The sequence below is a fragment of the Stegodyphus dumicola genome, chromosome 3 (genome assembly GCF_044657685.1).
Source record: "Stegodyphus dumicola isolate Sdum_Otavi_A_Nest chromosome 3, ASM4465768v1".
In the NCBI taxonomy this organism is placed as follows: Eukaryota; Metazoa; Arthropoda; class Arachnida; order Araneae; family Eresidae; genus Stegodyphus; species Stegodyphus dumicola.
Genome location: NC_140770.1, coordinates 230273089 through 230345177, shown reverse-complemented (window position 1 = coordinate 230345177; position 72089 = coordinate 230273089). Strand labels below are relative to the sequence as shown.

Here is a 72089-nt window from a genome sequence, read left to right as displayed (position 1 = left end):
TTGATGAAGTAGTCTTGGACTTCTCTGAAGCATTAACATTTCTTAGAACGTCTTTTTCTTTTTTGATCTTCTTATAATAATTTTCATCAGAATTTATTTGGGTGATTAACATACGATTCAATGTGTCCACTTTAAACTGTGTTTATCACTAGTCCAGAAATTGTTCATAATGCTAAATACTCGCTCAGATGCAGCGTTAGTGGCAGGAAAACAGAAAGAAAACTGTAGCAATTTTAAAACATTTCAGCAAGGAATGGGGTTCTTATTAAAATTGTAGAGACACTAGGATTTATTTTAAAGCAGGAGAATTGAAAAATTTGCGACTGCCTTTGCCGGAATCGAACCACTGACCTCTGGAATACCAGCCCAGCATGCAGAACCACTACACCACGAAGGCACGCTAGGAAGGCGGGAGAAATACCTTATAAAATATGCAGTTATTTCCAGTCACCTCTGGACTGGGCACATCTTATTTTTTGACCATTCCAATATTTTTTCTTCCATGATATATTGTTTAAAGTTAGTATATTCCTCATATTTATCTTTCCAATAATTTATGATTTGGTATCATTTTATTAATTAACAAAAAGTTTGTTTCAATTTGGCTCCAAAAAGGTATTTCATTTAATATGATCCAGCTGTACCTAAGTATGTAAAAGTATTCATTTAAACTCACGTTCTCATGATACTGCTTTTTGGGACAGTTCGGGACAAATGCTATAAATTCAGGACCAAAAAACGAGTTGTAAATAATTGGAGAGGGACTGAAAATTCGGGATTGTCCCGGGAAATTTGGGACGTATGGTCACCTTAATTAAACCTTCTTATTTACTTGCGGAATATCATATTTATTATTTTTTTGGGTAATAAATAACATGTATCAAAATAATTGATCACACCTTTCATATCTTCATAAAAATCATCAGTTTTGATAAAAATGGAACTATCTCTATCCATATACAGTAGCGTAATATTACTCGAATATTTAGGTTTCATAACATTATAATGTCATACATTAATTGTTTTGATAAATATAATTTGATTTATTAAAAGTGATTGAATTTTTATTCATAAGAATGGCAGCTTATTTGCATCAAATACAATCCCAGTTTGGTGTAACAATCAATTTTTTAAACTTCTCCATATTATAGCATAAACTTACATCAAGTCTGTTTCTAATGTTTTCCATTTATTTTTTCAAACACTGAATTATTCATAAACTAAGAGAAGTGCGTTTCACAGTCATCAGCATCTTTAGTTTTCATTTCTTTTTTCACATCTATATATTTCTTTAACTAATGATATTATTTAAATTGCAATATTCTATAAACGTTTTCCAATTTTAAATCACTTTTGAAGTATTTTTTATCAACATAATCTTATTTGTCATGTAAGGTTGGGAATTGGCCTGTCTAAAGCCTGTTGGTGTATAAAGGCATATCTGAATATTTTACGTGAAGTTCTTTTGGATATTTTAAATCAACTTCTAATATTTACCGTAAATCCGAGTCATCTGTTTTATTAGGCCGGTCATCACTGTAGCTCTATTTAAATTTACCATACAGCAGATACTGATTCATAGCCTATCCATTTAAATTATAGGCATCTAGATATATTAAATAACTTTTATCGTATTTTTCGAGTATTTATTATTTGCTTTCCCATATCTGTTACAACATTAAGCTACACTCCCTCTCGTTCTTTTTTCTCATTAAAATCATGTCATAATCATCAGTAATTCTGTAATTCAGTAATCTGTAATTCTGTAATTCTGTATTTTGTGATTTATAGCACTGCGTCCCAAGCTAATCTTGGCACTGTAAAGTTCCCTGCAGGATGTAAATCTTATGTTTTTAGGCATATAACTCTGAAGTCTTCAATATATGCCAGTATTAAGACATCCGATTTTACACATAAATCTGCATATTTACCCAAATTATTAATATAAGACTTGTTCCATATTTCTTCCGCTCGCTTATATTCTTGACCAAACCATATACTTTTATTTAATATGTTATCGAATTTATCTTGAGCTGGTAAATTTGTTTCCTTATGCCTTTCTTCAGAATCTATGTAATTCAAACAATAAATACTTTTTTGTATAATAAGACTTAATTTTCCACCGTAATAAAATTTTGAACTTTCATTAAACTTTCCCAGTCTAACATTTTATGATAAATTATCAATGCTAGATGATATAAATTTAAACGAATCTATAAATTTCAGTTTCATTCTTCCTACATTTTTATTGAAAAATATATGTATTTTGCTTCGGTGTTTTGAATAATTTTAATACTGTTTTATCTCATCCAAGTTCTTTCATAAATAAATGCGCATCGCATCCTGCTAAATTATGAATTATTGGAGGAGTGAAATTAGAAATCTGATAATTCAATCTTTTCCAGTTAAATGGCAATGATCTATAACTTTCCTTTTATCATCTGAAGCATTAAGTATTTCTTTTTTTCCATAAATGACAAACATTTGTACTTTGAGCAATGCTTTTCGTCATAGTCTACTGTGCTCCTAAAGCCTTTATATGTGTTCGTTTCTTATCAATAAATTCTTAAATTTCTCGAACGTCATTTACTAACAAGTATGCAAATTTATGACCAATGTCAGCTCCTCTGTAAATAACAGGTGGTTTAAAAAATTCGTGTACATAATTAATATAATAAATAAAACTATGGGCATCCTGGTTTGGATATTTCATTATATAAGAGTTTGTTGGATCTGGTTGACAAGTGTCTATCGTTTTCAAAAAGAATTCAAATTCAACATAAATGACAAATGGTTCTTTCATTAATCTTTTATAATTTTCAAAATTTTTATATGTACCTTTTTTAGGCATTTCCACTTTTACAGGACTATTACGTGCATAATAAGTTTCATATATTTTAAGTCTTGTTTTGAATAAAATATCCTAAGAAACTATCACATAGAAATATATGATTTGCAGCTATTTGACTTCTTATTGAACTATTGTTATTTTTAGTCCCACAATAACGAGCATTTGGATCATTTTTCATACGAAAAAAAAATTATATCTTTTTAAACTTTTTTATCAGTTATTTTTAATGGATGTATTGATTTTTCATATCTATATACATTTACATATATATTGTCTAATTTTTCAATTTTTTAATATTATTTGAGAATATAGGAAAGTCAATTCCTTTAAAATTTAATATATTTTCTAATTTTACATAGTTTGATACTGTTTCTGGATGATCTTTTGCAGGATAATAAGCTGATAGAAACATTTATTTTCATTATTTTTCACATTTAGGATAGCTTACTTTACTCTTAATTATTTCTGGTTAATTAATTGAAGTTGACGTTATAAAGATGAACTTATTTGTTAATTATCAATTCTAAGTATTTAATTTCCGAAACTGTCAATCCTGATTCGTATGCTATAATTTCGTATAACTCAGTAAACATTTTATCAATGGCAAAATCATATGGAAATGCATCAAAATTACGCGACCCCCAGTATTGCTTTATTGAGTGTTTTAAATGCATCTCCATTTTTACGTGTAAAAAACAATTGTTAACTTTTAAATTCTTTATATTTCTCACTATTTGATATTTTTTCAATTATAATATTTATTTGACTTTCCAAATACTCAAGAGGAATTATAATGTTGTATTTATTTCTAACTCTCCATGTTTCTAATCTTGATTTATAAGCGGTTTCAATTATATCAATTTTTTCATTACTGGACATCCTGTCATTATGAATCAAACTTCGCTATAGATGATTTCCATATGAATTTTTATAATAGTTACTATACAAATCACATTTAATTTTTGATTGATTCTCTAGATTTCTTTAGTTCCGAAAACACTTTTTTCTTAAGAGGAACTATTTCATTTAACTCGTTTCTTTGAATTTTTTCAATTATATGATTAATAAAATCATCTGTATTAAGCCTTAAATAATTATCTATATCTACTATATTTACAGAGTTGTTTTACCATTTTTGCATGTTAATGTGTTTTAGCTTGTATTATATGATTATTCTAATCATCTTTTCAAGATTTGAGTAATTATCGATATCATGTTCTCTGCTATAAGCACGGAGATGTTTAACTGTCTTGTTTTTGAATTCCATTTATATACTAAAATTTTTAAGAACTTAAATTCCTTAGATCTAATTGCTTTTGAAATATTTTTATTTGTGTGCATATGTATATTTTTTCCAACATTCATACTCAAAATTTGTGTATTTAATTATTGAGTCACAATTTTCACAACTGAAATGATAATACATTGCTCAAAACAATTAGAGGATATTAAAAGTTCGGTATGAAATAACCATCTAGCAGACAACATTTTTTAACAAAAATGAAATAGAAGAAGTTGAAAAGGAAAATTATAACGTTTGCAAAGTAGGGAAAATGCAAACTTTGTCTGCGACGTCCAAAGATATGCGTTTTAGATAAGAAATGAAAAGCGACCTACAGCATTCTTTCTGTAGGAAGAGATTAAAAATAATGGATATGCGTTGAATGTTTTGTAACAGTGAATACTATGTCTCAGCAAAACGACTTAGCCGGTAGCCTGAAAGGCAATCGGTCGTTTAGAGGAGGGTCAAAAGACATCCGCTGTAGCGGTAGCGTTAGGAGTTTCTCAAAGTGTCATTTCTAGACTATTGTTTTTGGAAACTGGAAACTTTCGTCGAAGGCCGGGACAAAGTCGTACGCCTGTAACAATGCAAAATGAGGATTTTTTTAACATTTATTATTTATTTTATTTAACGTATTTACATTAACGGCTTGAAGAACCTGCACTATGATTGCCACTTTCTTACAACAATACCTGTAGGGGGCTATTGATACCAAAGTTTCGATTCAAACTGTTCGAAACCAACTCCAACATGTGGATTTGTATGCTTGTAGATCTATGGTTTGTGCTTCGTTGACAAAGGAACACCATGCTGCCCGCAGAAGGTGGGTACATGAGCATCTCAGATGGAGATGTGATGAATAGAGCAACGTGCTCTTCACAGGCGAGTACCGCTTTAGTGAATAACCATACAAGAGGCGAATTCTCATCTGGGTAAAACCTGGTACACGGAATACTCCTACATTTGTGCATGAAAGTGTTCGATTTGGCGTAGACGGTGATGGCGTGGGCCAGTATTTCTATCAATGGCCTCCCGAGCTGCATATTATCAGAAATAGAGCACTATTCATTCTTATGGATGGTAATGCCAGACTATATCGTGCTCAGCTAGTGGGCAATTTCCTTTTCGACGAAGGAATTATTCGAATAGATTGGCCAGAATGTCCTCCAGATATGAATGCGATTAAACATTTTGGGACGTCTAAAGAAAAGGATTGTTAGTCGCTTATCACCAACAGAAATAATTCAGCAGTTTCCTGTACGTTTCTTTTCTACAGAACTGAAAAAGAATACTTGTGTTCCTCATTGATTATCTCATTAATTCCATGTCTCGTAGGAGTGCGACATTGCTTCCACTCAGAGGAAACGGTACCCCTTATTGAAAAGCAGTTGTATCCGAGAAATTACATTTATTTATTATTTTTTGTATAATCTGCAGAAATTATGCATTTTTTGTTTACTGACAAATATCATCAACAAAATTTAATTGTTCCGTGTTCATTGCTTTTTCTTATCTCATAATTTACAATACCTATACTTCATATATCTTTCATTCCCTCATCCGCAATTTATAACCAAAATCCTAAAATCCCCTAATTGTTTTGAGCAGTGTATTTACCTATCTGATAGAAATATCTACAGTTTTCTTATTTTTACAAGTTTTACATTTCTTAATCTGCAATTATATACACTATTTTTTAAAGACATAGCAGAATGAAAAAAAGCAGAATTATGAAGGTAAGAAAGATTAAGGAAGGATATACCCCTTTCTTAAATATTCAGTTTTTAAATCGAGTTGAATAGTTATTTCTTTATCAGTTTTCAATATAAAATCCGAACGTTCAGCGACTTTAAATTTCGCTAAAATTAAATTTTATTTTGGAGATTCCATTTACTTAGGAAGTGCAATATTATTAATTGCTATCATAACAGATGCAGCACTTGGTTCAAAAGATTCCATAAATAGTGGTATTTTAACATGTACTTCTTTAAGAAATCTCAAGTCTATCATTATATCAAACTTTATTATTAGAAAATTTTGTGAAGTTATAGAAATGCCAATGGTATTGATGTTTAAAAGTAATAAAAGTAAAAAAATGAACAGCTGTTCCACAAATAAATGCTTCGTTGCAGCAACTTGGTCAGTTACAGTATCGCTACAAATGGATAAAATTTTATTTTCCATGTCATAATTTCCATCATCTATTAATTTTATAGGAGGGACAGCATAAAAACTTTTCTTCATTGTATTATATAACGTTATCTTTTTCTGTCTTTTCTTTCTTTCTTCGAACACCTTTTAATCGACAAAATTTTTCATGAGATCTTTAATGTTTCTAAGGCATAACCAGTTATTTTATGATTTATATCTTTACTATTACTTGACAAATTTTTTCATGAGATCTTTAATGTTTCTAAGGCATAACCAGTTATTTTATGATTTATATCTTTACTATTACTTCTCCTTTCCTTACCAGAATGTTAATGAGGTTAGATAGTGCTTAAATGGAAGATTTTGGATTGTAAGAGAGTGTGTTTCTGCTTTTTGAGGTCACGTTACTATAGGCTCGCTAACTCTGATAAGATTGTGATTCTTCAGCTTTGCATTATTGCTGTTGACATCTAAATTGTTACGCTGGTGAGAAGTTTTGAGCCAACCTCGTGTTAAATCCAATGTGTGACCTTGACTATTAGGATTAGCTTTAAATTTGAATTTCACTGTTATTTTAAGTTTCATCTTGAAAAGCAGTAGTTGTTTTGTTAAGTTGTTTCGTTTGACTGTTATTTTAAGTTTCATCTCGAAAAGCGGTAGTTGTTTTGTTAAGCACGAGCCGTGCGTTTATATTAAGGCTTTGATTTGATGAAAAGGTTGTTTTAATCCTTTTCAAGATTCTGTAGTTCTTTTCACACAAAGCGATAATTCTCACCAGGTCTGTTAGGAGTTTGATGCTAGTTTATGCTACCAAAACCAAACTCCAAAAGTGTCTTTAATTTTTAAATAATCGTCTCTATATATTACAGAAATAAACTTTTTATTTGTAATGACTTTTTCATTTTTCGGATTTTCACAGTTGGTTAAAATTTTAGGTTCTAGCTGTCAGACATATTTAAGTTATATGAACCCGTTTGTAGCCCTCTCTCTTTGTTTTGTTTTATAAACATAATGTACATATTTTAACTGAATTTTTAGTTTTACTTTTCATTAGCATTAAAGGTATAAAGATTAAAGATTGCTATAAAATTTGCCCTCAGATTATTGGCTTTCGTTGAGAACTGCAACTTTTAGGTTATTAATAAAGACATTTGTTGATTATTCAGCGATTTCCTTCGAAACTTAGACCGTACATGCTTTTAAATTAGCCAAATTATTCATATTTGATTTCAACTATTTTTTTTTAAATTACTGTCATATGAAAGTTTTACTGAAAGTATAATTTAAAAAATCTGATATGTACACCACATGACTTCCTTATACGGAATATTAAATTATACGTCTTTTTTCTTACATTTTATTAAAACTTATTAAATTGAATTAAATCGACTTCGTCGATAGCGCATAAACCACAATAGAATAAATGCACTCTTTAAAATTCACTATAATTATTTATCATACCGACTCTCTGACGCTAGGTTCACTTAACAGCGTTACATCTCCTTTACTTTATAACTCAGAATGCACAAAAATTATATCATCTGAACAATTATCTAATCGTTGCCACGTGTTCTATTCAAATACCATAATAAATCTAATACGATGTATAAAAGAAATTAAGCAAAGAACAACAACAATAGAAACGATTTTTTTAGTTATTTAATACAAAACTTGCACACTGCATTTTGTGGGTAAGTTAAATAGAGTTTCTTCAAATCACTTCGCATATTCTTTTATTTGAGTTTTGAAATGTAAGATGCTAAAAATCAATAAATTTTGATTAAAACTATTGCTTATTTTTCCTTAGTATGTAGTTAAAATTTTATACCTCGCATGGTACAATGAGAGATTTGACTTTTCACGCAACATGTGCTGTGTTGACGTCCTGCTCGGAAGTAAATCACTGAAGATAGTGATTTTATTCGTGAGAATTGTAGTGAGATCCGACTTCATATTTTTTTAAAGTAGTCTGAATGAAGTATTTAGAAATAAAACGTCTATATTTGGACGCAGTATTGTGAGTGCTTCAGTACTATGTCCTAAGAAATTTAAAGCTCAAGTTTTGCTGTTCGAGGCAATGTTTGACTTTTTTAATGAAAGGAATTTCCAAACTAGTCATTAATGTCTTGAAAAGACCAAAGAATTACTGAAATGCGACTGACGCTCTGTACCGCACCGCACATAATTGAAATAATAGCAACTGACAACTAAAATGGTGATAATTAAGAAAATGAGTTTAAGCCAAATCGCGATCCTCAAGTCCGCGTTCGGCAAGAATGCAAATGGAATCTGGAATATCTTCTGGAATCTGGAAGATGCACGATAAGTATGCCATGTTATTTGATCTGTAAATGGTAATTAAAATAAAAATGAATATTTGAATCTACCTTGGCTGCTTAGTTAATTCTTCATTATGAATCTTCTACGTATGTTTCAACATGTATTTGCGTTATTTTTTCTTCATTATTAAATCTCTCTCTATATATATGAAATATAGATTCTCATATATTATTGGTATTGTGCAGCCAGGGCAACAGAAATGAGACAAAATTTGGAAAATGAAGTGATACGTTTATTTTAACGCCCAATTACCAAGCTTTCCTCCCGTACATTCCATTCCATTTCATTTTCCTCTGTTATCCTGGACGTAGCCTCCATGACTTTGCAGGCTTTTTGCCAGTTGTCATCAGATATGTCATCAGATATGAAAGTAAAATCATTTTTAAAGGTGTCCTAGGGACAAGGTGTGAAATTTGTAAAAGAAGGTGGCTCGAGGAGTTGCCCTATTTAATAATAGGTATGTGAGCGTCATCGCGCTCATCCAATCAGCGGTATTACTTGAGATCACGAGGTGACGTTATCTTCTCATTAGGAGTATTCTATAAGGACTTTATGTAATGTGACAGATTTATGAGTTTGGCGATTTGGCGGGCAGCAAGAGGTTAGTATAATTTATAAGAAAGAAAGGACTTCGCCAAAAATTAGGAACAGAGATGCAATTTAGGTAGAGAATCGCCAACACATTATTAAGGAATATGATTAGAATTTAATTTAACTAATTGATTTAAAATATCATTACGTATATTTATAAATCAAAGGGAAAAAAATAAAAAAAAGAGTGATATAGCCGCTTTCAGATTATATATTAGGCCAGTATTAAGATGCGCGCCACGCCCCCGCCACCTCAGTTCTGATAGCGATCCCGCCAGAGCTTAAATAGTGCCGGTACTTCTTTGTTTTTGGGATAAATTATAATTCTAGTCGGAGAGCATCGGAACCCTAAATAAGAAGGCTTCTTCACCTCTTGTATGTAACTGAACAGCAATTTTAGTAGAAATTTGATCTCGAAAATTTTATTTTTAGCAATAAAATTAAATTTAAAATCCCTTGTTAAATTTTAATTTATCTCTTTACATTTCATTTAATTTTAATTAATTACTTTAATCTTTAATTATTTTAATAAATAATAATAAATTAATTATGGATTGATTAAATAATAATTAATACATATGAATTATTAATATAAACTAAATAATTATCAATTAATTTGATAGTAATTACTATTTTATTTTCAAATTATCAATGATTTTAATAGTCATTTTATTTATTTATTTACTGTTGTTTATCTTTCCTGACGGTCTTCCATAGGGCTCCAGCACTTCTAATTTTAGAAATTAAGCCCTGGATACCGATGATGATCGACGCAAATTTTCGGAGTTGTCGCTTTGAGAAAAAGACCAACCTGAAATGCTTGCTATCGTTTTCTTGAGAAGACCACCTGAAAGAGCTTGAAAAGACCAATTTCTGCTTTGGATGTTTCCCCGCGCATTATTTGAAATTACTGCGCTTCTGATTTACACGCATGAGCCAAGGAGTCTATTAATCATTAATCGCTTTTCTCTCCGCTTTTTTAGTGTTGTATTGTGTAAATATAAAAAATACCAAAAACATCGTAAAATATAAAATACAAAAAATAGCTTTAGAAAAAGCATAATAATACAAAAAGAATGTGATTTAAATATATTCTTCTACCTAAACTTTCTGGAGCCATGTGGTTGCCTAATTTTTTTATTTTTTTATTTTTTTTATTTTTTCCATTCTTAACTATCATATATTTTTTCGCTTTCTGCTAACATTTTAGTTTTCTGATGTGTGGAGGTAGACGGTTTCTAACCTTAGATACTCCGTAATAAATAATCCTTGATCTTGATATACAGTTTGAGACTACAGGACTGTATGCTTGAGGGCAGAAAGAAGTGCATTCCACACGGTGTTTACTTCAGAGGCCTTTTATTCATTTCGTTAGCTTTCGCAAATCAGCTGGGGATTATTGTCTTGTTTCTAGGTTCATTTTCCAGTTTACCGGAACCCAATCACGTTTAAGTTTTACTACACGAAATGTTTTAGGGAACTAGGTAAAAATGTTCTAAATGCTAGTTTACTGTTTGATTGAAATCAAATTATATTTCTCTCATGATTATAGTTTTAAAAAATGGTGAAAATACCGTTTTTACATAATTTAGTTACTTGTACTGTTTAGAGAAATCTAGTTGGTGAGTCGTCTTTAATGTTTCTACATCAGGATGTGCAGGTGCAATTTCATTAATACAATTAAAGTGCATCCTGAAGAGTGTTAGTTTTTGTTTACTAGAGGGCAGCACTGACAATTAGTTTAAATTGAAACATATTAAGAAGAAAATTTGTCTTTAGAAGATTTTGGAATGGCTTGGCTAATGTGAAGAAATATACATCTTTATTGCTAAAAAACATCGAAAAAGTAATAATTACACATTATGCACATAAAAATGTAATCTAAAACGTGACTTTTGGAACTAACAAATAATATGCATAAGTAGATTGGCTGTATCTTCCATACCTTTAAAAATTAACATAATTTACATGAATTGAAGTAAAAAGAGGTGCAGTTATTTGAAAGCATGCTTAATCTAGATAAGAGATCACACAATATGGGAATGTTAAGCAGTTACAAATTAACTAAAAAATTAATAATAAATATCAGTATTAATAAAACATAAATTTAATAAGATGTATTTTCTTGTACATATATTTATGAATAAATAAATAAATAATCGTCTTTAAAAATCTAAAAATCAACAGTCATTATACGGACAACTTTTACTTTATGTATTCAAGGTTGATTATTTTTTAGTTTTATTATACATTTTTAAGCATTTAAAAATTATATGTATTAGAAAAAATTAAATCATGCCATATTAAATCCAAATAAGTACATTACAATTAAGGTTTAAACATGTCCTAAATATTTGAAAGATTTTGGTGCACCCAGGTGATACAATTACAGTATAATACCAGTTTTTCCTAGTTTGTTCTCTCTGTCTTGGTTTAGCGGCATCATATATTCTATCATAAAACCAGTAACGAGAAATTTTGTGGTGTCCTTTTTCTACGAATTCCAAGAAACTTTCTGTGGCGCCCCGAACTTTGATGTCCTAAGGACGTGCTTATTTTGCTTAATGATGAAAAAACTTCAGTGAATTGCAAAATCCTTTAATAGCTTTTAAAATTTAACAAGTTAGCATTAATTTCAAGCCAGAAAAGTTCAAGAATGCAGAGATTTTTTAACATAGCTTTAAGTTTTTTTAATTATAATTTTCTTCGAGATTCTAAATTATAAGCACTTAATCTCAAGTTTTCAAATGGCCGCTAAAATGTTGGAATATTAAAGAGATACTAAAAAAGATTTTAACTAAAACATTTCTTATCTCAGAGCTTTGTAAAATTACTTTGTAAATTATTATTGTGAACATCAATTTGACGTTTTCTATAGTTTCAGTTTTTAAAAACTACTGCAAATCTTCTCTTTATTCGTAGCTATGTACATTCTCTAATTCGATGTAGCTTTTTTAGATAACACTAATAGCTACTTTTGTACTAGCCAATAAATTACAAATTTAAAACAGAGCGCAAAAGATAAAAGAAAAATTAAAGAAAAATAATTTCGCTGTATATCAAAGCTGACATTTAGGACGCAGAAATTTGTTCTTACTTTTTAATAAATTATGATTATTTTAACTTCTCAGTAATACGTAAAACTATTTTAGCATTATAGGTTTCCAAACAATAGTAAGTCATAATAATCAAATTCAGATAAATGATTATGTTTTAAGAATGTCAGAATGTCACTGAAATTTAATTAGGGAAGAAAAATTTTGCAAGTAACATGCTTCATGCAGAAACAAATATTTAAAATTTTAATGCTGAGAAAATGTAAAGAACAAATAATACTTTTTACCTCTAATTCTCTTTAAAACATACAGATGAAAGCAAAAATAATATATCTGACATAAAACTAATATATTAAGTGTAGCAGTTCAACTACTGAAATGAAAATTAAAACTGTTAGAAAAGTAGGACTGTCACATATCAATATATCAAATTTGACAAAAGAAGAACTTTCTTGTTCTTTAGAATTAGAGCAAAAGCCAGCGAAATGTTTTCAAAGCTTATCCGGAGATAAATCTTCCGATAGTTTAACTAGTTAAGAAATAAATTATTTAGAACCATTATATACAACATAACCCTAAATTTGCAGTGAAATCTTGAAACCAGCATCTTTAGTCTGAACAGTTACAAAATTTACCTTCTATATTGATTCATTTCTTGTTGCATTACAGATGTAATAATAATTTTTTTGCATTTATTTATTTGTTCTTTTTTTTTTTTTTTTTTTTTTTTTTTTTTGTTTGTTTGATGTTTTGTTGATACCATCTGCTAAGAGGTAGGAGGATAATGGTTTTATGCAAATGGAGGTCGAAAGAGTTCAGGATAGGAAACTGGGTTTTTCGTTTACGCTTTAATTAAAGTTTTCATAAAGATATCGTTACAAGTAGTGTAATGCGATCTGACATTCGTGAAAGTCAGTATAATGGGTTAAGAAACAAGAAGTTATATTTTGCGTTTACGAACTTCATAACCTGACTTTGAGTCATCGATATAAATTGCGTTGACCTGTTAACTTTTCCTTTTTTTATACCCGTGTATTTATTCTCAACCTATAGCTGCATATAGATACAGATGTTTCTTTGCATTGTACACACATAGGCTTAAGTATGCATTTATAAATAATTTTGATTTGAATACCGTAGTTATGACGACCAACATGTACTAATTGCAGTCATGACAGGTTGAAAACTTCCGTTTATTATTTGCCAAATTTCTGGATGCAGATTCAGATAAACTGGCGCAATCTGAATTCGCATTCTTGTTCAAATACGTTTGTGCTTTTTAATATTTATAACAATATATTTCATGAAAGAAAGTTAAACAGTTACAAGTTCATTCAGCAGCAAGAGGAAGAACAGTTCTCAGATTCCATGTAGAAGGATAGATAACGACTCAATAATTTTTGGCCTGATTTCACTCTATTGGCTAATTAAGAGTTCAGTTTGCAAATTTTAATATTTTTATTGACTGAAACGTTATATAAGGGCATGTGTCATTTAAGAATAATGTGAGAAGAATTCATATTGAAATGACACAGTTTAGAGAGATTTATTATGAACCTGTTACTATTTTTTTGATAGAAAAGGAAGATTGTAGAGACATTAGGTATTTTGAAAGTAGGAGACTTGAAAAATTAGCAATGCCTTCGCCGGGAATTGAATCGCGGACTCTCAATTACACGCTGAGCGTGCAGACCACCACACCACGAAGGCACGCCAAGAAAGAGGGAGAAATACCTTATAAGATTACAAAATTAAATATGAGTCTTAAGGGGCTATTGCAAATTAAAATTTAAGTTTTGCTTTACATATTTATTTCTTGAAAAACTTTTTTGACTTGTATTTTAGTCTTTTTATCTTTAGTCTTTTTATTAATATAAGCGATTTTATATCCTAAATGCTCCTATATTTATTTTTCAGCAAGATTAAAGATCCTAATTTTTCGGCAATGCTAAAACTTTATTTAGGTTATGACTTTTTATTCAATTTAAAATGCATACTACAGCTTATCTAATTTTTCTGCTTTTGTTAATATCAAAAGTAAATAAACTGTTATGCATTTGTAAAAGTGTTTACTTATATTTGTTTAGAATTTGTTGTATGATGATTTTATTCATTTTACATCATTTTATGTTGGTCTAATTTTAATAATTTTTAATTATCATTTATTGTAATTCTGTGTGTGTTTCGCATTCCATTTGCATAATCATTTACTAGTACCTGTTTTGATGTGTTTAACTAGCTTACAATTATATATTCAGGTTTATGTAACACACGCTGGATCTGTAGAAATAAAACGCATAGAGATTGAGATATATCTTATTAAAATCTACCAAGCCATGGCAAGACAATTTGTCTCCAGGTAGGTGACACTGGGCAATTTCTTACCAAATTTAGTGACGTTTTTAAAAGTTTCCAGAAACGGGTTCTCATAAGCCTAGAGAGAAACGATTTTCCCTGCATATTTCAGTAATCGTTTTAGCTCTCGTTCACAAACCTGCAAAAGTATGAATATATATTTCTGAACCAAGCATGCAAAAGTATGAATACAACCGTTGCAAAAGTAGGAATGCAGACTTCGGGAGCCATGTAATCACTTTAATTAGTTCGTATTCTTGTGTTCATATTTTTTTATCAAGCATACTGATTTAAGTCTTTGTTTAGTGAACAAATTTAAGAATCAATTTGGGCTTTTTGAATTCAGCGCAGTAAATTTTCAACAGCAAATGATTCTAAAATTTAATGTCCAAATCCCTGATATTCATTTCCGTATTCAGGAGAGTTAAAATAATACCTTCCATTTCTGCTACAGCTAACTTTAGCTGCTTACTTTCTTTGCAATAATTGTTACAGCTTAAAGCAAGAATAAACAGTTACATTTTCTCCTTTATTCAGTCTTCTTATTCAGAAAAGTGTTCCTGATTATAATCAAGTAACAATATTCAGCTTTAGTTCAAGTTGAATACTTCACATATATCTAGGTATCTAGATTTAGATGAAAGTGTGTATGGCTGTATTACTTGTAAGTTGGGGAAGCAAGTAAATGCTGCCATTTTTTTTATAGTTTTATAAATATTGAGTGATATTATTTCAAGAAGCTATTGCTTAATTGCACAGTGTTATCACAAATATAAATATTCAAACAAAATTAGTTATTTTCTTTTAAGTAAGTAAATATAGTATTAAAATTGAATTTCTATAAAAAGATTTTAAAAATGAATCACCACAAAAAGTGTTCGATTTTCTATTACACGATCTTTTAGGTTTTCGTTAATTTCAAACTACGATGGTTTTAAGGGTAAAATTAGAAACTCTTTTTTAATAAAACAAATTTTCAGTTAATTGTACGCCCGGAAAAAGGTTCAGAATTTGGAATTTACGAAAGTAAAGAGGGATTATTTATTTTTTATCTAACTTCTGAATTTGCTTATGAATAAGCTTTGGTTGATTTCAACAAGCATACCGCAATTATTTTTGTTTTCGAAAGTCTGGTTATTTAAATTTAACTATAGTTGCACAGAAATTTAGAAATATTTGGCAGGATATAAAACATTTGGTAGTGGGTTTTCTGACTGCAAAATATTTCCTGCGCAAATCTTTTAGACTAATCTTACAATGAAGTATACTAATGCTCAGTGAAAATATACGGCCGATGGCTATTGTGTGAAATATATGGAACAGGCAGCAGCAATATGAAGCATCACAATCATCAGAAAATAATAAATACCCTAAAAGGGCGTTAGAGGAAGCAAGAGTCACATCGCTTAATGGAAAAGAAAATATCAAACGCTCGCTCAGTCCAGGCACATAATTCTCAGGCATTTCCAATTTTCGGGAGTTGAGAAATGATTCATCAAAGGAGGAGCGTACAAGAACGGTTAAAGAGAGGTGAATTGCGCCGTGTGAAAGAGTAGAAAGTAGTGAAATACACTAAAGAACGACAAAGGTGTTTCCGTTGCTTGAAAGTAAGGTCCACTAAGCCTTCACTGACGTATTCGATTTCGGGTTTTGAACACTATAATGTTAATGGGCAACGTTTTAGTTGCCATTAACATTATAGCGTTCAAAAACGTGGAGAGTAGGAGTACTTGGACAATCTTTCTTTTCGATTAAGTAATGTGACGCATGTTTCTTCTAATGCTGGATGCTTATAATTTTCCTAAGCTGGGATTGCTTCTATGGTAATAGACGAGTTGATATCCAAAGGTTTCCTACAACAGCATATGACTCATTTTTGCTGCTGACTAAACTGTATGCATTCTTAGATACAGAGCAAAACGGATATCACCAAAAAAAATTAGAAAATATCACCAAAAATAGTCAAATGATACTTAGCGTGTTAGAATAGATTTTTATCTTGCTTTTAATTGACAAATTTTTCACATTTTTAACACCATATGTTTGTATTAATATGAGGGAAATGCAGTAAATGAAAGAGTTGCAAATCTGTATGGGATGAGAAGGAAATGTGCAGTCAATTCCCAATTATTCGGGGTGAGTTAATGGCATAGCGCATTAACAGGGCTTTCTCTACAGAGAATTAAATTTATTTGATGCCGGAAGATGGTAAAGTTACCATTACAAACCATTCAGTCCTTGAATGAAGCTTGGTTAATCAGGAATCTTCCCTTGCTTGGTTAATCAGAAAGGTCCTTAGGAGCTACTAGTTTCAAAAAGTGTTACAATTATATTTTCTTCCGAGCAATGTTACAATAAGGGGTTGTCAGGGCAGTGATAAAATGGCTTCTGTGCTAGAGGAATATACGTTACAGAAGAAAAGGGCTGCGATTCATTTATTATGCTGTTAGTCCGTTTTCACAAGCGAGACACAAATCAAATTACAACAACTTTTACAGCGCAACCCGCAGAAACATCTCTTCTTCACATAGATCAAGGCACATGCAAAAAATGAAGGAAATCAAGCAGCTGATAGCTTGGCCAAGCAAGCAGCCATTGATGAAGAAGCTAAAAAAATCACAATCATTCACAATCACAAATGAAGGAAATCACAATCACAAATGAAGGAAATCAAGCAGCTGATAGCTTGGCCAAGCAAGCAGCCATTGATGAAGAAGCTAAAAAAATCACAATCAAAGCTCCTCCTTCTTATCTCAAAGGGCTTTTACGGAGTCAAGGCCTAAACCTTTGGCAGGAAAGACTGGACGCACTGAACAACTAGAAGACGTACATACAGCTACCTCCCGAAAGTTAGCCCCAAAAATAACATTGCAATAGCTCCTATTACGGTTTATATTACGGGACACAGCCCATTCCCGACCTACTTCAATAGACATGGCATAATAACTACGGACATGTGCGTCTGCGGAGCGGAAGGCTCCACAGCCCACTATGTTTTTGAATGAAATTAGACAGCAGGAAATCACCTCTCTCTTCCCATCCATCTGCTTCCCTTATAAAGCAGAAACCGGCAGTAAATACAATCTGCAAATTTGTCAACAAGCTCAAGGGAATGGGCCAAGATTTGTGCTCTCCTCATTAACCAAAATTCGGAAGGCATGATAAACTAAGTAAGTCAGCATGTAGTTCCACATCCGCAGACACATAGGTCTGCTCCTAAGATTTATATAAGTCTCTGTTACATACACTTATCAAATAATGTGCAGTCAAATGTTTCCAGCATGTATTTAACGTTTCCTCTTCTGTATATGCATAATACTTCACGTGTTTTGTCTATGAGCCTGTATTTTAATCCTATTATTTTTTAACTGTATTTTTGTATCTGCATTTTTAGTTTGTATTTTTTAAAAATTTTATTATGAATATGCAAAATTACCATAGCAAATTGCAATAAAAAATGTCAAAACAGTAAAACAAATGCAATCTGTTCTTGTATGGCCATATAAATGCTCTGTTAACATCCTAAAAAGCTCTTGAGGCCTCAGGGAGTTACTCCTGGTTAGTGGAGGATGCGGGACACATGCCTGTTTACCTCTGTTAGACATCAGGCGTCCCCGACATCCGTTACCAACCAACCAACCAACCACAAGTGAGAGAAGGATGTGATTATTATAACATTGCTAAGATGCTGCAGCTTTTGGCTGTAGTTTCCGGCCTTCAGAATATGTAGGTCTATAGTGTGACAGCATCTTACTTCAGCATGACATTGTTAAGATTATATGAAATAGGCAACCAAAAATGTTTTGTGCAGTTCTGACGGGAATCTCTTCGACTACTCCGACTTATCTACTATGCGATTTCACGTTTGATACCCTCAAAGGTTCCTTTAGCTTTGTAAGTTTTGAGGATGATATAGATATTGAGCAAGAGGTTTGTAGTGACTGCCGTAGCAACATAAAGGCTGGATGCAACATCTAGCAGGATTCTCATACATCGAAGGAATATAATTTCCACTGTAGCTGGAGGTTATATGGGGAAAAAAATGGGTTACCATGTAAGTATTTTGGGCGTTTTATTTCTGTGACTGTTTGTAACTCATTTAATGAAAACTCTTTGTAACATTAACGTTTTACTATTTTTATCAGTGTAAACAATTCATATCCCTTCTGAATTTTGCTTTACGAAAAATTTTTAGGATTATTATTATTATTATTATTATTATTATTTTTCTGATTCTAATTACATTTAATGAAAAAACTATGGTTTAACTATTTGTACTTAATAATTTTTCAAACAAAATTTTCTTTTATTGTAACGTCATTTTTGCAAATATAATCTAACAAACCACTATAAAGATGGTATTTAATAAATGACGGTTTCTTATTAATTACTCAAATTATACAATGTAATTAAAAGATTTTTAAATTCAAGACAGTATCGTTTACGATGAGTAAAGAATCAGAAGATTTTAAAAGGAATTGAATTTATCATTAGATGCATTTAAAAATAACGTAATACATCAAGCAGCCGTTAATTTATTTTAATAGACGGCAATCAAATTATTCAGGAAACTGTAAAACATTTTTAGTCCAAAGGGATTTCAGTCCCGAAGGACTATTGCTTTCGTTTTGGCATTTTGCGTCGGACTCATAAACGTCGGTTCACTTTTCAAACTGTTGCCACAAAATGTTAGAGTCCTGCATTATATTTGAAGAAATTAAATAATGAAAAATCTGCATAAATGATTGTCTATTTCTCGCATTGTGATAAAACAATGGTACATAGAGCCATCGAATTTTGAATGACGAAATCCTACTGCGAATATGGGCATCTGAAATCCCAAATTTGGAATTTGTTTTATTATAGATTTTATATTTTGTAAAACTTTAACGAATTTTTGATTTACAAACTCAATGCTTTAAAAGCGAGAAATGGCAACGTTATATAGAAAAAAAAATACTTTTATCTCAAGCTCGCGAGACTGTGTATATCGGAAATTCTAAAGATATGCTTAATTTAACGTTATTTTGCGATATTGCTCTTGAACTGAATTTTATGGTTTAAGTGCAAAGAACATGATATTTAATAAATAAAGGTAACACTCAAAACGTTAAAAAAACGCCCCTTTGGACGTAATTTAAAATCTGAAAAATTTCAGATTTTTTTTTAAATTTTTTTATGTATGCATATATATTTATAAGTGAACTTTACGATCTTTTGTGCAGAACAGCTTGAGAAGTGAAGCAGGATAAATAAATTCGGATTTCCAAATGTACATAATACGTGATGTAAGAAAAATATGCAAGATATCTGTATATAGAAGATACTTAAAAAATACAAAGCAATATTAAAAAAGATAACAGTTTATTGAGTATCAGTTTCTACATAACAAGTACTGAAGTGACGCATTCTGTACTTAATATATATTACTTGAAACTCTGCTCTAAAACTAAACAGATGTTCGGTCCTCTCGAAAGCATGCTTTTAGTAATAAATAATGATGGTAGTTTCGGAGGACCCAATATCTTCTTTAATAGTCCTGAAGTAAAGGATAGGCTCATTTTTTCATCTTTTAAGGATTCTGCAGAGTTGACCTAAATTTGAAATAATTCTTTAATATAGGTTATCTGAAACAGAAAAAAAGTACAATATTAAAGTAATCGCAATATATTGCTTTTCAGATTTGCATTTAAACTTAGAAGACATAATTATCTTCCATTAACACATTATTTATTGCATACATTCATGTACTTGCATGCATTTTCTTGATGCTACGTTATTTCGTTTTGCTCTAAAAACAAGTGCTTTAAATTATTCCCTTTCTCTTTTATATATCATGAATATTAGGCTAAAACATGCTACAATTGTGCATCGATTGTTAATTTTCATATTTGCTGAAAGGGAACTTTTAACGTGATATAAGGGCAGAATTGCTTTTGTTCTCTTAATCTTATTAAACTTGATGCATAAAAAAGGCTTCAAACGTTTAGAATTCCACGTTCAACGTTTAGAATTTTAGCAATATTGGAAGTTTGAAGAAATTGCTTAAGATAATAGATAAATAAAACTAAGAAAATTGTTTAATCCTATAATTTTCTTTTCTTTCCAGTTCGAAACTTCAATGTAATATATTTAATAACTAAGATTACTTAATATTACACTTATACTTCGAAATTATGAAAATAGTTTTAAAATCAGTTTCGATTTTTCTTTTTTTATATCATTGGAAAGGAATAGAAGAAAATTTAAGCATGTAAACACTAAAATAAAATGAAGATTTGTTTGATATTAAAAAAAATCTTAGAAATTTGTGAAACTCATTTGTTTTTCAACTCTGATGTACCTTAAAATTCATATGTTGCGATACCTAATAAATAATGTTAAAAAATCTACATATTTAAATAACTGAATTAGGTAAATAGAGAAAGAAAATATGAAATTTGTTAACTATCAGACCGCTTACATTTTACTGGATAGATTTTCTGTTCGAAAAGCAAATTGCCACTTATTTCAGATGCAGATATCCCCAACTGGTGTAAGAATCTTCAAATTCATACCTGAAGTTCTCCGTATAAGATTAGAAATCAAATTCTATTAATTTTCAAGAAGATATCTTCTCTTTAAAATTAATAGAATTTGAGAAGAGAGAAGATATCTTCTCTGTAATGAAACATCATCAATAAAATTCCTTACATAAAGAATAAATAAAAGTCAGAATGAATGTCAGCAATTTTTGTGTGGAAATAACTTTGTTTGCTGTATAAATATTCTATCTGTTACCGAGGATGATTTCTGAAACGTCAAATTATATTTGTGCATGGGATGAAACATTAAATAGTGAAAGCAGGTCTAACTTAACTACAAGAGTAAGAAGGACAGCTCTGAAATACTGTAGGCATAGGTACTCCTCCTCCTTCCAAAAACAATCTGAATGGAAAGAATATCAGAAGCTAAGAAAGTCACGGCTTAATTTATAAAACTAGAAGTGGTGGAGTTCTATAGAAAACCGCAAGGAAATGGGGGGGGGGAGGAAACTGACTGCTTAACTAAGAAATTAATATATTAATTTTAATTCCAGTTTAATTTAAGTTATTAATTTAAGAAATAAATACCAGAATTCTATCTTATTTGGGTTACATTATTTCATTGCGAAGCTGATAAGTACCTCAGACGAGCTTCAATATGCTCCAATCAAATTTAAGACCTATAGTAAGTAACAGATTACAGTAGTAGTGTAGTTTATAGCAGAACCTTGTTTTTGTACTTCCTCATTTTACAACCTTAGTATTAAATATGTTAATAAAAATAAATTTATTTCCAGATAATATTGATGTACGAAAGCGTTTTAGTGTTTGTATTTTAGTTTGATAAGCACTAAAAAGTTTACATGTAACTATAGAGAAAGGTAAAAGAGTCTAAAGGAACATGCGACAGAGGGAGTCATGCGTACCTAATAATATCCGTAACCTGCATGTTGAGGAGCAGAGTAAGCGGGTTGGTGGACCTGGACGGGTTGGGCATGGAGTTCAACATCAGCAGGGCTTTGGCTTTCAGTTCCGGGCTCATTAGTCTTGACTTGGGCACGGAAACCATGATGATCAGCTACATAGTCAACCTGTCTGTAGATTCCGTGAGCATCAGTGTAACCATAGCTGCCTTGAACATTGCCGTGTCCATCTCCGTGCTCAGCGCGGTTCTGTTTGAATTCACCGTGGTCACCTTGGATTTCGTATCCGTATTGGTAGGGGATGGGTTGAGCCTGGAACAAAGCATTAATGTAATGATCTCACAATGTAGAACAGAATGCCGATACGTATCTTTTCAAATTTCTCAACGATACTGTCAATAGTATCACTTTGCTTCTATGGAAAAGTTCAAACTAAAAGACAGCAATTTTTATTTTACATCATATTTCATCACATATGATTATATAACCAAATGTTTTTCCTAAACAAAGGAATACATCTAGAACACAAGGATTAAATTTAGTAGAATAAATAAAAGAAGGACATATCGTTGTCTATAACGCTTTTTATCGCTAATACTAACTAGTTTTAAATTTAGCTATCAAGCATTTTAAGATTTTCAGCCTTTCTCATATTTCTTGAAATATTTGAACTGTATCCATGAAAATGTTAGCTAGTTTATTGGGCTTGAGTGCATGATTTCCAGTTTTAAATCAGTATCTATAATGATTTTTAGACCTAAAACTAGTAGACAAGAATAAATATGAATATTATTTGTATTTTCTGTTTCCTATAAAGTTTTATAGCTCACCACAAAATCTTAAATTTTTTATAAAGGCAAAATCCTTAAAATAAAGCGGGATTGTCTTTGTCATTCATTGCTCATTTAGTGATAAAATGTAGACAAATCTCCAAAACTCTTCTTTGGCACATTTTCGGCTTTCTAAATTTCTTTAAAAGGCTATAAATGCTTATTTTTTCCATAAGTATACATATCTTTTGAAACATGCTTGTGGCTAACACTAACTTTGCAAGTACCTTTATATTAAAAATTTTTATTTGCCTTTCCTTCACATGAGTAAGAAATTTGTGGATAAGAAGCGGAAAAAAGATTAATATTTCGAACGTGCTATTGTGATGTTTATTACCAGGTGTTTTAATTTTTCACTTAATTAACGGATGAGATGTATCGATTTCTCTTTTACTTGCTGAGTTTTAATCCAGTAAAAATAAATTTTAAAATTTCTGATCTCCAGTACTTTAGCAATGACACCGTAATATCATCCTCTACAAAGACTGGAAATTTAGCATGCTTTTCGAAATGTTAAAAATATCCTTAAATATTTAATTAATTCAAAATTTAATTTCTTAAAAATATTGAGCAGTTTTATTTGATGACTTTATCTGCTGGGGAAAGAAAGATTCTTCTCTTATAAGGTATTTGCATCTGCTTATGATGATGTTCATGATCATTAAATATCTCAATTTTCGGTTAATTTATTAATAGTTCAGTAAACTTTTACAATATAATAAAAATTAGCATGGTAATGTACTCATTTAAAAGATTTTTTCTTGCAATGTACAAAAATTTAAATTAGCCTTAAGAAGAACAATATTTTTGCCTAAAAAATAGGAAAAAAAAAAAGAAAACTAATACTGAAGAAGGAAAACAGTATTTGTGCATTTGCCTGTGATAATAAGATTCTTTTAAGTAGTTCTAGGAAAAATGAAAGAGAATTCGCTGATTAAATAAGTTTCTGTGGAAGATTATTTGGCATGAGTAAGTGGTATTATTATTTTGAAGAATGCAGAATTTAAGGAAGAATTCTCGGTACTTACATAATCTTGATGGCCATATCCTGCACCACCATATCCTCCTTCATGACCGTATCCGTACTGAGCCATGGCAGCAGCAGCCAAGGAAACAAGGAGAAGAGCCTAAAAGTTTTATACATGTTCATAATTCTTCTATTGTTGCGAATGTCATAATTCATGTGATAACTTTAATTCAAAATATTGAAACATAATATAATCGAATTTTTTTTGCTATGCAACACTTTTTCAAATTTTATAATCTTTGTATCCTCTGAAACCATGTTAACTTTAAAATTTCTATTCCATTATAGGAATCTCAATTTGTGTTTATTTCCGCCAAATTTTGCTGGAAATTTAGATAACGATGGTACTTTGGTTCCAAAATTGCTTTGTAATACAGTTTAAAACAAGCTTTTTTATACAGAGAGTTTTTCTGTCTTTTTTTAAGCTTTTCTGCCTTTAGCTTTTCTGATAATAATGATAAAAATTTAATGATGATAAAAGTGATATATTTTTCTGAATTGAGTGTCTTAATTCAAACTTACTGGGATCACTTTGATTAACGTATAGTTATGGATTTAATTTTGTGAGTTGCAATGAAGGATTTTTAGCGCATTATAATTTTAAAAAAATATGTTTATATTAACAAAAAATTTCTCTTTAAAACCATGTAAAGCATACTGCCGACACTAAACACCCTAGCAAACTTTTTGCGTTTTTTCAAAATTAGTTTTAAATTTACAATGCAATAAACAAAGAAAGTCAAGTATTTTTTTTTTTTTTTTTTTTTTTTTTGTTGATTTGTATATGAGTTGTACAAAATTAAAGCTGAAAAGTTAAGAAATTTTTTTAAATATATAATAATTTTTATATTGGATTAATATTTAATAGTAATTTTTTATCAGAAATAGGAGATTCTTTTCCAAAGAACTTAAAAAAATAATTTTTTACAGTTATAATTCTGCATCAGAATCCAAAGAATAACGCTGACTAAGTGATCTTTTTTCTCAAAGAAAATAAACAGTCTATTCTAAAGATCCTTAAACATGTGAACATAAAAATCCTAAAATTATCTCCCAAAGCAGAATAAATATGTTTAAAAATAGCTAAAAATCTGAAGTTACCGAAGATATGTACCGATTTTCACTATTACCAAATTATGCTATACATTTATTCTAATATTAATTTTCTATTGAAAAAATTAATGTCTGTTTTAGATAACGTTCATTTATACTTTGAATACGGAATGTTACTTATCAAGTCGTGCATATATAGCGTATGAAAAATAATGCCAAACCAAAGAAGTAATGATATAAATTATAAAAATTAATAAATGTCTCAAAAGTCTTAAATTAATAAATATTATATTAGTTTTTAACAATAAAAATTTTGTACTGAGGATTTCGCTTTAGCATTCTAATCTTCATTTATACTATTTTACGTTTTTTTTAATTATATTTAGAGATTAGAATTCGTAAACCTTTCCTTTGTATATAAAAATAACATAGCATTCAGTTAATACATGTTATCTCCTAACAAACAGGTTATCTTACCTTAAACATCATGGTGAAAGTACGTTTGAAGCTGGAGAACTTCTGAAAGAAGTGAAAGCTCTGAGGAAAAGGAATCGAATGATTTCGAACGAATCCATTGCGTTCTTATATACTGATATTTAGGTAAAACAACCATATTAATTTCTTTTGTTGTTGTTGCTCTTGATCTTGCTGGCCAACACAGAAAACAGTAGTCACACCCTGTCTTTGACAGGTCTGCAAGGCTGTAAAGCGACCTTTCCTACCCTGGATTAGACGAGAAGACATTTAGGGAATCGGGAGCAATTTCAGGGAGGGGTGGAAATACAATTAGGCCTTCGGCACAATAATATTATGCCACTTTCTATTATGACCTCAGGGAAAGAAATAAGTAAGCTATTTCTTACTGAACTGCCTAATAGAGATCTAATCCAGAGCTGTATAACTTCGAAAGCTTTATTGAATCTTGCATTTGATGTATAATTTTCCTTAGTCAAATAGTTTAAATAAAGCGTAATAATAGTTTGATTGCTGTTTCACATAAGCTTTTAATATCTAATTTTTCATATAAATTGTAATGCTATTTAAGTGAATAGCATACAATTTTGTAATGCTAAATTGTATGCTATTCTGTTAATGTAAAATGCCATCGAACTATTTTTAATAAAAGAGCTTGTTGGGTTACTACAAGAGTCCAGAAATAGTTATCTTGCTTTTTGAATGTCATAAATTATTGAGACATACCACCTGCACTTACTTATTAATGTAACAATACTGCAGAGATAGAAATTTTGACTATCATGTTGTCCATAGATGTTCTTTACTTATAGATACTAAAGAATTAACACGGTGAATCCGGTAAGCCTATCAAAATAGCAAGCGGAAGACCAGTGGTTCAAATCTCAACAAAGGCTCAGTTGATTTTTCTCATTTCAAACTCCGAAAACCATATTGGTCACTACAGTGGCACACGAACTTACACAGTGAGGGGATCCCAGGAGTATTGGATGGCTCTTTATATTAACTAGTTCGCAAATGCATGAGGCGAAATCTATAAACGTACCCACTTGAAAACATTACTCAGGTCTCTTAGTTCACAATAAATTATCGAAAAATTTAAATAATAAACTTATAAGAAAGGAAGCCAGCCAATACCAGTGTCTTATAGTTATTACTTATAGCAATAGCAAGAAAGACTAGTGGTGTGCATACTATACTTTAAACTTTATAAAGCCTAGTTTATCATAGCAACTACAGAAGAAAAATATAAGGCAAAATTACTAAAATTGGCTGTTCTCTTGAATCAAATTTATGCGCAATTATTATCTAAGACTATAGAAGCTAATACCAGCAATAATTCCCAGAAGAAATCTTCAGATTATTAAGAATTGGAGTCTTCGAATTTTGGTTTCTGCTTTAAAATTCTTCAAGAATATACCAATAGCTAGATGCTTAGAAACCAGATCTATTCATTCAGCGATAAGCAAATGCATTATTGTTAAAGCAACTTTTTTCGTTAAGATTCAGAAAGGTATACAACAAGAGGAATATAAACTAGAATATTAGAACAAATTAATAACCTTATATTGGAGTAGATGTTTTGAAAACATTATCAGTTTCGAGAGCGATTATCATAAGTTACATTAGTTCAAGCAGAATAATGTAATTTATTTGTTCATCAAAAATAATTTATATTAAATCAATAGAATATTATATAAAATTTATTCAAATATAAAGTGGATTATTGTTCTTTTGCCTGAGTACCTACAAATAAATAACGTCTCTGAAAATATGCTATTACCTTAACAAAATTTTAATCTTCCATATAAAGTTTTCCACAAATTTAGTTACTTGTTCGGATTTCATACATATTTGCTTTTCAGCATGTCAAAAACGTCTAATTTTATGCTTTCACGGGCTCTGATTGAAAAATAAGATTTTTAGCAATGGCCTCTTATCAGTAAATGATACTTCTAACTTGAGGTCCTCAACTACAAATCATTCAGTGCGTGAATATATCAACTTTTGTGCAATTAGAACCTATAATATAATTTGTGAAAACTTGTTTACGTTTATAACCTTTAAAACATTAAGAATAATATAAAAAACAATAAAGCATTAATTTAATAAACATTTTTTAGTCCAATTTGCCATGAAGGACTATTAATTTCGTTTTGGGATTTTGCGTTGAAAACTGTAAACGGCGAATCACTTTTCAAACTGTTGCCACCAAATATTATCACCCTATATTATATATATTTAAAGAAATTAAATAATGAAGAATCTGCACGAATGTATGTATGTTTTTTGCATTGTGATAAAAGGGTACCTAGAGCCATCAAAATTTGAATAACGTAATCTTTCATAGAATATGGGCAAGCGGAAGCCCTAATTTGAATTTTAAATTTGTTTTATTATCGATTTCACATTTTGTAAAACTTAAACGAATTTTTGATTAACAAACTCAAAGATTTCGAAGCGAGCAATGGCAACGTTGTACAGAAAAAACATTTTAATCTTTATTAAATTAGCGCGAAACAGTGTATCGGAAATTCTAAAGATATGCTCAACTTAAAATTATTTCGTGATATTGTTGTTGAACTGAATTTTATGGTTTGAGTACCTTGAACATGATATTTAATAAGTAAATGTAACACACAAAATGTAAAAAAAAGTCCCTTTGGACGTAATTTAAAATCTGAAAGCTTTCAGATATTTATTTATTTATTACCATTTATTCTATAATACAATCTCTAGAATAGTGCTCTAAATATTGTGATACTAGTGTGAACTTTCCTGGTAATTCTTATAAAAGTTATTAATTGTGAGAAGCGTTTTCTAAGTAAAGGAAGTATTCAAGAACTACAACGGTACATTTAGCACTTTAGAAATCTCTGCTGTCTACGTAAATCAAGCAAACGAATAGATCTCTCAGTAATGTGATTGGTGGTTTTCTGAACAAGGAAAAAAGCAGAATAGAAATGTGAAGTAAAGTTTTTCTTCAAAAATAAATGTGGAGTTTAAATTTATTTCGCTACGTGTCATTTTGATAATTTTAAAATTTTGTTCCTGTCCTTACTTTAATTGATATGATTAATTCATTTATGTGCAGTTTTTGTTATGATTATGTTTATGTTGTATACTGTAGAGAAAACTGTAAAAGAACCGATGCAAAAACCATTCTTTAACAGGAAGCCTACGTAAGAAAAAACTGGGAATCCCTGGTCTACACATATAACGTTATTTACATTCCATTTTCATTTGAATCAAAAGAATGCTTTGTTTTTAATTATAGCTTATCATTGTTTTTAGTTATAGATTTTTAAAGCTAAAAGTAAGTTCATTAAATTTAATGCCAATGTAGAAAAGTTATAAAAACATATATTGATTAACAATTGTTGTATACTATGATATTGTTACGTATCTATAGTATCTATAGTCATATTGCAAGGAACTCCATCGATATTCCCATTGATGGACAGTCCGTTATTGTTGCCACTCACTGTATAAATTTTAAGAGCTTTAAAACAAGGTTTTTCACTATCTGGCAACCTCCGTTCCTCGATATGGTCACTAATTTGTTTGCTGCGTTGTTGCTGGGAAATGATGAAGAAGTTAAATCTGTCCATAAAATCATAGCACAAGACTATATTACAATACCGGCAAGAACAGAAATTTTACTTCCTGGATCCATAGCCGAAAATAGAAATTTCCGCTACGGCATCATAGAATATCCCAATAACTGTAATATCCCAAAAGGAGTATTAGTAGCCTCAACACTCGTCGACCTATCCAGAACGGTTATCCCGGTGAGAGTCGCCAATGTAACTGAAAAGTCGAGAGTTACTAAGAAAGGTGAAGTGGTTGCAACATGTACTCCAGTAACCAGCGTTGAAAAAAAGAGTAACATCCCAGAATCCGTGTCCTCAGAGAGCATTACATCGGAGTTATTGCAGAATGCACAAATAAACGATAAAGAGAAAAATGCTGCCGATCGCGTCATTAAAGATCTTCAAGTTGTTTTCTCCCGCTCGTCTTCTGACGTGGGTCGAACTAGTTTGACACAACATAGAATAGATACTGGCGATCATCCCCCGATCAAGCAACATCCAAGACGTCTACCGTTTGCTAAACAGGAAGAGGTGCGAACACTGTTAAAAGATATGGAAGAAGGCGATGTCATCGAGCCTTCAGCGAGTCCATGGGCATCTCCCATCGTTCTCGTCAGAAAGAAAGACGGCTCAACAAGATTTTGCGTTGACTATCGCCGGTTGAATGAGGTTACGAAGAAAGACAGTTACCCTCTTCCTAGAATTGATGACATTCTAGACACTCTTTCTGGAAGCAAGTGGTTCTCAACACTTGATTTAAAGAGTGGGTATTGGCAGGTAGAAATCCATCCTGATGACCGAGAAAAGACGGCATTTACTACGGGACAAGGACTTTGGCAGTTCAAAGTGATGCCGTTTGGACTGTGTAATGCGCCGGCAACATTCGAACGTCTTATGGAGACTGTTTTGAAAGGCCTTTCTTACGAAGCCTGTCTGATATACCTGGACGATATCATCATCGTCGGAAAGAGTTTTGAAGAGCATCTAGAAAATCTTAGAAAGGTGCTTCAGAAACTGAAAGAGGCCAATCTGAAGCTGACTCCCGCTAAATGCAAATTGTTTCGAAAGGAAGTGACTTACCTGGGACATGTCATCTCTGCAGAAGGTGTGCGCACGGATCCTGAAAAGGTATCAGCGGTTAAATCCTGGACGCGTCCCGAAAATGTCCATCAGCTGAGAAGCTTCCTAGGGCTTTGCACCTACTATAGGAGATTCGTGAAGAACTTTTCTTCCATCGCAAGACCACTTCACAAGCTGACAGAGAGCAAGCAAAGATTCTTGTGGACAAAGGAATGCGAGGATGCATTTAACAACTTAAAGGAAGCTTTAACATCTGCTCCAATCCTGACGTATCCTCAGCTCGACAGACCATTTATTCTCGACACCGACGCGAGCAATGAAAGTGTCGGTGCTGTTTTGTCCCAAGAAATAGACGGCCAAGAACGTGTAGTAGCTTACTGGAGCAAGTGCCTGTCTAAACCGGAGAGGAATTACTGTGTCACAAGGAAAGAGTTGCTCGCCATAGTCAAAGCTGTAGAACATTTCCATCATTATCTATACGGGAGAAAATTCCTCCTCCGCACGGACCATGCCTCATTGGCGTGGCTTTTAAATTTCAAAAATCCTGAGGGTCAAATAGCCAGGTGGATACAGAGACTCCAAGAATATGACATCACTATCCGTCATCGTAAGGGATCATCACACGGAAACGCCGACGCCCTGTCTAGAAGACCTTGCCAAGAAAACTGCCGATATTGTTCCAGGGTGGAAGCGAAATACGAACTGCTGACTCCGGTCGCAAGACAAATTACAACATCAACATCGGCTGCTCGAGACCCGTGGAGTGATGATGAAGTCAGGAAAGACCAGCTGGAAGACCGCGACATTAAACCCATACTTGATTTAATAGAGTCATCAAACAGAAAACCTACATGGCAGGACATTTCTATTTGTAGTCCTACAACAAAACAATACTGGGCACTCTGGGATTCACTTCACATTCGAAACGGCGTCTTATACCGGAAATTCGAGTCGGATGATGGGAAGACGTTCCGATGGCAACTGATACTTCCGAGATCCCGGATTCCTGATGTCCTCAAAGAACTACATAACAGCCCTACAGGAGGTCACTTTGGAATTATGAAGACCTTACAGAGAGTTCGTGAGCGCTTTTACTGGAATAATGCAAAGAATGACGTGCAAAAGTGGTGCCGATCTTGCGATGCCTGTGCAGGTCGGAAAGGACTGAGGAAACGCAGCCGAGGCAGACTGCAACGTTACAACGTAGGTGCGCCTTTTGAACGTATCGCCTTTGACATCCTGGGACCTCTGCCACGAACTGCTGATGGCAACAAATACATACTCGTTGTCATTGATTACTTCACCAAGTGGCCTGAAGCTTATCCTATTCCTGATCAAGAGGCAGTCACAGTAGCTGAGGTAATGATACAGCACTGGATTTCCAGGTTCGGAGTGCCTCTTCAGTTACATTCCGATCAGGGAAGGAATTTTGCCTCGGCAGTAATCAAAGAACTATGCAAACTACTTGGCATTGACAAAACTCAAACGACGCCATTGCATCCCCAGTCGGACGGCATGGTAGAGAGGTTCAATCGAACCATCCTTAATAACCTCTCATTAGTGGTTTCCAGAAACCAACAGGACTGGGACAAGAAATTACCACTCTTTTTACTGGCTTACCGCAGTGCTGTCCACGAGACTACAGGCTATTCTCCATCACAGATGCTCTTCGGTCTTGACCTTCGTCTGCCTTGTGATCTATTGTTTGGCCGCCCTCCGGATGCTCCTTCATCGTCTGAGGAATATATTCAAGATCTCCAGGCCCGGTTTGAAGTGATGCACAATTTTGCACGAGAGCGAGTCAACTTGGCGACGGAGAAGATGAAGACCAGATACAACACGAGAGCTGCTGGACATAGATCCAACGAAGGAGACAAGGTGTGGTTGTGGAACCCGATTCGACGAAAAGGAGTCAGGCCTGATTTACAGTCACCTTGGGATGGTTCGCACACAATCCTAAACAGGCTAAATGACGTCATGGTTCGGATCCGTGAGTCTTCGAACTCTTACGACAGGTTAGCTCATTACTATGGCCATAGTACGTAATGTAAATAATTGTAAATAGTATCAGACCATGGTCTTTTTTGTTTATAAATGTGTGTTTGATTTGATTTGTATTTAGTATTTGATTTGTATTTAGTATTTGATTTGTATTTAGTATTTGTTTTGTATTTAGTATTTGATAGCATTTGATTTGTTTAAGTTAGTTATTGCATTTATTGTTTATATTGTTTGATATTGTAATGTAATGTTTATGCCTCAATTGCATTTATGCCACAGTTGTAAGTTTAGCTTCCTGTCCAGGGATTGTACTGCCCGGGACGTGCAGTCCTTGGGAAGGGGGCAGTGTTACGAATTTGGTATTTAAAAAGCTAATGTTAGTTCAATTATAAATTAAATGGTTCTATTTCTCGCGCAGTGCAGCGCGTGACGAATATTAAAAAGAAAGCTAAGCCGGAAAAATTAAAAATACAAGAGCGCGTGCGTTAAATAAATAAATATCTCTTTTTGATTTCGAGAAAGTGCTGGAAAATTCTAGCGCGTGATTTTAAAATCTTATAAAAGGAGGAAAACATCTCAGTTTGTAGTTAGTAGTTGCTTAGTTTGTTGTTGTTTAGAAAACTACTGTTGTTGATTGTAGCGAATTCGCGGATTAGCGTTCTTTAGCTGTTTTGAATTACGTTCTATTGACATTTGAGTAGTTAAAAGAAAACTACTGTGAGATATTGTAATACTGCATGATAATTTGAGAAAATTTAAGCATTTTTGTTGTGATAATAATAAATTTTTGTTCATTTTTCATCGGACTTGTGCATTCATTTCATAACGAACCCGTACGCACGCAACAATATTTTAATCTTATGTGGAAGATGTAATTTAGGAATAATCAAACGGATAATCACAATGAAATAAGCAATCATAGCCAGTCGCATTGATGATGTGCTCCTTTCGCGGTAATACCAAATTCCGAATAGCAGAATAAAAGAAATACCCACAGAAATAATGCAAAATATAAATCAGTGATAAACTTATACAAGTTCTGTTTTGAGCGGTGATTATCAATGCTTGGGCGGTGATTATTATGAGTTAAATATTGAACGCTGGAAATGGGTGCAAAGCAGGAGTATTCTTTATATAGGTAGATAAATTATAGTTACTATATAATAATGACGATAAAATACATGTAATCATATTTACGCAGATATATTATCGGTATTTTTAAAATTTAGCTATTATACAAAACAGTAATACAACACAATAGGTCTTGTACAAAACAATAGTACAAAACAAAAGGTGTTGTATGTGAATATTAAAAATTTAAGGCATAAATTACATACTAGGGAACTCACGTTGTCTAAGAAATACACTAATATTCCTGTGAACAAACAGACTAAAACAGAATAAAATATGTTACGAGTAATAATAAAATCTTACAAAATTTCAAACATTTTCATAAGCAATCAGTGAGACTGTTGCATTTATTAACGCTTACACAATTAATCAGTGCCAGTATTCTTATTTGCTAAATTTATCTACAGTACTACACCATTAGCCATATCTTGGCTAAGCAAGCAACATTATTATTACTGGAATTAGGGACTTTCAAATCTTCAAGGCGTAACCTCATATGCGTTTTTTGTTTATTTTCAAGGTTATTCCAAGCTATTGTTAATGTGTTTTCGATTGAGTACAATGACGTATACAGGAAAGGCTGACACATAGACGTGTAGTCCATACCACATTTTATTAAATTCAGTACGTCGTAGCAATCAAGAGAGAGAAATTTCATGCTTTTTAAGGGTGTTTTATTGAAATTTTTGGGTAGATTTACTCTCAGAAAAAGCTTTCTGGTAAAAATGGCTGACTGCCGCTTAGGCATGTTGAAGCAGGAAACATGAAAAATGTGCAATGCCTTGTTGGAACGGGAGCTTAGGACCCCTCGATTGCTGGACATGCTTCCAGTTACACTATAAAGGTATGCTGTAAGGAAAGAGAAAACATCTTACATTCTCCCCAACATTTTTTCCTGATGGTGATGAAGAGGATTTCTTAGAGGAGCAAGAGGAAGCGAGAAAAATCTACAGTATAAAATTTCGCCAAGTTACCAGAAGAGACGAACCCCCTCCTACGCAAATGGAAGTGAATAACATCATACGTACTCTGGCACCTGTTGAGATATTTCTAATCGCATTTTTACTGGTTAAAAGGAAGTATAGCTTTCTGTCACGTCCGATACATTCATTAGCTTTCAGTCAGGTCCGAATTATTCTGAAACTTAAATCTCATTCTGTATGTTACTTTTGATTGGTTATTTATTGTGTCCTATTTATGATTTGTTAAACCACGATCTATTGTAAAGTTATATATATGACCTCTGTAACCGCTTATCTCTGCTCGTCCCATCAGGGCTGGGGTCCCACAAGGGTCCCTTTTAGGACCCACATACTTCAATATCTACGTGAACGACGTCCCAACATCACACGACATAACATTAGCCATGTATGCTGATGATACTGCTATCCTATCACAAAGTGCATTTGCTGGTTCAGTTATACAACGATTACAAAAATACATACATTCACTAGAGGCTTGGCTGATCAAATGGAAAATTCAAATCAATGTCAACAAAACTCAAGCAATTATGTTCACCAGAAAGCAAAAATTCAAGTCTAACCTGAAATTCTATGGAAACTCCATCCCCTGGGCCAAGCAGGTCCCTTATCTAGGGGTGATCCTCAGTAAGACACTCTCATGGAACCCACACATTACAGCTAGTATACAAAAGTTTCGAGCTCGTAAAGCTAGACTCTACCCCTTAATTGCTCGAAACAGTGTTTTATCTGTCGATAACAAACTGCTCATTTATAAAACCATTATGCGTCCATTACTCTGTTATGCTTGCCCTGTCTGGGCTTATGCTTGCAATCGATATCGTGGAAAACTACAAATTGCTCAAAATATCATGCTTCGGCAGATTGTTAATGCTCCCTGGTACATCAGAAACAACCGTATTCATGAGGAACTTGGTGTATGTATGCTAAGGTCCTTTTATTATAAAATACCAAAAAAATTCCACATGAAACAAAGTACCCTAACCAACCCTGCCATTAAGATTGCAACATATGATTTTAATGATCTGAATAACAAAGAGAAGCCGCTGGCCTTACTAAATATTTGGATTATGTAACTGTGTACTAGTTTATATCTCTCTTATTTATATTATACTGTTTTCTTTATATGGTGTACAGTAGCTTCAATGTTATCTTACTGCTTATCTATTCTTCGGCACCAAAATCTTCACACTTCTCTGTCCATGTATTAACACATTCCTTTCCAGGACAATTCACCAGCTCGACTGCTTTCTGGCCTTGTTTATTCTAAAAGAAAAAATGAGTTCAGGCTCAATTTAAAAAAGGAAAAAAAATTAAAAATGAATTTTAAAAAATAAAATAAAATATTATATAAAAAAATAAATAAATAAAATAAATAAATAAAACAAAATTTAAAAATAAAAAAAATTACAAAAGTAATATAAAAAAGAAAAAAAAAAAAAACTGTTCAATATTCTTTATTTTGGCTAACTGTATTGTGAATCGAAACGTCTAATATGATCTACAAGGGGTAGTGCCTCTGGCACAGGCACCCTGGTGTCTCAAACACCGCCCCACTGGGAAGACTTATCTCTGCTCGTATTATTCTGCTTGTATTACTCTGCTTGTGCTTATCTCTGCTTGCTTATATTTCTTTGCATGTAACTCTGCGTGTATCTCTGCATATCTCAGTAATAAATATTTGTTTTGAGAACCACGGCATTTTCTATGTTTAACAGCAGAGCTTGGTTCTTCAAAAGTTAGAATTCGCTGATAGTTTCCCTGATTAAACCTTCTATTTCCAGTGTAATAATTTATCGTTCGCGTGATTTTGATTTGGTGTTTCGTGAATGATGGCTTTTTCAACCGGAAGTGAAAGGGAAAGTTAGATGAAATGATCTACATGGACCAGCCAAAAGGATATGATGATATGAGTGGTAAGAAGTGTAAACTTAAAAGTGTTTATATGGTCTTAAACAGTCTCCTCGACAATGAAATCAGAAATTTCTTAATTTTGTTATTAAATTAGATTTCAAGCAACTCTGAACCATGTATTTTTATCAGAAATCTAAATTGTAAGAAAGTAATTATGGCTCTTTGTGTAGATGTCTTATTAATTGCAGGTTCGGATGTAAAAGAAACAAAATGAAAAACAATAAAGTATTATAATATCATTATTATCTAGAGAATTTCAAATGTCAAAATCTGAAAGGGTCTCAGAATTTTTAGGCATTAGACTGAAATTTGAGTCTGGTTGTTTATATTTAGATCAGAAACCATATATTGAAAAATTACTTGATAAATTTAAAATGTCTGATTGTAAAACAGCCCAAACTATCATTGAACCAAAATCTACAGCAGCTGATTTTCAGAAAGGAAATGCATTTCATGGCCCATACAAAGAATTAATTGGATCTTTACTTTACTTAGCATATATTACAAGGCCAGATATTTTATTTGCAGTAAATTTCTGAAGCCAACTGCAGGAGCATCCTATTGATGTTGCCTGGTGTGCTCTAAAGAGAATTCTTAGGTACTTTAAAAACACCTTAAATTTAAAATTGATATACAAAAAGGGTGATTTGGAAAGGGCAAACTTATGTTTGTATGTAGATGCAGATTGGGGGGGGGAGGGGAGATACTCAAAATAGGAAATCAATTACCTGTTACTTTATAATATTTTTAAACTGTCCTATTATGTGGTGTTGTAACAAGCAAAAGTGTATTGCACTTTCATCAATAGAAGCTGAAATAATTGCTTTATGTAAAGATATTCAAGATGTTTTATGGATAAAAAATGCAGTAAATGAAATTTCCAGTGTTAAAAATGTTTACATTTTTGAGGATAACCAGTCATATATTAAAAGTATTGTTAATGTAAACTTTTCAAGTAGGTTGAAACATATAGATATAAAATTAAAGTTCACTCGTAAGACTGTTAAAGAAAATAATATTAGAATTGAATATGTACAATAAGGTTTACAAATTGCAGATATGTTAACTAAGGCTCTGACCAAAACAAAATTCTATGAACTGTTATCATTGAGATGTTTAAAAATTGTGTACTTCTTTTGTGTTTTGTATAATGTACGATTAAGGGAAAGTGTTGAGATATTTCTAATTGCTTTCTTACTGGTTAAAAGGAAGTATAGCTTTCTGTCACGTCCGATACATTCATTAGCTTTCAGTCAGGTCCGAATTATTCTGAAACTTAAATCTCATTCTGTATGTTACTTTTGATTGGTTATTTATTGTGTCTTGTTTATGATTTGTTAAACCATGATCTGTTGTAAAGTTATATATATGACCTCTGTAACCGCTTATCTCTGCTCGCGCTTGCTGCTTGCAGTCGACTGTTGCTCTCGCTCATCGGCATACTCTCAGTTCGGAGGCTGCTCTCTCGAGTACTTCTTAACTGCGCATTTAGTTGATAAAACGTTTTTTTTTCCCTTCGTTCCTAACGTTTCGGACGTTTTGGCTTCTCAAGTTAGATCGCTATCTTGGATAAGGATTGTTCGAGACTTGGTGAATTGAAAGGAGGCCTGGCGGTTTTGGATCGCTTTGATAAGAATTCTATTTATTGTTTCTTGATGCATTACCGTGCCAACGCAGCCCTTTAGCAGCTTGGGTTATGGAGACGGATGTAACGCGATTAAAGTGGCTACGTGAGTATTACCCAGGAGTAGATGATTACACAATTAGAGACCAACTAATGCAGGAGTTAGACGCCCTTAAACAAAACAATTGCCCTGAAAATGATGCTAGGCTAAAAGATTTAAGCGAACATATTGCTAGTATTACTATCAGTATGGAAGAGGATAATAAAGAAGAAACGGAAGGAGATTCACAAACCCCAAACTCATCCCAAGAAATGGAAAAGGGAAATATTTTAACTAGAAACGCAAGCGGCGAAAAACGTAAAAAGCAATCCACCGATAAAGAAGGATTTGTTACGCACAAGCGTACACTATCAAATGAAGAACCGGAATATCCATCGAAAAAAATAAATTCGATCAGTTAAATGCTGATGACAAAATGGATGATGATAATGACGAACCATTCATTATACCAAAAAAGACCGCAGGTCACATTCCCCCATCGTCCTCACAGATTTTGCAGGAAGTTGGGACAAGTTGAACTTGAAAATGATTTAAACATAAAAAAATACACCAGTAATCTGTCAGGCGGCAGACTGACAATCAGCGTATTTGAATCAGATCACTATAGAACCATTACTTCATTGCTAAAAAAGCGAGAAATTCCATTTCTCACCTTTAAGCTGAAATCAGAAAAGCCAATAAAAGCTATCATTAAGAAACTCCCCAAAACATCTGACATTGAGATTCTAAAACAAGAAATCTTGTATTTAGGAATCCCCGTTGAAAAGATAAGACAGATAACTGCAAAAAAAGATGGAGAAATAATTAAATTACCCGTTTTCTTAGCGAAGATGAAAAGAAACGCCGATGGGAAAAAGATTTTCGACATAAAGAAACTTCGAGGGTTAGACGTTTTCGTAGTAAACTACAAATCAAAGCCAGGCCCTGTGCAAGTGCCAGAGGTACGGACATACACGGGACCTGTGCAACTACACTCCTAGGTGCCTAAAATGCGCAGAAAACCACGAGATGCACTTATGCAAAACGCAAAAAGGTGTCCATGGTCCCATCTGTGTTCTTTGTGCAGAAAATCACGTTTCTTCCTACCGTGGTTGTAAAAATTACCCAATTAATATCCAAAAACGTATTGAGGAAGAAAAAACTGAAAAAAAAAAAAAAAAAAAAAAAAAAAAAAAAAGCTGACAGAGATCAATTTAAACTTAATTCTGAAGATTTCGCCAAATTACCCAGCCGTAGTGCACAGGAAATCCGTGCTACCTCCCAAAATAACAATAACGCAGAAGCAACCAATCAAAAAGAACATTCTTTCTTTGAATGGGTGAAAATCCAAATTATGCAAGTTAAGAAATTCTTTACTAAATTCAAGACTGCCAAGTCTATATTCGAAAAGGTAGAAGTCGGCATTGCCGCGTTTGATTACTTTTCAAGCCTGAATTATGAATTTTAGGCCCTCAACACATAACCCAAACCGGATTTCAGCTAGTACAAGCTTTTTAAGAATCTCATATTTTAACGCAAACGACTTTTACAGTCAACTTTAAGAAATAATACATTACTTGAGAAAATATAATGTTGATGTTATGATGATCAACAAGACGCATTTAAAACCAAGCAGTAGAACAAATATTCCCGGATACAGCGTTCTTCACGACGACCGAAGTCATAATAGAGGTGGAGGCTCTCTGCCTTAATAATTAAAACTCATTTCAAGCATACCAGATTCAAAATCCCCAATACTGGAAATTTAGAAAAAACGGCCGCAGTAATTTACACAGGATTTAACGAGCGTTACCTCATCATTGCTGTTTACAACTCTCCAAATAATGCACTCAGAGCACAGGACGTGGATAAAATTATAAACTTTAATTTTCCCACCTTAGTAGCGGGCGACTTAAATGCGAAACACTACATTTGGAACAGCAGAAACATTAACAGAAATGGCCAAATTCTTAGCGATTAAGCCCAAATTATAATTACGATACTATTCAATTATAATACCATTCAATTATAATTACGATACTAAAACCAGGAAAAAACCCCATGAAGTCGCAAGCTACAGACCGATTAGTTTACTCCCGGCAATAGGAAAAGTTTTCGAGAGAATTTTAAATGACCGTTTGACTACTCGTCTTGAAAGATTGAACATTATTGACGAAAATCAATGTGGATTTAGGAGAGGCCATTGTACCACACACCAAATCCTAAACTTAATAGAATATATTGCTCTAAATTTCCAGAAGAAGACCGCAGTCGCTGCATGCTACCTCGATTTCAAAAAAGCTTTCGATCGAGTGTGGCATGCAAGAATTGTGTACAAGCTTTCAAACTGCATACTTCCTAAGCTTTCTAATTCCTAATAGCTTATTTCATTTCTCAAAAGAAGAACTTTTCAAGTTAGATGCGGTGATTCTCTCTCCAGCAAGAAAGAATGTACAAAGGCGTTCCACAGGGAAGCGTACTTTCTCCAAAATTATTTTGCATTTTTGTCAATGACATGCCTCAGCCTTTCTCTTCAACTGTTTTAAAGTATGCTGATGACACCGTGGTTTTAACTAACTCCCTGAAATGCTGTAGACAAGCTGAAGTACCAAATTAATGAAATAGATGCATGGTGCAAGCTATGGAAGATTAAAGTGAACCCTTCTAAATGTAACATAGTGATTTACAGACGGTATAAAAAATTGTTCCCGCTTAATATTGTGGTAAAAAATTGACAATATCCCAATTCCTGTTGTAAATTCTTACAAATATCTTGGAGTGCATATTGATAGAACTCTCTCTTTTCATGATCATGTAACTTACGCGACCAATAAAGCTAACGCAGCATTCATGGCCATCTACCCGTTATTAGGACGAAATTCTAAATTGGATTTAAAGATTAAAAGAACACTTTATATCACCTTAACTCGCCCAGTTTTATTGTATGCCGTACCGGCCTGCTCTACAGCAACGAAAACAGACAGACAGAAGATGAATGTATTACAAAACAAGATACTTCGATCTATTACAAATGCTTACTGGTTCATAAGAAACTCGCAGCTATATGAAGAGTTAAAAATTTTACCAATTCAGGAACAGAATCTTACCTCAGCACACAATTTTTTCACAAGTATGCAAAATTCTCCATATTCTGCCATAAGAAATCTTACTACCTACGATCCCACTCAGGAGAGTGTTGTAAAACGCCCACGCTCAATCCACTACAACCCACGGTGGTAGTGATGCACATAATGTAAATACTTCGTATTTTTTTTTCGTATCTTATTTACTCTTTATTTTTTGTCTAGTTTGTGTTTAGTGTTTTGCACCAAGGGCTTTGTGATTTTTATAAATCATCTTGACAAAGCGAACTGTGCACCGTTTTTGTGTATAGCCAAGTTTGGTGTTATTTTAAAATGTGATTTTCGTGTTTCTTCAATGGACTTTGATTTTGCAAAGCCATTGAACTGTGTAATTTAAATATTTACAAACGTGGAAATTACTTACTCTCTGAAGTTCAGTTAGAATAATCCCAGATAATTTTTTTTTAAAATTACATGTATTTTAGATATAAGCTTTTTACGTCTCATCATCATAACCGCTCGCATTAAAGCAAGGATTAATCTGAATTTGACTTTATGTCATGTGACTTTATGATGTACTTGTTTCTCCTGCTCTATGCACGCTCACGTAGCTGCTAACTGTGTGTAAGACTTCAGCCGTACCTACTCATGTATTTACGAAAGCATTATTGCTTAAATGGACTAATCTCAGCATTTTTGTTTAAATGCTTGAACTTGAACTTGAAGTAACTTCAATGCTTGAACTTGAAGTAAGAGCCCAAGAGCCAAGATATCTACTGGTGATTACTCTTTGTAGTAGAGGCCAGACTTTAAATTTATGATCCAGATCCTTATCTCTGCTTGTATTACTCTGCTTGTGCTTATATCTGCTTGCTTGTATTTCTTTGCATATAACTCTGCGTGTATCTCTGCATATCTCAGTAATAAATATTTGTTTTGCGAACCAAGGCATTTTCTATATTTAACAGCACCCAAAAAAGCTCCAGGTCCGGATGGAATTGATAATATCATCATTAGAGAGATACACCGGGAATTCCCAAAACTATTTCTTGCGGTCATTTCAGCTTGTTGAAAACATCAGCACTTTCCTAAAAATATGAACTTGGCAGAAGTGGCGTTATTCCTAAAATCTGGCAAAACTCCGGCAGAACCTTCATCTTACAGGCCAATCTGTTTGCTACCAGCTCTCGGTAAGATATTGGAAAGAGTAATTCTTTCCAGACTGGACTTCTTCCTGCGAAGGAACAACGCCCTGCATCCCAACCAATATGGATTTCGAATAGGCATGCCATAAAAGACTTAATAACCACTATCCAATAGATTAAGGATAACAATTTGCACTCACTGGTAATAGCCGTTGACATCAAGGGAGCCTTTGACTCCCTTTAGTGGCCAGACGTAATAAATTTGCTGCACAGCGTGGCCTTCCCAACAGCCATTATTACCATTCTTCGCTCGTACCTTCAAGATCGAAGTGTACAAGTAACATCAGACAGCGGCATTTATGTCAAAAATACTGGACATTTCGTTAGTTCGAGAGCTCGAATCATAGCCTATTCGGACGATTTTATGCTAGTTGTGGCAGGAAGGAGTAACCTCGAAATGAGATCTCAGTACTTTCTTGATCTGTTCTCCAAATGGGCCAGAGCACATAAGCTTCAGATTTCGACAGAGAAAACTAAAGCTTTACTCATAGGACGCAGCAGGCAGCTTAGATGCAATCCAAGCATTAAACTCCATGGAATACCGGTAAAATGTTTCTTCCAATTGGAATATCTTGGGCTATTACTCAACAACAGACTTTCTTGGATGTCTCATGTCATAAATCTTAAGACTCGAATTAACATCCTAAGCAACAACATGAGACGCATGACTTCCCATAAATGGGGTATCTCATCTAAGCTACTAAAAATTTGGCATAGAACCATTACAGAAAGAGTAATAACTTACAGGGCAGCAATCTGGGATGGTGAACTTACCTCTCATATGAGAAGATCCCTGCTCTCTATTCAGAGACAGCAGCTACTTCAAGTATGCAAGGCCTACCGTACTACGTCAACACTAGCCCTACAACAACTGGCAGGAATTCCTTCCCTAGATTTGATAGCAGAAAAGGAGGCAGCTATCGTAAGGGTTACCAGGCTGGGTCAAACTTCAACACTCTGGATTCACAGTTATCACCACTCGGACTACAAGAAGCAAAACAACTGCAATAACTTTCATCCAGCAGCTTTTAATCTCTCCGACAGTATTAGCATATACGACCAACCAATTCAGAAGAACAGTAATAACCTTTTCACAGATGGTTCCAAAACTGAGAACGGCACGGGCAGCGCCTTCTGTAGACTGGAAAATGGAGTTGTAACATTCGAGTGGAAAAGGAAACTAGGCTTGAACAACTTGGTATACCAAGCAGAGCTTCTAGCGATCAGTGGTGCAATTAGATATGCGAACACATGTCAACAGGAGAAATTCTCTATACTCAGTTATTCGGCATCAAGTCTGGCGGCTATTGCAAGTCAAAGCAGCCGGAGTCCTTTGGTATACCGAATTCAGAAACAGCTTCTGACAATGCCTATTTCGCAAAGACCCACTTTAAAATGAGTTTCCGCTCACACAGGAATTCAAGGCAATGAAGCCGCTGACCTACTGGCCAAGCAGGCAGCCAACTGCACGGATATATTAGAAAGACCAACCTAACTTCCTTCGTCTCATATTAAGCGAACAACTTTGACAAGTCTGCTGCAAAATTGGCAAAGTATATGGACAGAGGCAGAGGGGTAGGACGAAGGACATTTCGCTTACTGCCAAAAGTTAACATGAAAATAAAGACCCACTGTGCTAGCCTAACACAGTTCTTGACAGGTCATGGATCATTCACAGTATACCTGAACAGATTTAGACTTAGGTATACTCCTTTCTGCGAATGCGGAGAGGAAGGCGACACGGCGACATTATTACTTCCATTGTGTACATACAAGAACCTGGCACTTGAAGAAACCAGCGGACAGTGCCTGAGCAATGTGGACGTCTAACACACTCAAAAACAGAGTAGCCCTTGATAGAGAAAATCTCAAGACACTGCCTAATCAGAAACAACCGTAAATAATATTATGTTTCAAATGTTCAGAATTTAAAGCTGATAACCAGAATAACGCTTAGTGCCTGCAGTTATCAATATGTAAAAACTGTTATTAATATGCAATATTCAACCTTGTTACCTTGTTACTTTGGAGTCTTCTCCGCCGTGATGGTATATAATTCCGTTTGGTTCATGTCTGTGGTCGGAAGCCATCATTATACTCTAGCTCCGTCACCACTATATAGCCAATAAGTTTGATGAAAGAAAAGATGGGAAAAACGTGCAGTTCACTCACCGGGAATCGAACTTCGGTCCTCCCCCTTGTTAGCCTGAATATTTTAATTTGATTCTGCTTCATAACTAACTTCATAGAAGTTAGTAAACTTTACCGTTAGTTGCTATGATTTAACTGCAACTTGTATGTCATATATCACAAGTGTTTCAACATAGATTGTAAGACACGCTGTCACACAGTCTTGGTTCATTGCGGATATTTATAAAATTATTTCTTTACAGGTTAGAAATGATCCACCATGGAGCACTTTACATACTTTCTGGCTTTTCTCTAAATTTGAATATAGCACCAAAAAGGAAGCATCCAGTAGGCTTAAAATTTTGCACCATGCATGAACTTCGATAGGCCATGCAGATGTATAGGATTTCAGCGCGTATGCAAATCACTCGCACCAGTAATGATTCCTAGAAGCATTATAGAAAAGATGACGAAAAAATATATTATAAATATTAGAATTATGACTTTCTCTCTGCTTATTTACGTGGACTACCAAAGCATAAGGAGAATGATCAATTTCTTGATGGTACATCTAAACATCACACTCCCAAAGCAGTAAATCTGCAGTGGGTACTATGTTCTGGGTGACGATGCTCGTGTTGTTGCTCCTCCCCATAAACTAGCAGTGCTACATCAGGTCCATGACACTATGCACCCTAAGGAAATCCAGAAGCAACAATGGATTATCAGTAAGATCCTGCCAAAAAAGCCCCAGACAAATAAGAATATAATCAAGGGAAGCTTGCTCAGAACACTTGGAACTCTCAAAATTGTCAGAGATTTAAGGTGCCGACTGAGGAAGCGGGGGAGATTTGTTTGATCTCGCCTGTTGCAATCAAGTGCCAGACAGCCCCCTTGGAAAACAGCTCCGTATAGGTGAGAGCGGTAGAATGTACCAAGGTATCTCCAGCACCGGCTTTAGCTAGGGTGTATGCAATCTCATTGCCGAAAATGTCAACATGAGAAGGAATCCACTGTAGGTGAATCTGATGAGAAAAGTAAAAGTGCTTCATCTTTTTTAAGAATACTAACTCCTATGTTATCTCTCGCACTATACTAACAGGCCAAGTGTTGAATAGAACTTCTGCTATCTGACAGGGTCCAAATTTCTCTTCCATCAGTAACTGATACAGGAGAATCAAGGCCTTCATTTAAAGCAATTAGCTCACTCCGAAAGACAGAGTAGTAGTCATGATTCCTAATCTAAATTTTTATTTCTTGATTTTGTGATTTTATGTGAACTCCACTGCCTGTACTACCATCATCATTCTTACTACCGTCCGTATACACATGAACAGCGTCAACTGTAATATTACTAATTCTTTCGAGAAGCAGTTGCCTTTAAAAATCAGGAAAATATTTTCGCTTGTTTAAAAGTCAAAGAGACCCTCCGAAGTATCTATACATTGTTGTCAGGTGGTGTTGTTCCGCAGTACTAGCGATTAGATTACAAGAGTTTACTTTACTAAACGGACTGTTTCTCTTAAGCTTTTGATTGCTGCGCCAAATCCGAGGAAATCAGAAGTTCGATTCTGAGAAACTAGACTACACAATTTTTGTAGTATTTAACAATATATACACTTCTCCTAATAGTTAGTGGTTTCAGATCTGCCTTGTAAAGCACAACGTCATTGGGGCGAGAATTCCGAAGACCAGTAATTATTTGAGCAACGCTTTATTGCTCAATAGCTCAGGATCCAAAACAAAAACTTGATATTTTGGGTATTTATCTACGGTGAGAGGCTGATGGTTCAATAGGATCTTAGGTTGAAATCCATATAGCTTTCTATTAGTATTAAAGAACCCAAATGTAGATTTCGTAGAGTTAAGACTCAGTTTGTAGTTTTCAACAAAGTTCTATAAATAGTCAAAGGCAATATTAATGTCACTCTCTAACTCCTTCAAATAAGTGCCAGATTCCCAAAGAAAAAGATCATCTGAAAATAATTCCTCACACTTTGACAACATCACAATCGCCTTCAAAGAATGAAATTGACAAGATGAGGCTATGGCTTAGTATTATGAAAGCAATATCCGTATCATTCCATAAACGTGGAGTAGCAAGAATAGAATTTTTGTCTGACTGAAAAGCTCATCATCACTCATTAAAGATTCAAACCACGAGACAAAGCGCAGTATTCCATAAATGCTTAGTTTTAAATGGCCTGAAGCTAAGACTTCTGTTTAGTTGGGATTACCCGTACGGACTGCTTGTTACTGTTCCTTGAGATTTCGGTACTAAGGGTGTGTGATGTGATATACTACGTCTTTTGTTTATCTCAAAGCTTAGACTGTTACAGAGAGACCATCTGCACTAGTTTATAACCAATTATGACGGCCCATCTGTACCAGTTTCTATAGCATAAGATAATCTCAATCATCAGCGTTCGTTGTATTTCTGGATGAACCTATAAAACATTTACCCCATTTGTAAAGAGTAAATACCTAATGTTCTTTGTTTTCCAAAAAATTGTCAGCGTAAAACAGTCTTTCTTATGATTCTATATAAAAAGTCTTATCAAAGAGTTATGTCATATCAAAATGTAATGTAAGTGAAAAGTAAACGAAGGCAGTATAAACCATAGCAAAAACTCAAGTTCTTTTTTATTCGGTGTCTGAAGCCCACCAGCGGCCGAGCGGTAAAGTCGCTGAACACTGGTAATTCGTTCTGAGGTTCGAAGCCCGCGGCTGCATGGGTGTTTTCGTGGTTTACCCCATGTGTAACGTGTATACGAGCCAGTTTCCCTTAGAAATACCTCCACGAAGGCATCCCTCCCTTAGGCAGATAGCCCTAGTGTGCTTTGCCATAATAAAATACACCACACCACACCACGTATTCGGTGTCTGAAAGTTATTATTTTTATAGTTTATAGTTTTATAGTTTATCAAATTTACATTTTATTTTAACGAATTAATTGATTACATGTTTTTAGCCTAAATTTGTCGAGCTTAAATATTCCAGCAATATGTACTTTTATCATCATGAGCTTGTTTACTGATTAATAAAATGAACTGATTTCAGTTTTCTACGCATATTGCAGGGGTTACAACTTTGTAGTCAAACTCTATTTCAAGTTTGACTACAAAGTTGTTTTTTATAAGTAAGGAGTTTTTTATAGTACAGTAAATAATCTAGTATTTCCAGTAGAGGATTCTAGTGATGAATTTATTATTTCATGTAAAAGGGTGTTTGATAACTCTGCTTGGTAATACTCTGTTTTAAAATATCATGTTGTATATTGTATTGCAGAATCGTGACAATACGGTTATATGGTACAATAGTGCTATATATACGGTTGATGCCGTATATATGGTTGATGGGTCGAGTAACAGTCATCTTTGCATTTTGTATATACTAGATTAATGTAGGTATTACCTCCAGTCGTAAGATGACCTTTCTGAATTATACTTCACGGTGACTAATGGCAAATTGACCAGGGACTGGCAGATTCTTTAGATTTTACAGTCAGATAATCGGATTTACAACCTATTTAGCTCAACTGATACTTGATTATTCTTTATTGAGTGGGTTTCATCATGCTTTCTCAAACGAAGTTCTGATTTATTTCGACCTTTTTATCTTTTGCATTAAAGTTATTGAAATGTGCGTATATTAGAAATTCTTTATGTAACAATGGATAACAATTTTATAGAGTTTCCAGTGTATAAATTTCTGAGTTGAATTAAATTTGTTAATTGGTTTAGAATAACGTGGGCTTCACTATTCACTATTTACTGCTTTCTTACTAGGTTTGTGGAATCTCTTCTGTAATTCGACATCAAGCCTTCAACCTAATGCTCTAATTAACGTCTCTATTTATTTAATTTTTTCTATCATATACGTTTGTAATTCTTATTTATTCGCTGCTACGGGTCTTGAACTACAAATTCATTAAATTTACACCTGATGCATTAAAAGTGGCATGGATACAGAATACAACAGTTGGAGTTTCTGCCTACAAGCTTCAGCCTACAGGTCCTATGTAGCAATCATTGTTTTGATCTGAGTTTTTTATGAAGATTATGAAATATTAATGAAAGTATAATTAAGAAGTACGGAGGAGCTTTCAATGCAAGTCTTGTCTCTCTGTGAAGCATGGCCAGAGTCGCCTCAGGCGGCCCTGGCCTTACAACACGGAGCCAAGGGCAAAGTCCATTGCGTCTCTTAAAAAATGCAATTACAGCTTTTGGTTCCCAATCTATTTTTCTTATTCTATTCTTACCCATTTTGATTTGTAAAGGAGTTCATACGTCTTGACGGAGTTCTTACTTTTTCAGGAGTTGCATATTTCTTGACGTAAATTGTGCATGTTTCTCTGATTTTTTACTGTTTTGTTTTGAAAACTCCAGACCTGCAATTTTCATAACAGTTTTTGTAATTCACTGCGGCCATAAATTCTTAAATCAGTTTGATGCAGAAAAGCCTCTTTTAATAATCCTTAACTAATATTATATGGCACTTTTAGCACTAGAGGTGCCATTAGTCTCGAACCTCACTTTTTTGTCCATTTCGCTTTTCAAATGTATTACCACTCGGAAAAGCGTCAGATATTTGTCTTCAATTTCAGTAAAAGAAATCATGGATTTTTTTTTTTAAATTTTAAAGTATTGTCACTATTCGACGTAAAATATTTTTAACTCTTAACGCCAGTTTTTTGCTATTAGGTGAAGCGTAAGATATTTCATTTTCTTTTAAATTTAATCTACCTCTTACTGATTAGCACAAGAAGTGATTTAAAAACAATGAAGGCAGCTATATTAATTATTAGCTGTATCTGTGAAATTATATTAACTTGATTTATTAAAAGCATCAAGTATGCTTTTTTCTTTTTCACAGTAACTATTTGAAAAGTGAAACGCACAGCAATGAGGTTCGAGACTAATAATCCTTCTGAGTTAGTTTAAATGGTTCATAAATGCTCAGTAAATGGCCTGAAGCTAAGACTTATGTTTAGTCGGGATTACCCGTACGGACTGCTTGTCACTGTTCCTTGAGATTTCGGTACTAAGGGTGTGTGATATGATATACAGTGGTGGCCAAAATTGTGAACACTTTTGGAAATTTTTATGTTTTTGAACTTTGTATGCTTATAGAAAGCGTTATGTTTCACAAAATGCGAACTTGTATATATCATTTTAAAGAGAACGTATTACTGAATTCAATACAAAACGCAAAATTCAATTATTTGCAATACAAAAAAAGTTAAACGATAATAGTTATCGATATACATTAGATAGTGAGGATTGCAGTGAGTTATCAGTACTTAGTAGGGTACCCTTTATTTCTGATTACAGCTTCACATCGACGTTTCATTGAGCCGACAAGAGTTTTAAGCTCTTCTTTCGTTATTACATGATGCCAGGAAACAATTATAGCCTCAATTAGTTCCCTTTTATTTGATGGGCGCCTCATTCAAACGGTGCTACAAATTTTCGATAGGATTGAGGTCAGGACTGTTTCCTGGCCATGACAACAATTTAATGCTCTTCGTTCGAAACCACTCTTTCGATATTTTGGCCGTGTGGCAAGGAGCAGAATCATGCTGAAAAATAAACGAAGTATTGTTGGGAAAGAGATCTCTGATGGAAGGTAGAAGTTTTGGTTCTAGAACAGTGTCAATGTATTTTCTGGCATTCAGTGTCAAATCGATGACATGAAGGGGACCAATACCATCTGCTGACATGCATGACCAAATCATAACACTAACTGGGTTCTTCACAGTTGCTTGAATGCAGTCAGGATGTAGCTCTTCTCCTATTCTACGTCTTACATATTTTCGCCCATCACTACCGAATAACGATATCTTAGTTTCATCACTCTATATAACTTGTGACCACTCATCATCTGTCCAATTAATGTGTTCCTTTGACCACTGTAGTCTTTTTTTTTCGTTGCTGAAAATTAAGATAAGGTTTTTTTCGTGGAATTCTACCTCTCAATCCAACATTTGTTAATCTTATCCTGATTGTTCTTGAACTGACAGAAACACCAGCATCATTCAGATCACTTCTGATGGCTGCTGATGACATTTTTCTATCTTGGAGACATGTTCTTTTTATTCTTCTGTCATCAATAGATGTGGTGCACCTTTTTCGGCCTTTTCCTTCTTTGTTTTTTATTGAATTTGTCTCCTGATATCGTAAACAAAACTTTCGGACTCCAGATGTAGTCACTGAACCGCCCACCTGTCTTGCAATTTCAGCATAGGAAAGACCACTTTCTCTTAATAATATTACATCTCTTTCTAGGTGTCCAATCTACTCTTTTATTTGATGTCAGTGCTTCTTGACTAAATATTATAAATTTTTACAAAAATTCCTACTTTTAATTGAAGTGTATAAGAAACAGGTCCTCCTTCTACAGAACAAAGCAAGATAATGAATTGTTTCAAGTGTAAACATGATGTCAACTTCTACTGGCAGTTACTAACATTTGATTGGTTCTCAGAACAAGAACAGTGTTTGGCCAGGAAAGCTAGACATTACAAACCACTTCATAACTGTGTTTTTTATTTATATGAAAGTACATATAACTTTTTTGTATTGCAAATAATTGAATTTTGTGTTTTGTATTGAATTCAGTAGTAAATTCTCTTTAAAATGATATATACAAGTTTGCATTTTGCGAAACGTCACATTTTCTATAAGCATACAAAGTTCAAAAACATAAAAATTTCCAAAAGTGTCCAGAATTTTGGCCACCACTACGTCTTTTGTTTGTAGTGTGTGACAATTCTTAGCATTCCGTCGAGAATTCTAAGGATATCCATTAAAAAAAAAAGAAAAAAAAAAACTGTAGGTTCGCTGTTTAATTTTTCGTGACGTATGTGTGAACATAGTGCTGTTAAAAATAATAAAATTAAAGCGACAAGTAGTGTCAGAAGGAGTGTGTAGAGGAGCAGATTGATAAACTGAAAACTCAAGCATAAGAATACCTTAACAAACAAGTCATTTGCACTTTGGCAGCTGGGGCAGCTGGTTCGGTAAAATCATCGAAACTACTTCTGGAAAACTTGCAAACATAATGCTGATTTGTGTTGTTTAGCTTCTAAATTAATCGTTTTTCGGCGTGTTATTTCAACCAAAATTACTCTGATGTGATGTCAAAATATGAATCCTTTCATATACTCTTTCTTTCTTTTTCTTTTTTTTTTTTTTCATTTCAAGGTTTTGATATTAGTTTGTAAGTAAATTTCGTTCTTGCGTCCAAGCATTGCTTGGAGACTTCTTGCAATTTTATGAGGATTTAGATAATTTGGGCTAAAATATAGTCGAGCTTGCTTAAAATTCTTGGCTCTTTTAGAGATATTCGCTGCAGTATTTCACAATGGATCATTAATTTCAGACGCAAAATCTGGCTTAAAGTCAGACATAATGTGTTAAGTGCCATTTTTACTCAAAATAATTAGACGATAGAAGATAATAGATTAATTAATAATTTTTTTTCTAGTATCCAAAAAATGCTTGATTTCAATACTTAATGCTTATAAAGTAAGGCCCACCAGCGGCCGAGCGGTAAAGTCGCTGAACACTGGTAGTTCGGTCCGAGGTTCGAATCCCGCGAACGGGCTGGCTGCATGGGCGTTTTCGTGGTTTTCCCCGTGTGTAACGTGTATACGAGCCAGTTTCCCTTAGAAAGTCCTCCACGAAGGCGTCCCTCCTCTTAGGCAGATAGCCCTCGAGGCTTTGCCATAATCACACACACACGCTTATAAAGCTGTGTTTGATTCTAAAACGGTTTGGAGATGGAAAGACAATTTAATTCCCCAAAACTCAGTACTTTATATTATCTTTCAAAAAGACCATTCAGTTGAATAGGTAAGATAAATGTTTCCAAAATGTTTTAGATTTGCTGTTCATGTCCTTCTAATTTTAATGCATGACGCTTCATATTCAGGGCCGACATTAGGGATTTTGCCACCCGGTGCAGTCTCTGAGAGTCCTAAAATATATTGCTTAGTGTCTTACTGTGAATTTTAAAAATTTTTGCTGTCCCTAAAATCTGCCTCCCCTTTCCGTCTCTATCCGTATATGCATAGTTACTTTGAAAAATAAAGGAGAGGAAGAAGAGGATTTAATAGAAAATAATGCAATAATAGAATAAGTAATACCACGTCTTAAAGTGGTCATTATTTCTTGTAATGTAAAGACGTAATATATATACTAATTCAGAAGTCAAACAACAAAAATCAGCGTTATATTTACAAAATTTTCAGAGGACTAGTTTCGATGGTTTTACCGAACCATCATCTTCAGCTGCAAAACCGCAAATGGAAAAAAAAAAAAAAACATTTGCGGTTTTGCAGCTGAAGATGATGGTTCGGTAAAACCATCGAAACTAGTCCTGTGAAAATTTTGTAAATATAACGCTGATTTTTGTTGTTTGACTTCTGAATTAGTATTTATTCGGCGTGTTATTGTGTCTTGACGTAATATATATGTAAAGCAATATATTTTTAGAGTACATAAACGTACTCAGTTTTTAGTTTAGAGTTGACTTCAGAATAGTGAGAGAACTGCGTGCGAGCTTCGCTATTTAGATGAGCTTTGCATTGCGTTGAGGCCCGGTGACGCAGTGGCTAGCCCATCGCACAGCAGTACCACAGGTCCGGGGTTCGATCCCCGGGCTGGGCAAGGTCAACTCAGCCCTTCATCCCTTGATTTCCATCCTTTGGGTCGATAAAATGAGTAACCAAGTTCGCTTGGGGACTGAACACTGGAGGTCCTGCAACAAGCTGACCACTCTTCAGGGCATATGATATTCTTTCAGATATGCTTACGCACCCCGGGGCCCATGGCCAAGAAAGCAGATTTCGGGGCACTGCAGGCATTGGCCCGTTAAGGCTGTTACGCCACTGAGTTTAGTTTAGTTTACATAAACGTATTATAGGAAAACTGAAGTTAAGTAACCAGTTATTTATAAATTCAGTTTTTGCTTACAGTAAAAGCTTCTTCTCCTTTCCATATTCCTCAACAGAATGCAAATTAATAGTGAGTATTTAAAACTGAGGATTTTGGATTTAGACAGAGAGTGTTTCTGGCATAGCGTGTGCGCTATTTGGTCATGTTCTTACCAGCTCTAATATCGGGTGGCCCAGAAGTCACTTTACATTTTGAAAATTCAATAACTTTTTCTTAAATGAGTGTATTTAATTAATTCTTTTTTATTACAAAGCTTAGAGTGTGTAAGTTATTTCTGACTTAGTGACGAAAGATAATGTCTCTTAAATAGCCTCCATTCTCGTCTTCACAAAGTCGAGCTCTTTCTAAGCTATTCTCCATGACACTTCTTAACATCTGAGGTTGTTTGCCTTAAGTTCTTGAATAGTTCGGGGCTTATTTGCATACACTTTGTCTTTAAGATATCCCCAAAGCCAAAAGTCCGGAGCTGTCAAATCAGGAGAACGTGGAGGCCATTCAAAATCGGATTTAAGAGAGATTATCCGATCGTGAAACATTGCAGTTAACAACTGCATTGTGGCTCTAGCAGTATGTGCAGTTGCTCCATCTTGTTGCCACCAATACCCTGCCATGTTTATTAACTGAGGTTGAACAAAATTTGCTAGCATCTCTCGATATTTCTCAGCAGTAAAATTCAATTATTAAAAGTAAAATTCAATTATCTTCACTCGTTGTTCTGTTGTAAACTTATCCATGCCAAAAATTTCCAGGGATTATATTTTTTAATTCTGAAAAGAGAAAAAGAAATATATTAATAGAAAAAAAGTTATTTAATTTTCAAAATGTAAAGTGACTTCTGGACCACCCTATAGTTGTAATTATTCGGCTTCGCTGCCGATAGTTTAATTCTGACGCTCCGGTACAGTTAGTGAGCCAGCTTATAGTAGTATTTAATTGTGTAGTCCTTGACTGTTTATTGTTCAAAGTTTGATTTAAACTAGACTGTTCGATTTATTTGCATCACCACGAGTTGGGTTATGTTGCACCACAAGAAAGTGCCTATATATTTTAAATTAAGTTTAAATAAAAAGCTTATTTTAACCTTCTCAGAACTTTGTCATTTTTCTCAGAAGCGATATTTTGCTTTAGGTCTGTTAGGGTTATTGGACTAAAATAGCACTACCACATAAAGTGTATATCTGTGTTAAATTTCAACTCTAAGGCGAACACGTAGGGAAAAAAACTGCTGATGGGCATTTTAGGAAGGTTCATTGTAAATTAGTGGAACATAAAAGAAAAAATTCTTCAAAACCCTTAGATACTCACAAAAGTGGTCACACTACCCTCATTGCTTTGCACTCTACAGTTTTCGACATACTGCACTATACTGTTTTAAGGGTATCGATTAGATATCTTTTGCTTAATTAGAACGAGCCTTTAAGTTCATTGATTTCATTCCCAGAAAATGAGTAACATATCGGAACACCAGAAAAGCTGAATTCCCGTGATATAGTAATTATTTCATGCCTAATAATTTCAATTGTATTTATAAAATCATAATGCTTATAGCAATCCAGAGCTATTTAAAAAGATTAGTCAGATATCAGAGAAGCACAGTTGTAGAATTATTATCCGTATATATGGATATTATATATGTGGCATGATTCAGTTAAAGATATTTTAAGTTCTGGTGAGTTATTCCTCTTAATATACTTACTTTTACTCAAGATAAACATAATTTTAACCTAAACACTCATTCTTACAGAAGTACCTTAACTGGAGCCTACCGCTGTCAATAACGTCCACTCCCAGATGGTAAATCAAACCAGCTACTTCGTCAAGATAGAACAGAAACACATACAGGTCCCACTTTCTCAAAAGCAAAGAAATCTGCCACATTGGAAGATCACGACCACATTGGTAGCTTCTTTGCTTCTGATGAAGACCTATATACCTGGTTGACCTCAAATCGATAGAATCTCGACTAAACTCTTCATCAACTGTTGCTTTGCCTGAATTTATATACAACTAATAAATCTTCAAAATTCCATCATACGATTTTTTCTTTTACAATGTAGCCAAGATAATCAAGAGAAATTTAAATAGATAGCTAACATTTAATCCTTAAAAATGCGGCCATTCGAGAGGGTCAATGACTTCAGGGATACATTAGAATGCGGAGAAAATTAGCTATTTCTTCTGTATGGTCTCATAAACTGATAACTAAAGAAAAGAAATTTAAGAATTCTTCGAAACCTTCGTCTTCAAGTTCTTCAGTTGTAGCACCATAATCTACAATTCCTACACATATCAATTGTGAATCAATTTTAATTTTGTCTTCATAAGTTAAAGGAAAATTTTGACTGAACGGTTTCACCTCTTTTCAATATCCTATTACCTTTAAAATGGGTGAACTAAACTCGTTTTTACAGAATTTATTGGAAGGATAGTATTTTTTTAACTGACTGATATATTTTACGTTCACAATAATTTGATTTATGATAAGACTGATAGCTATTGCGATACTTGAAATTACTCCCAACACTGGATGAGGCCGTCATCTGCTGTATGTATAGTTATGGGAATCATGATAGTTGTCTGTTACATAACGTTCATTATGCCTCTTTGGAGAATCAAAAACTTCAGTTTTATGATAATATTTCTTATTGAAAGGAGCAGTAGACGAACCTTTTCCCGCAGCATATTCTGATTGTGCACTACTTTTCGCTTCATTCTTCTGCAATCTCATAGTTACAAAAATCAACACGATTTTCATTCACATCAGAATGAACACAAATCCACCAGTTTCTACTTAAGTTCAAATTACTCCATAGTCCAAAATTTTGATTACCCGATTCTGATTAAAGCATTAATTTCTTTGACAGTTTTGATAAGCCAACTGTTTCTTTGTATGCATCTTCACGCGAGAGACAAATTAAATTGGCTGTGTCGACCAATGCAACAACAGTCTGTTAGGCAAAGAAACAACATTGTGTTTGGAGTACAATTTAATTAAAATTCTATTGATTTTGAGGAGGAAAATATGTAAATTCCTCAACAAGAGCAAAACAATTCTACAAAGAAAAGAGGAGCCATGGCCATATTTATGCCAAAAGCAAAGGAATAAAGCAAGCAAAAAAGCGTGCAAAGGAGAAAAGATAGCGCCATCTGTTCACAGAAACAATAAACATGAAAAAATAAGGTAGTATAATTTTAAGAGCATTGTTAAGGGCTGGATCGCAATTAAAGTCAGTTGCTAAACAAAATAAATCTTTCTGAATGTGAGAAGCTTCAAAGAAATCCATTTCATCAACTGTTGAAGCTCTCTGGATAATTTTTTGCAGATCCGAAATCAAAATTGTGATTTACTTTCCAACTGTTTAGCTATCGAAGGATTTGTTTATTTCTTCTTTTCGGACATAAGATATGTGTTCCTTGATGTAAAATTTTAAAGCTTCTTCAGTTTAACCGATATATCTTAAATTATATTGACAAGATATTCCATAAATTCCTAAAGATTTAAAGTCAAAAATGGAATCTTTAAACATAGAAAAGAATAAATAAACTAATTTTCGGTAGCTAATCATAGTTTAAAATTTAATCACAATTTTGATTTTGGGTCTGAAAAAATTATCCAGAAGTCTTTTTCAGTGTTGATTTTCACGTTCATAAAGATTTATCGTGTTTAGCTAATGACTTTAATTCCTATCCAGTCCTTCCTGACGCTTTTAATTTTGCATTATCTTAATTTTTCGTATTTCTTTACTGTTTTTGAGCACAGAAAAGGCTACCTTTCCCTTCTCTGTACTTTTTATCTTTGCTTTTGGTATAACTACGCCCGTGGCTCCTCCTTTCTTTGTAGAATTCATTTGCTTCTGATGATGAGGTACCTGCACATTTTCGCTCTCGAAATCGATATCTTTTAAATTGAAATCTTCAAACACAAGGCTATTTCTTTGCCTAATTTTATGTTTTAGTTTGGAGTGTTTTTCTTCTCTCTTGAACAGACTGTTAAAAGTCCCTTCTTTGATTTGAAGTCCTTTATTCGAAACATTATTACACGTTGTGCAAGATGAGCATTAAAGAGCCGTTCCTACTGGGGTTTATCTGAGCTAACGGACACAACTGACGTAGACGGCCCATCTCCAAAACCAGTTTTTTCCCATAGGGCAGCAAGTTGAAAAATCTGAACTGCAGGCAGAGCGGAACTAGTTGACATATGGAACTGACTCCGTTAGCTCAGATAAATACCAGTGGAAACGGTCCTTATCTCTGAGCTAACGGACACAACTGACGTAGACGACCCATCTCCAAAACCAGTTTTCCCCATAGGGTAGCAAGTTGAAAAATCTGAACTGCAGGCACAGCGGAACTAGTTGACACATGGAACTGACTCCGTTAGCTCAAATAAACCGCAGTCTGAACGGCCCTGAAGGCCGTCTTCTTACTGGCCTTTATCACCTTACCACCGCTCTTCCCAGGAGAAATAAGGCTTGAAACGCCCACTGTTACCCCAGTCATAACATTTTAATAAACTTCATCTCTTAAACATCTCAGTTTGTCGTTTTGCCGATGACCCCTGGCCACCATCCCTATTGCTTATTTCTCTTTTTCTAGTGATATTCTCTCAAAAACTCGGAAAAGGAGATCTTGAAAGCTTTGACTGATCATGCTCTAAATTTAGATGGTGCTTTAGTGGGCTCTTTTACATTTGCCAATTTATCAAGCTTTTCAACCAGTTCTAAAGGCGAAACGATATTGCTATATTCGGCCAATAATAATCTCTGAAATTTGGGGAAGCTGTCGTTTTTAATTTCATCAATGACAGTTAAATCCATTAATTAATCGAACATTGTTATTTTTAGCCCTGAAGTCCATCCTTCACTGTATGTGAATAATTCATGTTAAATCAGGCGAGGTCTGGCTGATCTCGTTTGGTGTGAGGTGAATACTCACCAAAATTTCTTAAAAATTAACTTGCTTTCGCATATTTATTATTATATTTAATCGTTATTTGCAAAACTATTCGTTATAATCTTTGATACTGAAAATAGCATTCTTGAAATCTTTAAATGCAGTTGTCCGAAGTCATCAGTTAAAGTTTTCAAGTCTTCTTTAAGACTTTACACTAAATATGACATTTTAAACCAAAGTACAGAGGTCACATTTGTTTTCGAACAGTTGTGTTTTCCAGGTTTATTTGCAAATATACATTACTAAATCTCAGCGAAATGAATCATTTTTCTTTCACAGAATCTCTTGATCATCATTTTCAAGTTCTGCTTGTTTTGGAAAACGTTATTCAAAGGTTTTCCAAACGTTCAACCATATTACTTTTTTTATCAAAACTTTTTTGATAAAAAAATGTAATTTATTCAAAACTTTCTGAAAATTAACACACATAAGTATTCCGAAACTTAAAAAAAAAAAAGGCCTTATGTTGAATGAAAACATTAAAATAACAGGTCATGCAAAATTTCTTTAAATATCTTTCAGCTAAAGTTACAATTCTCATGCGCTTTGATATGGATTCAATTAATAATTTTGTATAAGAGTACTCCATTTTACTTTTTCTTCCATAAGACTTGCTTTTAGTAGATGTTTCAAAGAAATATCATATTTCCTTATTATTTGAAGATCCTTTCAGGTTTTCATTAATAATATTTATCTACTTATAATGTTCCTGGTTATTTTGCATAGATATAACATGGAGGAACCTAGTGAACAAAGTAGCGAATTATAAGTGAGTTCAAGTAGCTGCTACAGAGACTTGAGAAAGATTAAAATACCCTTTTACTCACTCAAAGAAATGATAACAGATAGAAAAATTAACTCAAAGAAATAGCAACTTCTCGGGCATACAGGAGAACCTTCACTTGGGCTTTTAAATCAGGATAAAATAAGAAACTAAACTAATCCTAAACTAAATAGACTTAGCCGAAGCTAGACACATATACCTAACTTATTTTAACTTAAATTAAACTAGCTGGCGATTATCAGCAGGCACAACGGCCGAGCGTAATGTATTCGAGAACGAAGTAGCCAGAAGACAAACAAACATACGCCCCAAAAGGCCTCCTAAGAACTCTCTCTCGAAGTAAGTTGAACTTCCCTTAAATACTTCTTCTAACTCAATTCATTCTAAAAACTTATTCTGGTACAGAGTTGTAAATGGGAAATAAGAATTGAGAGGAAAGGGTTTCAAAATTTAAAAATAACTGCTATAAAATTTAAATACAGCTACATACTGATAAACATTATTTTTATAAAAACTAAATTTCTCATCCTAGAAGTAGCGAAACATTCCCCAAAAGACGGTATAATGGCATGGAGGTAGGAGGTAAGAGGAAAGGCTCTAACTGGCGTTCCCCATTCACTGCTTTAAAGCAGTGGCGATGCCTTCATGGAGACCAAAACATTCAGTGACTTACCATTAAGGGGATCAATGGATTTTGACATGATCTGTTGTAAACATTTTGTAATTACGCCGTAAATATACGTATAAATATATATATTTTCTTTATCTACAATATTTCAGAGTCCTGAGTGTGGGGAAAGAATGCATTTTAACCAACATTTCATTCCGAACGGAATTAAATGCTATACTTTTTCCAGAACAGTTTAATTTGAATGAAATATTTTCACAAGTTTTAGTTAATTACATTAGAAAAATAATTTTAAATAATTCGTATTTATTATTATCATTATAAATTTAGATATATTTAATAACTAAATTTCTTCATAGTAACTTTCACAGGAGTTTATGAGTGTATAAATCCTTCATTTCCAAATACATTTATAAATAATATAATAAATATTTACGTATTTTGTTAAAGGCAGATACATGCTTTTTGAAAGCATATGCATAAATACCCATATATATTTAACATTTTTCATTTTCTGCATGTGCAAATCTTTAATTTCTGTCATTCACTATCTTTCTCGAGTAAAGTAATTTACAATAATTTAGCGTATACCAGAATTTTGTGCATAAGAAATATGTATAAATATAATTTAAATGAAAATTACATGCATTATTTTTAATACCCACACACAGTTTTCCTTCGAAATTCCTCCCTGATGGCATTTCTCCCTTCAGATAGACATCCCTTACATGCCTTACCCTATTTAATAAAATTTAACTTGCCATATGTGCCTAATTACGAATATTTTAACATGCATAATTTTATATTTACATCTAGCCATCAAATTTCAAACTTTTCACTTAGAACACGTTTTAGGCTATATTCATTATCAAATTCAAATTTGTGATAATATAATAAGTAATAGCTATCCATTTCCCATTTAAACATTAAACTCACTGTCATCAGATCGCAATCTTGATTGCCTTACTCTGCATAATATTACTTTATTTTTTAAAACAATTATAACAATTAATTGATCTAAATTCACAAATACCTGAAATTTTCATACTGCGAGGTAATCCAGACGGTAACAATATGCAAAGTATATTGATATACCGACTAATAACATTGATGATGTTTTTTCATGTCTTGAAACTCTTTCAAAAATAGAAGATCACTACTCAAGTATATGCACTGAGTAATAAAGATTTTTCATTCATAATTTTATATTATATTTAGTCATCAATTAAACATGTTGCTAAATAAAATTTTTAAAAAAGAGAGACAGAAATATATTTTTAAAAATTTTTTTGTTAACCCTATATGGTATTTCTCCCGCCATCTTGCATGCCTTCGTGGTGTGGTAGTTTGCACGCTGGGCGCGTATTCACAAGTCCGCGGTTCGATTTCCGGCGAAAGCGTCTGTTAATTTTTCATCTTGCCTGCTTCCAAAAAATACCTAATGTCTCTTCAGTGGCTTCCGAACTAAAAGGGTGTTGGATGATGATTCTCCACACTCAGGATTTCGCGATTGTGCCCCTAAAACGCTAGTCGCCCTTTAAAAAGGGGAGTATATAAAGTATTTCTCCCGCCTTCTTGGCATGCCTTCGTGGTATGGTAGTCTGTACTCCGGGCGCATATTCCAGAGATCCGCGGTTCGATTTCCGGCGAAGGCATTGCATATTTTTCATCTCTCCTGCTTCCGAAATGAATCAAAATGACTCTACAACCCAAAGTGTTATTTTTTAGTTATATAAAAATAAAAGGATAATGTGTGGATGATAAAACATGTATTTTATTTAAAACATTTTGGTGTTTGAAGTAAAATAAAAGTAGCGAATGCTCTATCAATGGTATCGAAAGACGTATAGAATTTTAAAGGTATCCTAAAATCGCTGTTGCAAGTTGTCGAAAAATAACCACAATTTTCGCATAAATGTCACTAAACCATACAATTTTCTATTATCCATCAACAATGATGTTTCTTTTATGCGGAAGTGTCTGGCTTTGGGATTTGTATGTTATCGTGTGTGAAAATACTATCAAAGCGCTACCAAGGAAGCTCTGGATGTAAGCAAAAAACACCCCATCTGGAGACCAAAGCCTGGGAGCAATGCTTCACTCGTAGTGCAAGGTTGGCCCTCCTTTTATTTTTAACTCCATGTATAATGGTTAGGGGAGCCGACTGAGATCCCGGAGAAGGCATGGATGTAAATTGTCTGTCTCCTCATAAGAAGTAATGGTGATCGCCTGTTAAGTGCCTTCGCAATGACATGGCTATCACTCCTGGCCTTAGGAGTGGTCAATGCTGAAAAAAGGCAAGTGCCCGCCATTCGGGGGGGGGGAGGTACATCTCTACCCTCGAGCTTAACAAAGGGTAACTAGTTCTTCTAATTCAGTTCCTCATTCGAGTTTCTCCACATCCCACTTTGCTCACCGGACAAAATATATTCAATTTTGACTCGTTTGCAAATATAACTCGTTTGCAATATACTTATTGTAGATTCCGCGTTCTCCAGACGTATTTACATTGTTTTTTGTCAATGAAGAATTTTTTCCCACTCAAATTTCTCATATGCCGTAATGCCGCTTTTTAAAAAAAATAGGGTTAAATTATATTGCAAACCATTGTTCTAAATCTGCTGTTAGCAGGGCCGTTCCTAGCAAGGGTGCAGCGCGTATAAGTGCGAGGGAGGCCAAAATCAGGGGAGGCCGAGATCTCGGCCATACCACACCTAAATATTTTAAATTCTTTTAATTCATTGTAAGTACTTAATGAGTATGAAATAAAAATTTTATTAATCGCTGAGTAGTTTTTAAAAAAATTGGGTCGGCAATCTTAGGAAAGTACACTGGCAGCCAGTGGCCTAGGAACGGCTTTGGCTGTTAGCTTTACAGAATTAGTTTTTGGGTCTTATTTGACTTTTTCGTAGGATAAACCTCCTATTTCTTGGTGTTAGTTTTGAATATGGTCAAAACAACAGTGCAGTTTCAACAGTTCCAAACAATTTCCATCGTTTTATAACATTAAAGATAGTTGAACGCTTTACATCAAGGATTTTTTTTTTTTTTTTTTTTTTTTGATAATTTGAATGCTTTACCCATCTTTAAAGCGAAGAATAATTAAATTTTAACAGAACATATTTTTAATTTATATGGCGCCTTGCCAAGTTCACTTAAGATATGGAACTGTTAATTTATTTTGTTAAAGAAGTAATAATTTCCTAATACAGGCGATAAATCTTGTAGCGTATTTTCATGTAAAATAATAATAAAAAAAAAATATGACGAAAAACGTGGTCTACCAAAACATCTCAGCAAAACCTTTTCGAGTATCCGAATTATTATGTAAGCTCCCTGATTAATACGTTTTGAATAAATTATCTATTATTTATGATATTCATTTTATATCAAATAAGGCTTAAAATAGAAGGAAAGTAATATATTAGAAAAAAAATTCAATATTTAGTAGCCGATTTATGGAAATAAATTAAAAAAGTGTCTGAAAACTAATCAGAGTCACTGCAAGTCTAAATAAATTAATTTTCACGTCAGAAACAAAATCTAAATTAACTAGCTATCAGGAAAGAATATAACACAAAATTCAAAGCATCAGAATAAGTTAGTTTCGTTTTATATTCTAACACAAAATTTGAAACATCTGAACAGCTTATTTTCATTTCATATTCTGGCGCAAAATTCGAAACATCTGGATAGTTTACTTTCGTTTCATACTCTATTATAAAATCTAAGACATGTAGGTAGCTTACTTTCGTTTTTGATCAAGCGCACAAAAACGTATGTGGTACGATTCGGTTAGTTATATTTTACGTAATGATGAATCATTATTCTTAATAAAAGCCTTTACTTTACTCATGAGAAGTACAAGTATATGTATTTGTAATATAAAGACATATTCTTACAGATGGAAAAACTATTAGAGCATATTGCTCTCAAAACATAAATTTACAGACGATAAATTCAAACTGACAGTTACATCTTTAGAAGTTTATGACGGGATATATCTTTCGGTAATATCCACTGTTAGCTCTTCTCAGTGTTGCCGAGAAATTCAACAGAAAAATATGAACGGACAGTTAATATTTAATCTCTATATATATGTGAAACAAAAGCATACAAGGCGATAACATTTGGTGGCAACAGTTTGAAAAGTGAACCGAGTTTATAGTGAATCAACGCAAAATGCAAAAACGAAATTATTAGCTCTTTTGAGCTAACGTCTTTGGTCTAAGGAAAAAAAAAAAAAAAAAAAAAAAAAAGGTAAATAAGAAAAAAAAAAATCTGATTTCAGATTTTATATTACACCCAATTGGGTGTTTTTTTGTTTTTTTCATTTGCAGACATATACACGTTTCAAGAGCATTTGGACTAACGCCACATTATGCTAAAAATATTTTAGAACATCCGATAGACACTCTCGCACGCTGGAGATAAGTGTTTTATTCCTACAGTGTCATGATAGCTTTCTGGGCTAATGCCCATTTGGGCTAAAAATGTTTCGGGGAAAAGATGGCGTTACTATCAAAATGGCTAAGATTTAAAAACAAAAATCGGAAAAAATGATACCTTAATTGAAAAGGATGTTTTCTTGTTACTGTTTTTAGCTTTCACTGTCATGTTACAATTTTCAGATTTTGCTTGTTACAATTTTTAGATGGTTGTCATTGTTCAGCATCAGTTCCACTGACATTGCAGAATTTTTATATTATCAGCTAGAAACATTCTGTAAGATATGCCAGCAGTAAAAAGAAATCGTTGTTTTCTTGATGAACTCTTTATTCAGTATTTTATTAGTTTTTGTATTCAGTATTTATTAGTATTCAGTATTTTATTAGTTTATTCAGTATTTATTAGTTTTTATTAGTTTTGGAGAAACCGAGGACTTGGTATTATATACTGGCTTCTCATGTATTTAAATTTTGTGTTATGTGACTTTTTCTTTCGAAGATATATTAAAGATGCTGTGATCGACTGGTCTTCACCCTCAGATCTACACGATTCCTAAAACATCGTTTCCTGATATTGAAAAGCTAGAAACAAAGGATATATTGACTATTTTTATATTATAAACTGATCATATTCAGAATCAAAACTAAAAATTATAGCATAAGTTTGATAATCGTTTAGATGCATTTCTTTCATGCATCACCTGTCATTTTGTGTTTATAAAAACTAAAGAAAGTGATACATTAATGATTTTACTCTTACGAAAGGCTTCGAATCTCAAAACTATGTTATTTGTCATAGTGTCCTGATATTTTTATTTTTCTCACCCTGAGATTTTTTTCATCCGAATCATTCAAACTGTATCAATGAGAAATGATGACGTATTAGATAGAGCTGCAAATTATCCAATTCATATTTCTTACTGAGTGAATTTATCTGAATAATGGAAAGTAAATATGTGGTCAAAAATTTATTTTTGGAAAAAAAAATTACAAATCATAATTTGTAGAAGCTTTTATATGAAGTATTTATAGAATAGAAGTATTTATAGAATAAGAGCAATGAGTATAGGTGTCCAAAACAATCTTTCCATGTAAGGCGGCAAAAACTGAAAAGGAACAATTACATTAATAAGTTTTTATTTAATTAATTTTTTTGGGTGGAAGGTGAATGACAAGTAAATATAATAATCTAAAATCAATAGGTACAAGTAAAAGAATGGAGGGCACCAGCTATATATCATGTCAACTGTTAATGCATACTGTATCAATTCAAAACACATAGAATGTACATATACTATTTATAATATAAAAATAGTCATCAACACGAAAACATGCGAGGGATTGGAAAGAGCAGAAGTGCTTATTTGCCCCCTTCCCTCCAGCGGTCGCCCATAGCCCTGAGTTTTAACAACTGTGCTTAATTAAAAAGAATAAAACATGCTCCCACCATGTTTTCTGCTTGTAACTCAATAACCTTTCTAAAATAGCATTGTTTCAAGGTAGCTGTGCATTATTAACAATACTTCCTCAAGGTCATTCAACGGCCTTCGTAAACTCCTTTACCTCCTGCAGAGATAAAGTAAAGAACAAACATCTAATCTAGGGCGAATTAGGGGAGGGGCTCCTTACTACACTTCCCTCACCTTTTTAACTCAATCCCACTTTCACTTGCTCCTTCTTTTCTTACTGCAATTTCCCCTTTCTACTCTCTTTAGTACCACGCCCGGAATGGCTCGGTCAAATGCCGGAGCAAACAAGCAAGGAAAATTTGCGTGGCAGACTGGTTTTCAGCTCATGTTTTGAGGTCAAATCGTCTGTCGTAAGGGGTCGAGTTCAGGGTTGGTTTTTCTCTGTCTCCACTAGACTGGGTGTGTACAGCCTGTTCGTACACTTTATCAGCTGAGGTAAAATTACAGATGCTACTTCCGAAGTAACATGCTTGTTTCCGAAAGTGTTTTTTCCTCTAATATCTACTGGTTCGTCAATATGACTGGTTCGTCAATTCATATAAGATGATCTTTGATTATGCATGCTAGAATGTAATGGATGTTTTTGTTAAGCTTGGATTATACTAGAATATTTCAAAATGTCTGATTGTCTTCTCAACAACCTATTTAACTATGGGTTATTTTAAGAGGTTTTCTAACGGCTTTCTTTTAAAAATTTCAAGTGAAGTTTTCTCCCAAAGGATAAGAAATCGTATTGTATTGATTTACATACTTTATTCATAGGAAATGTTTTACTATAATCCTGCATTACGTTTTGAATTACTGAATTTCTTGGAACAATTAAAGTGTAATCGAAGTGATTTTTTTCGAATTGTACTGTATGGCATCATTTGTGATGTGTAAATTTTCAATTCCATGGAAATATTCCTTCTTTAAAGTGAACTATAAGTTTAGTAGGATTTTTTTGGGGTGGAAGCTAGTAATTTTTTTGGATCTATAGTATTTCAGTGTCAGTTTCTACAGTTCGAATATGTATGCTTCACTCCTGAATCTTATTAATTTTGGTAGATAGCCTCATAATATTTCAGCCCAAATTTGGGCGTTTGCAATCAAATTGTTATTTGAAATTGAATTGTTTTAAAACTTAAACCTCTTAAATCAGACAAAACAATTTGCATTCATTTCTAAAAATAAATATATTTTAAGTCTATAAATGTTCCGTTTAATGTCACTGTTGCATCAGGTTCTTCTATTTACAATAAAATTAATGTAAAATTCCTTACCTGCTGCATCTTCAGTGTTCTCGACGCCAGGCTTCTAATAATCACGTTTTCCAGTAAGAGTTTCTATTACAATTAGCAGGCCATCTTGTCTTTTAATTATTTATTGAAATAAAAAGCTAATATACACTATTTACAAGGTAGGTGATAATTATTTTAAAACAGTACATTTTTAGTTCTGAGTCTTTACGCTCCTCAGAGCGGTTCCAATCTCGACTGCCTCTCGGAACTTAATTACAGCAAAAGTAAAGGAAGAGATGCCCGCCACCTAGTGGCAAGAATGTGACATCCTCCCACCTTTTGATTTTACCTCGATAAAATGGGAAAATCAAAACAAAATTTATCAATAATCAAACAAAAATTCAAGTACAACTTTCACAAATATGAAAAGTAACTAATGCTCTAAAATTAATACTTACAAAGAAGGATTACACATCTAAACATTTTCTGCATTACATTCATACCATATCCAGATAACATGTTCCAATTGACTACTGTTAGGACAATTAAATTTCTAAAATACTGAAAAGAAACAAAAATTAGTATAGCAATTTAAAAATATGTAAGAGGTTTTACAGTTTTACGTCCATATCTAGTTTGATAGTTCATATCACTGTCACACTTATCGGCAGAGTTTTTTCTGTTCATGGTGAAGTCACTAAACAAGTTAGGTCTATCAAGTTCGAGAGGATAAATACGTTTCACAGGTCTTAGGAGTTCACCCGTTGCAGTTTTCACTTTGACAACACGTACTTCGTTGTCTTTCCCAGGATATAGTTCTACAACACGACCTATTGGCCAATCTATTCTCTTCTTGTTGTCGCTGCCGACAAACACCAAGTCATTTTTGTTGATAGTCTGAGTAGATCGTTTAGATGGTTTTTGCACTAGGATAGCTAAATATTCATCACGAAATCTTTTGCGGAAATGTTCTCTTAAGTTCTGCAAGAACTTGTATCTTTTTGTCAGATTAATGGTATCCAGGTAGTCTAAGTCAGGCACTCCGACGTCGTGCACATCTTGTAGAAACATTGAAGGAGTTAGTACCGTCGTAAGATCATTTGGATCTTCTGAAAGGTACGTAAGGGGTCTTGAGTTAATCACTGATTTGATATCACAAAGTATAGTCAACATTTCCTCGTAAGAGACACAGGACTTGCCGAGAACATTTCTCAACATCTTCTTGACTGTTTGTACCAACCTCTCCCACCAACCGCCCCACCATGAAGCAGTTGGGGGATTAAACTTACACTGTATTCTCATACTAGTTGAATGACATTCTATTTCTTTCCAATCTATCGATCTTAAAAGATTTTCAGTTCCAACGAAATTAGTGCCATTGTCGCTGTAAATAATACCTGGACGACCTCTTCTGGCAATAAATCTCCTTAATCCTAAGATGAACGCATTTGTTGATAAACTTTCTATCAGCTCAAGCTGTATCGCGCGATAGACCGCGCAAGTAAAGAGCAAGATCCATGCCTTTTTTCCTTTTCGTAAATAAAGAGGACCGGCTACATCGACTCCGGTCACTTCAAACACCAGAGCATCTCGAACTCGATCTTCAGGAAGAGGTGCTGGAACAGTCTCTATATTCTTTGCGCTATATCTTCTACAGCGAACACACTTCATAAGAACTTTACGTACTGTTTTTCTTCCTCTCAGGACCCAGAATTTCTGTCGAATATTGGCTAGTACGAATTGCACACCAGCGTGGGATAGTCGCAAATGGTAATCTAAAATTAACCTATGAACTAAGTCATGATTTGAGGGCAATACAATTGGACAGAGAAAATTTTCTTCTTCTACAGTTTCTATTTCAGGGACCGTGAGTTCTCCTGATTGTTTAGAATCTGGTCTTCTGCAGTTGTTGATAAATCTGCATATCCAAGCAGTTATTCTTAACATTTTATGGTAAGATGAATATTTCTCAAAAAAATGTTCTACCCTTTGCGTATTTAGTGCAGAAATGACTGATTTCCTTTTTTCTGAATTTACTATTTCCATATCCGGTATTTCCCTTTGTCTAGGCCATTCTTCCTGATTTTTCTTCAGCCAGTCGGGGCCCTCCCACCATCTAACTACTAAAAGTTGTTTAGCGGTGCAACCTCTTGATGGGAGGTCAGCTGGAATTTTTGTTCCAGCAATATGTTTCCACGTTTTTAAATCCGTCAGTTTCCTAATCTCCCTGACTCTGTTTTCCACAAAGACAGCCCAGACAATCTCTTCCCTTTGAATCCATGTCAAAACTGTTGTAGAATCCGTCCAAAAATGCGTTTCCATATTTTGCCATTGCAAACCATTTAAAACAGAAGAGCATAGTCTGGCACCTATCGTGGCAGCTATCAATTCCAGACGAGGGATCGTAATAGATTTTACGGGAGCTACTCTAGACTTCGATGCCAACAGATGAACTTCAACTCCAGAATTCGTCACAGTTCTCAAGAAAACTGCAGCAGCATACGCATTACTACTGGCATCACAGAATGTGTGAATGCTGCAGAACTTCCTATTGTCCTTGCTGGAATGTATCCAACGTAGGAGGGATATTTCTTTTAAGAGAAAAAGGCTTTTATACCAATTCACAAAATTTTGTTTTGTACTCTCGTCGACTTCAGTATCCCAAGAAATTCCTGTTTTCCACAGGTTCTGCAACAATACTTTAGGATACAAGAGAACAGGACTCACAATACCAATAGGATCAAATATTTTGTGTGTTACAGCGAGAATTGTTCTCTTCGTTATTATACCCATTTCAAAATCTTCTAGCCAATTCAGATTCAAAGTTAAATTATCTTTCTGACAGTTCCATAACAGACCCAATACGGGTGAAATAGTTTCCTGTTTCAGGTCATCTCCATTATGTAACCAACCTCGAAGATTAAACTTTCCTTCATTCATTATTTCTCGAGATTTTTCGATGAACTGAATCATCTCGGATTCTTTGTCAAAACTGGCAACAACGTTATCTACGTAGAAGCTACGCAAGAGTTTAGCTATTATCTCCGTATCATATGAAGAATTTTTCATGTACTTTTGTAGATGGAATTCTATAACAGCTGCCAAAAGGAAAGGACTACTCTTAACCCCAAATACTACCCTAGTATGACGAAATATTTTCGTTTTCCTTTCTTCCACATCATTCCACCAGAAAAACCGAAGCCAGTCTCTATCTTGAGGCCTTACACTGATCTGTAAGAAAGCCTTTTCAATGTCTGCTATAGCAGCAAACTTGCCTTCCCGAAATCTCAACAAAAGAGATGGAATTAGTTCTATCAAATTTGGTCCACACTCCAAACACTGATTTAGAGAAGGAGACGATTGTTTCCTCGCAGACGCATCAAACACCGGTCGAATTGGTGTTGAGCTATTTTCTTTGATCACCGGTCTATGCGGTAAATAATGTCCATAGTCAACCGCAATATTTTCTTTAACTTCTTCGATCACTCCTAAGTTACACCAGTCATTAAAAACTGCATTGTATGAAGAAAATAAATTTTGAGATAAAAGTTTCTGGGTGGTAGATTGTAGACGTTTCAAAGCTAAATCCTTGTGGGTGGAAAGTGGTACATGATTCTTCGCCCATGGAAGTGCGACTTCATAACGCCCCTCTTCGTTTAGAGATACAGAATTTTCGAATTGCAATTTTGATTGCAAATCCCTTTCCTCTCTAGCCTTCTTTGTAACTGGATCTGTTATTCCGATAACATCAAGCCTCCACAGTTCTGACAGAGTGGCATCAGAAATATGTAAAGATAACGAAAGCGTGGAAAAGGAATTTTCTATTTCATAATTGTCAGTGTTCGCTTTCCCCATGACTGTCCACCCAAGTCTTGTACTTACAGCAACTAATCTTCCCCAAGGAAGAACTTCGATTTTACCTGTAAATAAATTTGCAGCAACATCTGCCCCTAACAACAAATGAATCTCTTGGGGGTTCTCCTGAAATAATCTGCAATTTTCAAAAACATCACTGACGTAAATTCCTCTTCTTCTAAGTTCCCTAATCCAGTGTATATTTTTGATTTTAGGGACCGAAGAACATATTTTTCTTTCATCCAATACATTGATTTCGCAATTATACCGTTTATCTACGCTACCCAATTTTATTCTATAACGTTTATGTTTTTCCGAAACTTCTATGCCACCGAAAAGTCCGTGGGTTACACTTTGTTCACCTAAGCTTCTTAATTGTAACCTTTCTGCTGCATACCTGCTTATGTATGAGTTTTGACTTCCGGTGTCAATTATCGCTCGAACAAATTGGTTATTCCCTCTTCCATATATGCGAACAACTAAAGTTTGCAAATATACTTCTGAACATCCTGCTTGATTTGAAAGTACTTTATTTTCTATCTGTTTGTCTTTTTTAATTTCCGAAACTTCGACAGAAGGATTTTGTTTATTACACATAATAGTTGCATGTTGTTTTTTACAAATAGAACAAGTTATTTTTGTTCTGCAGTTTTGAGCCAAATGGTGTAATTTTAGGCATTTATAGCAAGCACATTTTCTTTTTAAAATGTCCCTTTTTTCTTGTAATGATAAGCCGGAAACGAAACTACAGTCATGAATCTTGTGGAATTGATTACAGAATACGCAGTTCATATCTTCCTCCCTGCATTCAGATTTTGTAAACAAATCTGTAGCGGTCGGAATCTTTGGTTTATTATGTCTATTTGAGAAACCATATGCGCTTTTCGTTGCAGGGGGGAAAGAAGACTGTTGCCGATCGGATACTTTTTGCTGTTGCGAAACCGTTGACCTTGTGCGTTCGCGGGATGAAAGTTCTGCTTGTAAAAATGACATTAAATCTTTCATGTTATAATCTGTGCCAACATTTTGTGTTCTATGAAATTCAAGCGTTAATTCTGAAGGCAATAACTTCAAAATCATCGGACACAGCAAAGCGCTGTAAGATTCCGATACAACATCTAACGCTTCGAGACATCTAATCTGTGTTTGTACTTTATCATACAGGTTACGAAATGTTTTTATGTCATTCGCATTTTTTAATGATTCAATATTCAGCAAATTATTCATGTGCGCATTAATAAGAGTGTCTCTCCTTCCAAAACGGTCGTGTAAGATTTGAATTGCTGAATCATAATGTTTTGGCGATAACGGAAATCCTTGAACGCAGCTAGCAGCTGTTCCTTCTAAATATGCTTTCAGGTAATTAAATTTGTCTACTTTGTTCAATGATTCGTTATTATGTATTGAGGACTCAAAACTATTCCAAAAAGTAAGCCATTGACTATTGTTCCCATAAAATACGGGAATCGAAAGTTTTGGTAATTTAACATTAGGTGTATCTTTTATATTTTGCTGTGTGTTCGGTGCATTTAA

The 72089-nt window shown here is 33.6% G+C and overlaps 1 protein-coding gene across 2 annotated transcripts; it reads right to left on the bottom strand.

The window, feature by feature from the left end:
• Window positions 1-19973: 19973 nt before the first annotated feature.
• Window positions 19974-25607, bottom strand: LOC118188603 (cuticle protein 10.9-like). Of its 2 annotated transcripts, none has more exons than XM_035359104.2 (4): window positions 25461-25607; window positions 23932-24030; window positions 22077-22385; window positions 19974-20220 (listed from the first exon to the last, which is right to left on the bottom strand). In XM_035359104.2, the coding sequence occupies exons 1-3, from the start codon at window positions 25470-25472 to the stop codon at window positions 22077-22079; spliced, it is 420 nt and encodes a 139-aa protein (XP_035214995.1). In that variant the 5' UTR covers window positions 25473-25607; the 3' UTR covers window positions 19974-20220. The 2 variants fall into 2 exon arrangements, with proteins under 2 accessions (XP_035214995.1, XP_035214986.1); XM_035359095.2 differs by having other exon boundaries at window positions 19974-20253; window positions 25461-25605.
• Window positions 25608-72089: the final 46482 nt, after the last annotated feature.

Excerpts from the sequence above, each read along its gene's own strand:
- LOC118188603 (XM_035359104.2), bottom strand. Across the intron at positions 22,386-23,931 it reads GATATGGCCATCAAGATTAT|GCTCAACCCATCCCCTACCA; the intron begins GTAAGTACCGAG and ends GCTTTGTTCCAG.